The sequence below is a fragment of the Lactuca virosa genome, chromosome 6 (assembly GCF_052849685.1).
Source record: "Lactuca virosa cultivar CGN04683 chromosome 6, Lactuca_virosa_CGN04683_v6, whole genome shotgun sequence".
In the NCBI taxonomy this organism is placed as follows: Eukaryota; Viridiplantae; Streptophyta; class Magnoliopsida; order Asterales; family Asteraceae; genus Lactuca; species Lactuca virosa.
The window spans coordinates 257,059,819-257,119,656 of record NC_136431.1 but is presented as its reverse complement, the minus strand read 5'-3'; the positions used below and the strand labels follow the sequence as shown (position 1 = coordinate 257,119,656).

General features: G+C 37.2%; 3 protein-coding genes, 1 long non-coding RNA gene and 1 pseudogene across 7 annotated transcripts; 2 read left to right on the top strand and 3 right to left on the bottom strand.

Moving 5' to 3' along the window:
- The first annotated feature begins 23,303 nt into the window (after nucleotides 1–23,303).
- On the top strand, nucleotides 23,304–25,758 carry LOC145118506 (putative receptor protein kinase ZmPK1). Its single transcript, XM_079054210.1, has one exon. The coding sequence runs from the start codon at nucleotides 23,347–23,349 to the stop codon at nucleotides 25,702–25,704; it is 2,358 nt and encodes a 785-aa protein (XP_078910336.1). The 5' UTR covers nucleotides 23,304–23,346; the 3' UTR covers nucleotides 25,705–25,758.
- A 9,687-nt stretch (nucleotides 25,759–35,445) lies between these two features.
- Nucleotides 35,446–38,548, top strand: LOC145119671 (putative methyltransferase PMT10). The gene is made up of 9 exons (XM_079055375.1): nucleotides 35,446–36,210; nucleotides 36,296–36,445; nucleotides 36,523–36,793; nucleotides 36,887–36,997; nucleotides 37,115–37,274; nucleotides 37,351–37,608; nucleotides 37,704–37,826; nucleotides 37,902–37,979; nucleotides 38,076–38,548. The coding sequence occupies exons 1-9, from the start codon at nucleotides 35,569–35,571 to the stop codon at nucleotides 38,275–38,277; spliced, it is 1,995 nt and encodes a 664-aa protein (XP_078911501.1). The 5' UTR covers nucleotides 35,446–35,568; the 3' UTR covers nucleotides 38,278–38,548.
- Nucleotides 38,549–40,665: 2,117 nt separating this feature from the next.
- On the bottom strand, nucleotides 40,666–41,989 carry LOC145118811 (uncharacterized). The gene is made up of 3 exons (XR_013713510.1): nucleotides 41,902–41,989; nucleotides 40,890–41,059; nucleotides 40,666–40,778 (listed from the first exon to the last, which is right to left on the bottom strand). It is a non-coding gene; the product is annotated as an uncharacterized LOC145118811 (long non-coding RNA).
- Nucleotides 41,990–43,294: 1,305 nt separating this feature from the next.
- On the bottom strand, nucleotides 43,295–46,734 carry LOC145122461 (serine/threonine-protein kinase TIO pseudogene; annotated as a pseudogene).
- On the bottom strand, nucleotides 46,512–51,003 carry LOC145118810 (serine/threonine-protein kinase TIO-like). Of its 4 annotated transcripts, none has more exons than XM_079054474.1 (14): nucleotides 50,703–51,003; nucleotides 50,595–50,625; nucleotides 50,388–50,480; nucleotides 50,209–50,283; nucleotides 50,029–50,121; nucleotides 49,889–49,929; nucleotides 49,690–49,773; nucleotides 48,998–49,070; nucleotides 48,847–48,915; nucleotides 48,667–48,747; nucleotides 47,743–47,855; nucleotides 47,474–47,644; nucleotides 47,259–47,354; nucleotides 46,512–46,772 (listed from the first exon to the last, which is right to left on the bottom strand). In XM_079054474.1, the coding sequence occupies exons 9-12, from the start codon at nucleotides 48,889–48,891 to the stop codon at nucleotides 47,593–47,595; spliced, it is 291 nt and encodes a 96-aa protein (XP_078910600.1). In that variant the 5' UTR covers nucleotides 48,892–48,915; nucleotides 48,998–49,070; nucleotides 49,690–49,773; nucleotides 49,889–49,929; nucleotides 50,029–50,121; nucleotides 50,209–50,283; nucleotides 50,388–50,480; nucleotides 50,595–50,625; nucleotides 50,703–51,003; the 3' UTR covers nucleotides 46,512–46,772; nucleotides 47,259–47,354; nucleotides 47,474–47,592. The 4 variants fall into 4 exon arrangements, with proteins under 4 accessions (XP_078910600.1, XP_078910601.1, XP_078910599.1 ...); XM_079054475.1 differs by having other exon boundaries at nucleotides 46,512–46,783; nucleotides 47,259–47,357; nucleotides 50,703–51,002; XM_079054473.1 differs by having other exon boundaries at nucleotides 47,259–47,357; nucleotides 50,703–51,002.
- Nucleotides 51,004–59,838: the final 8,835 nt, after the last annotated feature.

The following is a 59,838-nucleotide window of genomic DNA, read 5'->3' as shown; positions in this document are numbered from 1 at the left end:
GTCACTGATTTTTTTTTCGTCCACATTTACCCCTTCAACTTGTTAAACTGTACACATTTAGTTCTTATGACCGACTACTCCAGGTTAGCCGGTAAAAATGACTTAATAGGGTAATATATTTCTCACTTTGTACACATTTAGTCCTTAATATTTTTTGTACACATTTAGTCCTTAATATTTTTTTTTTTTGCAAAATAAGTCATTTTTGTTTTTTGTACTCATTCAATACTTATGAATGGTTTTTTTTAGGTTTTTTTCACGACATTTTACGTGGGATAGTCATATGGTGGTGGGATAGGTTGAGGTGGTCCTGCTATATCCTATAGGACAAGATACCATGTGCGGGCCGGTTGTAATCCGTAGGCACGGAGGCTCGAGAAGAGCGGTTGGGTTAAGGCGGCATGCCGACAAACCCTGGGTATTTCAGTCTGATGACTGATTGGACATGTTGATCGTGGGAAGGCGAAGGCATGACTGTACACACTATCAACAATATTGAAGATTCCGCAATTCTTATATTACTCTGAGATTCAATAAATGTATTTTGAAATAAACGTTTTTTTCTTAATAATGGATTTATAATTAGGGACTTTCGCCTTATTTAAAAATAAAAATTTTTGTTTATAAAAATGAGATGTTACATATAAACATCAACAGCCCCACACACTTCATCAATGATTGTCTCACATAAGATGTCGTGAGAAAAACCTAAAGAAATCATTCATAAGTACTGATGAGTATAAAAACAAAAATGACTTATTTTGAAACAAAAAAAATATTAAGGACTAAATGTGTACAAAAATATTAAGGACTAAATGTGTACAAAATGAGAAAATATATTACCCTATTAAGTCATTTTTCCCGGCTAACTTGAAGTAACCGGTCATAAGGACTGAATGTGTACAGTTTAACAAGTTGAAGGAGTAAATATGGACGAAAAAAAAACTCAATGACCAAATGTGTACAAATCAAAAAATATATTACCCTTTTAAGTTATTATCCCAAAATTAAAAAATAAAGTACAAGAAACAAACAAAGGATGCAACAATTATGAGTTTGATATAGGCATATATTTCAACGGTAATACACGCAAAGTACAAATCTTGATCTTTATAAAAGTGTGAAATTGGACATGCATTTTGAGGCGAAAAGTGGCAAAAGGAGAAATGGTGAATATGTAAAAAAAATTCTCTAAATAAAGATGCATATGAGCCTAAAATGATGGCAAAAGGAGAAATGGTGAATATATATATATATATATATATATATATATATATATATATATATATATATATATATATATATATATATATATATATATATATATCACACATATTTGAAACCGCCGGCCACCGACATTGTCACCGATGACAACCGCCGCCCTTCTCTGCCCTCCTCCACTTCGTTACTTTGTTCCCTTGTCCCGAGCCACCTGTCTTCGATCTCCCTTCCGACGAGCAGCTCTCCGACGATGTAAAAATCGTCCAAGAAAGGCTTCACCAGCATCACGCGCTGCCGTGAACCGGCGGAGCTCCGACATGATTTCGACGAGCTTTTCTGGCGAAGTCCGATCAGCATAAAAGTTAGTTTTTCGTGTTCTTAACAAGCAGATCTCTAATCCTACAGTGTTGGTTCGTCCAAAAAGTTTACCGTTCAAACGTCGAGAAACATGAAACGACACACGATTCTCAAAACAAACTTTTTTCACGCTTCAAAGGTGAGTTCTACGACCTCTTTTAAGATTTTTTTATATTTGGTGAAGAATACATGCAATACTCGTTTCACGTCTCTCAGCTGCAGGTGGGCAGGGTTGCTTATCGCTTGGATCTACCCGAAGAGCTTAGTCAGATCCATAGCACGTTTCACATCTCTTAGCTGCGGAAATGTTTGGTTGATGATTTCGCGGTGGTTCTATTGGAGGCTATGCAGGTGGATGATCGCCTGAATTATATTGAGAGACCGGTAACGATCCTTGATCGGAAGACGAAGGCCTTGAGGAACAAGGTCGTGGGCTTGGTGAATGTGCAGTGGCAGCACTAGAAGGGTTCAGAATGGACTTGGGAGACTCAAGATGAGATGGGGGAGCATTATCCAGACTTATTTGCAGCGGCGGACTTCGAGGACGAAGTCTGATTCAAGTGGGGGAGAATTGTAGCATCTGAATCCTTGAGGTACTTAATTTATTAAATTCTTGCATTTTGGGAGGAGGTATCACGACGTGAGCCATGGTGGCCCCTACGTGAGAGGTCATTGACCATTTGACCCGCATTCTTCAACCTCATGACGTGAACATGAGGCCTCACGACGTGAGCCAGGCCTGATGACCCAAAACCCTAATTTTCGAGTATTTAATGGAATGAGAGAGCTAGGTTTCCCATCCTCAGCATCTCTCACTCCCTAGCCTCCTGAAAACCCTAACTTCAACCTCCTTGAGACCTTTGTCCATTCTTGGTGACCTTGAAGAGTTTATTTGGTGGTTTTTGATCCATTGAAGTGGAAGATGACTCATGTGGTGCTTCATTTTGGCAATCTAGCTTCTACATCTTGGTCTTGCTGAGATTTTGGACCTTTGTAAGTCATAAAGCTCTTACCTTTTTGCATATTGCATGTTAGATCTAGGTTTTAAGAGTTTTCTTTGCATGGTTGGGTTGTGTAGCATGAATGGGATCCATGAAGTTGGCAAATTTATGATCATTGAGACATCTTCTGTATATGAGGCTTTGGATCTGAGTTTTGGTGTTGGTTTTAGACTCCAAGCATGAGTCTGGATCTTATTACCTTTCTTTTGACCTAGTTAGTATCTAAGTCATGCATTGGACATGCATGACTGAAAAGCTACGATTTTTTTGGTCCTTAGGGTGGATGAAGGTCCTCTGGAAGGTCCCAAGGAATGTCTTAAAGGATTAAGAGCTTAATGCTCAAAGTTGATCAGAACAGATCTCACGATGTGAGAAATGGGAATCTCACGACGTGAGAAATGAGTTGTCCCGATCTGTGAATTCTGGTTGGATGAATTGTGACTAAGTCGACTCGCTGAGTGGGGTCGGGTCGAGTCTATTCTCACAACGTGAGTACGTGACCAGAGATCAGGTTACGACGTGAGGGTGAGCTGATGGGAATGATGACCGTTGACTTTAGGCATTGAATTTTGATCAGAGTTGACTTTTGGTCAACTCTTGGTTTTGAAGGGTAGACTAAAGGTTTGCCTTGTATGATTATATAGGTGTGGTGTAGCACCAGTGTAGCTGACCGTGAGAGCAGTAGTAGTTGATTATCGATCGAGAGGTGAGTTTCCTTCACTGTACTCGTGGGTCGAAGGCACCAATGTCGGTCTACTAGATTACATTTGTAGAATGATGATTGTCTTCGTGACAATTACATGTTATACCTATATATTCTTGTTGTCTCTGTGATTCTTGATGTTATGATTATATGCTAGCTATAGGGGGTGAAATAGACTCGATACCGACTAAAAGATACTGAAGGGGGTCAAATAGACCCAGTATTGGTTGAAAGATACCGAAGGAGGTGAAATAGATCCAATACCGGTTGAAAGATACCGAAGAGGGTGAAATAGACTTAGTATGTTTTTGATTGTTATGTATGTATGGTATGGGGTATTTTGGGGGAACTCACTAAGTGTTGTGATTACAGTTTTCAGTCTATGTTTCGGGTACTTCCAGCTCAAAAGGGAAGGGCCCAGCTTGATCACACCGCATCCACCCATGTTTTCCGCACTATGTGATTTTGGGATTTGTACTCTGATATTATTATTATTATTATTATTATTATTATTATTATTATTATTATTATTATTCAGTATGATACACTTTCGGTTGTTTTGATATGATTATTAGATGTTTGAAATAATTTAAAACTAAAATTTAGCCTGAAAATTTTGGGATGTTACAATTTGAATGGTCTAGACAACCAAGATCTAGTCTTTAAGTCTCAAAGGGACCCAAAAGTGCATCTTTATAAACTTAATCCATTAAGTCCAAGTCTCCAACCTTCAGATCTGAATCAAAATGATGTTTAGATGAATAAAGTTTCCAACTTTATCCATAAAAAGGTCACAAACTGTAACATCCGGATTTCTAGGTACTGTATTTATCTAATTATTTTTGAGTTTTGGAGAGGGACTCGGCGAGTAGACGCTTAGACTCGCCGAGTAGAGCCGCGCATTGTTGGACTGGATTAATGACTGGACTCGGCGAGTCCATACGTGGACTCGGCGAGTCCACGCTGTTTAATGAAACCCTAATGTCTTGGGTTTGGGACCTATTTAAAGGCCCTTAGGGCCGTCACTTGCGGCTACCAAACCCCAGAGAGAAACCCTAAAAGATCTAGAGCGTTTGTGAGAGGAAAGGAGCCATTTCTCGATCTTTGTGATTGATTCTTACAAGAAGGAGGTGATTCCAGCTTGGAGGGGACCAAGGAGGTTGTGCATCTGGGGATTTCGAGCAAAAGACTTCATCTTTGAGGTATTATGTCGCCCCTTTATCTGTTTTGTTGAAGGAATCCATAGATGTAGAGTTTTTATGTCTTTTATTGGAAGGAGTTGTGAGAATATGGCCCCTATTCACTTTGAGACTTCGGATCTGGACCCATAGTGGTCTAAAGAGCTTATTCCAGCTTGCTTTATGTTGAGCTATGGAGGCAATGAGCTCAGGTTGTTGTTTTTGGGGCTAAATCACCAAGTAAAGCCTCCTAGGCGTCACATGAGTGTCAAGATCCAAGCTTTACGTGATTATCAGGCTTGGGAAGGTCAGATCTATGGTTCTAAGGAACAGATCTGACCTCAGGAGGTCAATTGAGTTTGTGCATGACATGAACTCGTCGAGTCCAAGGGCAGACTCGGCGAGTAGGGTTAGGGTTTCCCGTGAATCACACAGTGAGTGACTTGCTGAATTGGGGGAATGACTCAGTGAGTCAGAAGGGGGGATAGAGGACTCGAGTTCACGACTGAACTCGCCGAGTCACATTTGTGCACTCGGCGAGTCTGGTCAAGGGTTGACCGTTGACTTTTGTTGACTTTTTGGGTTTGGTCAACAATGGAACTTGTGGACTGTTTGAAGGGTAAAATAGCCTTTTAGCCTTCTTAGAGGACATGTGAGAGTCTAGTCTAGCCTAGAGAGTCGTGATTGATTGAGATGATTATGTTATGTGTATAGGCAGAGGCTAGATCAGTATATACACGGGCGGGATATTATCCGAGACATCCGAGGTGAGTCTTCTCACTATACATTACCTAGAGTGGTATTTATGTGTAGACCAGAGGGTCTTGTATGCTATGTGTATGTATGAGATTATGTGCATTGTGTTATATGTATGCTATGTTTTGTATAGACCGGACCGAAGGGTCCAGATATAGACCGGACCGAAGGGTCCAACGATACAGACCAGACCGAAGGGTCCAACGATACAGACCGGACCGAAGGGTCCAACGAGCTATGACCGGACCAGAGGGTCCAACGAGCTACGGGACTGGAGGGTCCCGCTGAGACACATCGGACCGGAGGGTCGTATTGTAGCCTCGAGTGGCGTATGTGTTGTATGTGGTATATTGGGGAACTCACTTAGCTTTTATGCTTACAGTTGTTGTGTGATGTGTTTTAGGTACTAGTGAGGATCGCGGGAAGGTGCCGGCATGATTCATACACACGAGAGAGGATTTATTTATATGAGATCTTGGGACATGTTTTGTGATGATACAGAGATTTATTATGATTTTGTGATTTTTATGTGGTGGAAAGTATGTTTTGAAATGAAAAATTGTTTTGAAAATTTGGGTGTTACAAGTTGGTATCAGAGCCTTGGTTTGAGGGATTCGGGTGCATCTTCGGATGAATCCGAACTCAAACTGAGGAGATGAGAAAGTTTTCATAAAATAAACAATTTTTCTAAAAGAATAAAAGATTTTGAGAAAGGCAGAAGGAAGTAGTGTGTACGATCAGCCAGCGCCCGAACGGTGATTTCCCAAAATACCCTTACCTTATGTGTTATGAGATATTATGAGATATTATGCATGCTAGAGTAGGCTAGGTGATCATATTAGGACTAGAGTGGCCTGATCTGTGATGCCTTAGCCTAGGAATGATTTTGCTGCTATATGATGCTTGAGAGTGAATAGGTAGCAGTGAGGAGCTGTTGGGAGGCCTACCGAAGGGTAGCCTATGCCAGTGAGATGTAATGTACTTGTGATCTGGAATCCAAGGAGGAGGACTTAGAGTGAATGCTGATGCGGTGTGGACGGTAGTATAGGGCCCGTACTACTGAAGACACCGGAGTAGTGTGCACCCTAAGTAAGAATCCATTGGGTACTAAGGAGCAAGTAGGGTTGAGTTATCGAGTGCGAGTATACTCGAGCGAGTCTCTGATATCTTGTGTTGTATTTCAGAGAGACATCATGGTTGGGACGCGCCACCGGCCAGGGACTAGCGAGGGGGTTGTGAGCGATGAGGAGCTCCGCCAGATGATTCATGATGAGGTGGCTGCTGCCATCCGCGCTGAGATTCCAGAGATGTTCGGGTCTATCAAGACCACGATGATGGAGGCTTTTGATGAGCGGTACGCCGCTCTTACTGATGCAGCTGTTGCTGCGGCCACCGCAGCCGTTGCTGCTGCCAGGCCGCAGGGGGGTGACTCGTTGCTGTACAGAGAGTTCAGCAACACGAAGCCACCAGAGTTTGATGGGACGCAGGATCCGATTGCTGCTATGAGATGGATTACCGATGTTGAGGGTTGTTTCTATACCTGCTCGTGTCCAGAGCATCTGAGGGTTCGGTTTGCGCTGAACCAGCTTCGCTTGGGAGCGAAGGACTGGTGGAAGTTTGTGACGGCAGACTTCACTACTGCAGAGCTGACTGCGGTGACCTGGGAGAGGTTCACCATGATGTTTCGAGATGAGTATGTTCCTCCGATGGAGAGGGAGCGATTGGCTCAGGAGTTCTTGACCCTCAAACAGGGTACTGATTCGGTTACTGTGGTTACCCGGAAGTTTCATGAGAGGGCGATGTTCTGCCCTGAGCAGGTGTCTACTGAGCAGGCACGTATGAGCTGGTACTTGGGTGTTTTGAGGAGGGATATACGGGAGTTCGTGTCGAACTCGACTTATCGGACATTTGCTGAGCTCCAGGCAAATGCCCGGAAGAGGGAGATTGAGCTGGAGACGCAGGCCATGGAGGAGGCCGAGTCTCAGAGGGTGGATTGGCGACCGGCACAGTCTCAGCCGGCAGCCAAGCGGGCAAAGCCCGCTGATTCGAGATCTGGGGGTCCGAAGGGCCGCACTTGTGGAAAGTGCGGCAAGAGCCACGAGGGGACATGCAGAGCTGGGATGTGTTATAAGTGTGGGAAGGAGGGTCATTATGCGAGGGACTGCCCCAAGGGATTCACGGCTTGCTTTCATTGCAACCAGAACGGCCATCGGAAGGCCGAGTGCCCACAGCTACTGCAGAGATCAGCGCAGGGATCTGCGCCTGCTGTTCGAGCTACAGAGAGTCGGTCGGCGAAGGCCGAGGCGCCGAAGGCTCGCGGGAGAGCCTTCCAGTTGACAGCGGAGGAGGTCCGCGCAGCACCCGATGTGGTAGCTGGTATGTATTCTTTCCTCGGTTTATATTGAGTTTGTGATATTATGCTTATTTTGAGGTATGCATAGGTACATTTCTTGTGTGTTCTGTACCTGCTTTGGTGTTGTTTGACTCGGGTGCGAGTCGGTCATTTGTGTCGATAGCGTTTAGTCGACACATCAGTGTTCAGCGAGAGGCGTTGAGTCGACCTCTACGAGTTTCTATAGCCGACAAGCGAGCAGTGTATGCTACTGATGTGATTCGAGGATGTGTACTCAAGATCTTCGGTGTCGAGTTCCCGATAGATCTGGTCCCGATTGCTATGGGGGACGTATGTGTCATTGTAGGCATGGATTGGTTGAGCCGATTTGGGGCTGTGATAGACTGCGAGCGACAGTTGGTGACGATACGAGACCCCAGTGGGGGAGTACTTACGGTGTACGGTGAGGGTACCCGTTCTGGCTCAGCATTTTGTTCGGCCGCTAGAGCGAGGCAGAGTCTACAGCAGGGCTGTAGTGGGTTTGTGGCTTATGTGGTGGATACGAGAGTAGATGCAGAGAGACCGAGGTCGGTCGATGAGGTTCCGATAGTGCGTGAGTTCCCGGATGTTTTACCCGAGGAGTTGCCGGGTGTACCTCCCGAGAGGCAGGTAGAGTTCCGTATTGACTTGGTTCCGGGGGCAGCGCCTATCGGCAAGGCGCCCTATCGCCTTACGCCACCAGAGATGCATGAGTTATCCTCGCAGCTTCAGGAGCTGCTGGGGAAGGGGTTTATACGGCCGAGTAGCTCGCCGTGGGGAGCGCCGATCCTTTTTGTCAAGAAAAAGGATGGTTCACACCGGATGTGCATTGATTACCGGGAACTGAACAAACTGACGGTCAAAAACCGTTACCCCTTACCGAGGATCGACGATTTATTCGATCAGTTGCAGGGAGCGTCTTGGTTTTCCAAGATCGACTTGAGGTCTGGATATCATCAGATGAGAGTACGAGATGAGGATATCCAGAAGACAGCATTCAGGACTCGTTACGGGCATTACGAGTTCGTGGTGATGCCTTTCGGGCTCACCAATGCACCGGCGGCATTCATGGATCTCATGAACAGAGTATGCAGACCGATGTTGGATCGTTCGGTGATCGTGTTCATCGATGACATATTGGTGTATTCGAGATCCAGAGAGCAGCATGAGGAGCATTTGAGAGAGTTACTTGGAGTTTTGAGATCGGAGAGGCTTTATGCCAAATTCTCCAAGTGTGATTTCTGGTTACGAGAGGTCCGGTTCCTAGGGCACCTCGTTAACCAGAATGGGATTTTGGTCGATCCGGCCAAGATTGAGGCAGTGATGAGTTGGGAGGTGCCGAGATCCCCCACCGAGATCAGGAGTTTCCTCGGGTTGGCCGGCTATTATAGGAGATTTATCAGGGATTTCTCCAAGATTGTCGTGCCACTCACCGGATTGACCCGGAAGGGTGTTGCTTTTTCATGGGGCCCAGAGCAGCAGGCCTCCTTCGAGACACTTCGCCAGAGACTGTGCGAAGCCTCGGTGTTAGCCCTTCCGGAGGGAATGGAGGACTTTGTGGTGTATTGTGACGCATCGATATCGGGGCTGGGAGCGGTGCTAATGCAGAGAGGGCATGTGATAGCATACGCATCGAGACAGCTGAAGCCTCACGAGGCGAGGTATCCCACCCACGATCTGGAGCTGGGGGCAGTAGTGTTCGCCCTCAAGATCTGGCGTCACTACATGTACGGGGTTCGGTGTACCATATACACGGACCATAAGAGCTTGAAGTATTTGATGGATCAGCCAAACCTGAACATGCGTCAGAGGAGATGGTTGGATGTGGTGAAGGACTATGATTGCGAGATCCTGTACCACCCGGGCAAAGCTAATGTTGTAGCTGATGCCCTGAGTCGCAGGGCGGAGAGTGCCCCGATACGAGATGTTTGTATGAGATTGACAGTGATGACTCTGGTGTTGGACACCATTCGAGGGGCGCAGGCTGAGGCCATTAGGCCGGAGAACCGGAAGAGAGAGCGGGTTATCGGACAGGTATCGGAGTTCGTTACCGATGGTCGAGGACTTATGACCTGTCAGGGTCGGATTTGGGTACCGTTCGTGGGTGGAACGCGTACCATCTTGATGGAGGAGGCGCATAGATCAAGGTTCTCGATCCATCCCGGGGCCACTAAGATGTATTTGGACCTGAAGAGAGAGTATTGGTGGCCCTGTATGAAGAGGGATGTTGCATGGTTCGTAGAGAGGTGCTTGACCTGTCGCAGAGTTAAGGCCGAGCACCAGAGACCGCATGGTAAATTGCAGCCGTTGGAGGTTCCCGAATGGAAATGGGAACAGATTACCATGGATTTTATCACCAAATTGCCGAGGACTGCTAGGGGCGTCGATGCAATTTGGGTGATTGTGGACAGGTTGACGAAGAGCGCTCACTTCCTTGCTATCAGTGAGAGCTTTTCCGCTGAGAGGTTGGCAGAGTTGTACGTGAGGGAGGTGGTATCACGGCATGGAGTGCCGATCTCGATCGTCTCAGATCGAGATGTGCGTTTCACTTCCAGATTCTGGAAGAAGTTTCATGAGGAGTTGGGTACGAGGCTGCATTTTAGTACCGCATACCACCCACAGACAGACGGGCAGAGTGAGCGGACGATTCAGACGCTCGAGGACATACTTCGGGCATGTGTATTGGACTTTGGAGGGAGTTGGGACACATATTTACCCCTGGCAGAGTTTTCCTACAACAACAACCATCATTCGAGCATCGGTATGCCACCCTTTGAGCTGTTGTATGGGAGGAGGTGTCGGACTCCCATTTGCTGGGGTGAGGTCGAGCAACGTGTGATGGGTAGTACGGAGATTGTGCTTCAGACGACCGAGCAGATTCAACAGGTCAGGCAGAGGTTACTGACGGCCCAGAGCCGTCAGAAGAGTTATGCGGATAGACGACGGTCCGAGCTCGAATTTCAGGTTGGTGACTTCGTCCTCCTGAAGGTATCTCCTTGGAAAGGAGTGATCCGATTCAGGAAGAGAGGTAAGTTGGGGCCTCGGTATATTGGTCCTTTCAGGGTGATCGCCAGGGTGGGCAGAGTAGCGTATCGTTTGGAACTACCTGCGGAGTTGAGTCAGATTCATGATACCTTCCACGTATCTCAGTTGAGGAAGTGTATCGTCGATGAGTCGGCAGTGGTTCCCCTTGAGGACATTCAGGTGGATGTGAGCCTGAACTATGTTGAGAGGCCGATCGCGATTCGGGATAGGAGGATCAAGGTTTTGAGAAACAAGGAGGTGTCATTGGTTCAGGTCCAGTGGCAACATCGGAAGGGGTCCGAGCTGACTTGGGAGCCGGAGTTAGAGATGCGTGAACAGTACCCAAAGTTATTTGCAAAGAGAGACTTCGAGGGCGAAGTCTGATTCTAGTGGGGGAGAATTGTAACATCCAGATTTCTAGGTACTGTATTTATCTAATTATTTTTGAGTTTTGGAGAGGGACTCAGCGAGTAAGCGCTTAGACTCGCCGAGTAGAGCCGCGCATTGTTGGACTGGATTAATGACTGGACTCGGCGAGTCCATACGTGGACTCGGCGAGTCCACGCTGTTTAATGAAACCCTAATTTCTTGGGTTTGGGGCCTATTTAAAGGCCCTTAGGGCCGTCACTTGCGGCTACCAAACCCCAGAGAGAAACCCTAAAAGAGCTAGAGCGTTTGTGAGAGGAAAGGAGCCATTTCTCGATCTTTGTGATTGATTCTTACAAGAAGGAGGTGATTCCAGCTTGGAGGGGACCAAGGAGGTTGTGCATCTGGGGATTTCGAGCAAAAGACTTCATCTTTGAGGTATTATGTCGCCCCTTTATCTGTTTTGTTGAAGGAATCCATAGATGTAGAGTTTTTATGTCTTTTATTGGAAGGAGTTGTGAGAATATGGCCCCTATTCACTTTGAGACTTCGGATCTGGACCCATAGTGGTCTAAAGAGCTTATTCCAGCTTGCTTTATGTTGAGCTATGGAGGCAATGAGCTCAGGTTGTTGTTTTTGGGGCTAAATCACCAAGTAAAGCCTCCTAGGCGTCACATGAGTGTCAAGATCCAAGCTTTACGTGATTATCAGGCTTGGGAAGGTCAGATCTATGGTTCTAAGGAACAGATCTGACCCCAGGAGGTCAATTGAGTTTGTGCATGACATGAACTCGCCGAGTCCAAGGGCAGACTCGGCGAGTAGGGTTAGGGTTTCCCGTGAATCACACAGTGAGTGACTTGCCGAATTGGGGGAATGACTCAGTGAGTCAGAAGGGGGATAGAGGACTCGAGTTCACGACTGAACTCGCCGAGTCACATTTGTGCACTCGGCGAGTCTGGTCAAGGGTTGACCGTTGACTTTTGTTGACTTTTTGGGTTTGGTCAACAATGGAACTTGTGGACTGTTTGAAGGGTAAAATAGCCTTTTAGCCTTCTTAGAGGACATGTGAGAGTCTAGTCTAGCCTAGAGAGTCGTGATTGATTGAGATGATTATGTTATGTGTATAGGCAGAGGCTAGATCAGTATATACACGGGCGGGATATTATCCGAGACATCCGAGGTGAGTCTTCTCACTATACATTACCTAGAGTGGTATTTATGTGTAGACCAGAGGGTCTTGTATGCTATGTGTATGTATGAGATTATGTGCATTGTGTTATATGTATGCTATGTTTTGTATAAACCGGACCGAAGGGTCCAACGATATAGACCGGACCGAAGGGTCCAACGATATAGACCGGACCGAAGGGTCCAACGATATAGACCGGACCGAAGGGTCCAACGATACAGACCGGACCGAAGGGTCCAACGAGCTATGACCGGACCAGAGGGTCCAACGAGCTACGGGACTGGAGGGTCCCGCTGAGACACATCGGACCGGAGGGTCGTATTGTAGCCTCGAGTGACGTATGTGTTGTATGTGGTATATTGGGGAACTCACTAAGCTTTTATGCTTACAGTTGTTGTGTGATGTGTTTCAGGTACTAGTGAGGATCGCAGGAAGGCGCCGGCATGATTCGTACACACGAGAGAGGATTTATTTATATGAGATCTTGGGACATGTTTTGTGATGATACAGAGATTTATTATGATTTTGTGATTTTTATATGGTGGAAAGTATGTTTTGAAATGAAAATTTGTTTTGAAAATTTGGGTGTTACACAAACTTTCAAGATCTAAAATTTATGCACTAAAAATGACCAAAAGCTCATAACATCCAAAACTAGCTAGATCTAACAAATGCATCATCAATATTCAAGCTTTATACCTTTAGAAGAAAGATTAAGGTGAACAAAGTCTGGATCTACAAGCTCCAATACAACCAACACTTCTCCAATGAGTTCCTTCTTCTCCAAGATGCACCAAGAACACTCCAAAGCACTTAAAAACACCTTCTTTTTTCTCACAAGGCTCAAACTAGGGTTAGGGTTTCAAGGGAGGGTGTTGGAGAGGTGGAGGCTGAGAATGGAATGAGTTTTGAGAAGTTAAGGAGCTTAAATAGGGATCAAACCATGAAAATAGGGTTTGGGCACTGATCGCATACACCCAACGTACTCTTGGTACGCCCATCGTACTCAGGGATGCCCTAGTACGCCTAGCGCACTTCCCCGTACGCCCAACGAATGCGGCTTAACCCAAAACCATCTTAACTTCAAACGGTCATAAATTCTTCGTTCCAAATCCGTTTTTGACAATCTTTATATCCACGAAAAAGTCTTAAAGAGCCCCACAATATTATCTAAATATCTTGGACTAAAAACTTCCCGAACAAAAATCCATATTTCATGCAAGAAGTCTGAAACATCAGTTTTTCCGTTTTGCCCCTTTGACTCCAATACACACCAAGGGCTTGGATCGCATAACCAATATTATCAACCTCCAATAGGTTCTAAACCTTATTCCCTTGAAGCCCAAGGTCTTTACTTGATCCATTTATTGCCCACAATCCCGAAATAAGAAACTTCTCGAAACAGGATGTTACACAGATGCTAAATTGTCTAAATATTGCAACTTATAGTTTCATGTAGTGCCATTTACACTCTAAGACTTGCAAACTTTGATGTTATACAAGTAAGTTTGTCATGTTTAAGAAACATAAACGCTTAAACCTAGAGTGCTTGAACTCGTATAGGTATAGAACTTATAACATAAGTAAACCATTATACCTAGCACACACCCTCGTGTGGAAGTGAACAAGAATTCATACGTAAATAGAACACTCATATATAATTGAAATAGGATTTATACGATGCAGATACTCATATAGAATTGAAATATGATTTATACGTTGCAGATACACATACGAGTTGAAATATGACTGTATGCAGCTCAAACACATGCACAACGATATGTAAGTGACGACATATTATTTAAGTATAACAAATGCTTAATAATATACAACACAAGTTTTTATTGTTTATAAACTTAAATTTCATGAGTTAATTATTAGATATGAACACATCATATCGGGAATTTTTTTTTAAAACTGAAAAAATAAAAATAAAAAAATTGGGTGGGCCAATTTTTTCAGTTGGGCTTGACCTTTTAGATGTTTAGGTCAAATCTTGTCGTTTATTTACTTATGAGCGGTCGTATCTGTAACATTGTAGCAGAAAAAACGTATGTGGAATAAAATCTTTCTCTCTCTGGTTCGACAGTGGATGTAGTCTATCGCAAGATAGTGTGAACCACTTAAATTTTTGTGTTTTGTGTGCTTTGATTTGATATTTTCGTTTCTGTTTTTTTTTCTTGTATTCCTCAGATCTGTTTTCTTTATCGTTTCTTCTTAACCTAACATAAATCGACATAAACAATACACACAATTGTATGGATTTACAAGAAAATTTATATTTGATAAGTTGGTTAAGCACTTATAATCTCAAATTTTATACTTTTTTGGATTAGAAAAAGTAATATTTTATATAATTCTAAAAAAGCTTATATATCTTATTTTATTTTATACTTTTTGGTTAGAGAAGTATACTTTTTATAAAAGTTGGTCAACCAGAAAAAATTTTATAAATACACTTTTGGTTATAAAAGTACAACGTGCCAAAACCTGTAGAATTCACAAATTTTATGTTGACGCATCGTTAAAACGCATGTATTCTCAAGGTCATAAGCAACGAGAAGAACATGAATGTTGAAGGCCCCTGAAACTTTTAATATGTGTACTACTTTTCTGTATCGTGTTTCGACAGTGTAATAGGAGAAAATGTCAATGTAAATTTATTTCGATAATAATAAAAGTTTACATTTTCTATTATTCAATGTATGTTTAATAACAGTGATCCATGACTACGTCGTACAGTCCGACGTTTCCGCCGCCGGCAGGGGGTGTGACATCTTAAGAGACATATTGGCTCCCACCGGAACCCCCAAATACATGAAAGGAAAGGACGAAGCCTCGCGCCCCATAATTCTAGCACATCTAGCAATATCTCCATCCAAAACTCCAATGCCATAAACTTTCAATTTGTGAAAGTTAACTTTAAGCCCCGAAGAAACATGAAAACATTGTAAAATACTCCCTCCGTCCCAAAATTATAGTCAATCTTTCCTTTTTGGTTTGTCCCAAAATAATAGTCCACTTCTAAAAAGAAATAACATTTTTACCAAAATACCCCCTCATTATTACTTAACCAACTAAGCATTTAATGGAACATTAAATGCAAAGTAAGGACAAAACTGTCATTTTATTAAATAAAGTTAGTGGTAATTAATGTTTTTCTTAATATGTCAATAATATTGGGACGTACATGTCATTTTATTAAATAATGTTTTTTGTTTGTGGACAATAATATTGGGACGTACATGTCAATTAACAAAATGTGTGATCAAAGGTCCATTATTGGGAATATTGACACCTTTGAGTAAACCATTTTGACAAGTAGATTTTATCGCCACATTAAGGTGTTGTTTGTTTTTTGGAAAAAAACCTCTTCAGACCTCTTATTGCTGCGCGGCGCAGCACACGCGCAACACTTTTCATCTCGCAGTTGTTTGTTTTTCAGAAGTCTTCAGATTAAAAAACATTTGCGTGTGTTCTTCTTGGCGCATCATTTGTTTTGCATATTCCTACCTCTTCCAACCTCTTCTTCTTCTTTTTTTCTTGCTAAAATATTGATTATATATTGTTGAAATCTTATTTCATATTTTTTTCGTTTTTTTTGTTTATTCTTGTTGAAAATTTTATTCTTTTTTTTATATTGAATAATAATAATTTGTTGATGAAATATCATTATTTTATGCTAAAATATCTTTATTTTTTGTTAAAATATCATTATTTTTTGCTGAAATATCATAAATTCTTGCCGAAATGTCATACATTATTAAATTTTCGGCATTAAAAAACTATTTTCGGATTATAAAATCAGTTTATTTTAATTTTTTAATATCTGCAGCAGCATGCAAATATTAAAAAAACAAACACGCTTCTTATTACAGTTTGCAACCGTTTGGTCCACCTCTTCTATTGCAGAGGGTTAAAAAGGTGGTCCGCAGACTTTATGGATTTTTGCTTCAAAAAAACAAACAGCACCTAAGGCCTTCCATGGTGATTATGAATAGAAAATGAGATAAGGGGTCCCTTGCCGAACACCCTTAGTAATGGGAAATTATTTGGTGACGGTCTCGTTGATAATCACAAAGGCCTTAGAGGAGGAGAGACAACCTATAATCTAAAAACACCACTTCTCTCCGAACCCTATTTGCAACATGACATAATCTAAATAATTCCAATTAACGGAATCGAAGGCTTTGTCAAAATCTACCTTGAATAGGAATATGATATTTAATATTAATTTTTTAAAAAGGATTATAATTAATTATTCAATTATGTATTACAAAGAAATATGGATGACCAAAGAAATAAATATGCAACTCTTTTATTGTTCATGTAAATTACAAGGGCATAAAACAATACATTATTTGTCATGTTTGTAAGAGCATAAAACTAATTCAAATAAGGTGATGAAAAGAGTAATGTTTATAACCAATTACAATATTTTTTTTTAATATAATATTTTCAGAGCAAGTGGACTCGACAAATAGGAGAAAGCAAAACCATCAAGTGGCCTTTGACAAATATGAGAATTTGAATGGTTGTGGGGGAATATCAAGATATCGAATTTTTGATAATTCACACTTCTAGACTCCAGCAATAATTCGATAAATAATCAACTATGTCGACGAACTAAATGTTTATTATTTCTGTTTAGATATGATTTATGAACAACTTATTATTGAGAAAATATCATAATAACTAAATTTCTTTAAGTTTTTATCATAAAATAAAGAAGCCAGAAAAAAAAATGACCAAAATTACCAAAATTTTTGTAGGTGAGCCATTTGCGAAAATATAGATTTTCGCAGTTTGATGAGGGCTTTTTTTCCGAACTTTCATACAAATTTTGATTGAACTGATATTTTGTTTTTCATTATATTCTTTGTAACAAGAACTTTCTGTAGACATACTACACTTCAAACTTGGATGTCGAGAAATCATAAATAGATTAATCAGTGAAAAATATGAAGAGAAAAAAAAACAACTTTGATCATTCATAATTTTTTCATACAAACACTATTCGTACTGAATTTTTTTGATTGTGTTTTTTGTAACAAAAGTTTTTTATGGATTATATTACACTCTCAATTTAGATCTCGAGAAATCATATTTGTTTAGCTCCAAAGTAGAACATTCCTTAAAAATTATGAAGAAAAAAAAACTTCATAGCTTTCGCATACAAACTTCATAAAAATCATCATAATATTTGGTTTTCTCAAACACAAGAATGTCCTACATAAATCTCAAAAAATAATAATAATAATAATAATATTTTAGTTTTCATATACAAACTTAAAAACTATCATTATATCATTTAGATTCTTCCAATCATAAAAATGACTTACGATCATTTGTACTGAAAAAAAATGGCAATCAACCTATATTTCGCAATTATTAACCTGTAAAAATTTAAAAAAAATCGCAATCAACTAGATTTTCACATATTGTTGACTACGAAAATAATAGCTATTTTCACATATTTATAAGCTTAAACAAGTTCTTTATTCTAATAAACATAATACAAAATTGTTATGTTCATAGTAAAAAAAAGACAAAACTGCAAATTTGGTCTTTGTGGTTTGCAAAAATCTTTGGATGAGGTCCAAAAAGTTTCCAGCGTTTTTCTAGGTTTTTGGTCCAAAAAAAATTGAAATGACCTATCTACCCTTTTAATTTCAGTTTTGTATTTTCTTTTCTTATTTATGTTAATACTTTATGAAATAAAAATAAAAAACAAAGAAGATGACCCCCACTCCAACCCTACCGGTACCTCTCTCTCTCTCTCTCTGTCTCTGTCTCTCTGTCTCTCTCTCTCTCTCTCGTTTCACACACATGACCAGATGAACTCATTCATCCTTTATCCCACTCTTTTAGACTACATAAATCTCCATATTCACTCCCAATGTCCTCTTCGTCTTCCTCAATCTAACCATTCTCTTGAATCATAATGTTTTGGGATTTCTCTGTAACCATTGTTGGTTGAAATCACAATCTTACATCCAACAACAGTTTCCGGGTTTCAAATCCATGATGAGGTTTCCGCCTCTGTTCCTCTGTAACCTACCCGATTCGAATACCATTCGGGCCGGGTTTAATTTCCCATTTGTTGTTGATCAAGGAGAAGAAGATTCCAAAAGAATCGGGCAAGTCTTAGCCAAGAAAACCTCAAGAAATTCACTCCTAATCGGGGTTTCCGCTGACCATGTCCTCGCTGGATTCACAGATTCTTTAAAGATGGGTAAAACATATTTCTTGCCTAATGAATTACAAGGATTAAACGTAATCAACATTGAGGAGATCCGTGAGTTGCTTGTTGGGAATTTGAGTGAAGATATGATGAATTTGAAGTTAAAGGAGGTAAGAGACAACGTCGACACCTGCACAAGCTCCAGTATGATTCTCAATCTCGGAGAATTGAAGTTGTTTCTTGATGGGACTTGAATCCGCTTCCAATCTCCTCTCTTTTTTTTGTTTTGTTTGTGGTGGTGTCGTGGGAGGCAGCAGCAACTTCGGTTGTTGTTGTGTTGTTTTTCTCTTGTGTTCTTGTTTTGTTCTTGACTGGTTTGAAAGGGAATATGCATGTGTTTGAGTTGAGGCTTGGTCACCAAAACAGGAAGGGACAGAGGTGGAATGGTGGTAGGGTGGTAACGGTGTAAGGTGGTGTTGGGGGAGGCAGCAACTCCGGTTGCTGCTGTGTTTTCCAATGAGTAGGGCAGAAACGAGAGAGAGAGAAAGGAGGACTTTGAAGGGGGGGAGGAGGAAGAGAGAGAAGGGGGAGGGCTCCGGTGGGGTGGGTTAAAAGAACCCCTTTCTAAACTTTCGTACTAAAGACATTGTCACTCCAAAACATGCTACATGCATATTTATAAAACAATATCTTACATTGATAAAGTGATTACAAAAGATTGGATACAAACCGACTATATTTTAATATTTTACATAACTACCCAGGATATTTTAATTTTATACAAACCTAAACCGAAATACAAAAGTAATAGTAAAAACTATTCTACATCTTCCGACAGTATATAACTATACTGGTTACTTATCTCCTGCAATTGTTAAACACTGAGAGGGGTAAGCGGTGACGCTTAGTGAGTTCAACAATAGATACAATATAACGTTATGTCATATATATACTTTAATATGACAGAAGCAAAGAGGAACAAGGAACAACAAAGGCATATGTGAATCATGTGACAAACTTTCCATATCAATCAATGATTTGATTCAAAGATATACGATCAATGAGACATGACAATTTCTATACTTGATATACACCAATAAAGCTTCGGCCCAAATGGCCCAGAAGACATACGCTTTCTGATTTAAACATTTCGGTAGATTCCAGGCTTATAGCCCTGTCTAACCATCTGCCAATGCCATAGAACAGAAGTCATTCTCTTACAGAGACATGCTCTACATGGCCAGAGGCTACGTACCAGTACCACCGTGAATCTAAGTCCTTCCACTGATCACATGGTCAAAGGTATAACTTTGCTATCATAAATAGCAGAAATAAAAATAACACGGGAAAATAACCCGGAATAATAACACTGAAAAGCACATAGCACATATAACACATAACATATAATTGTTTCCATATATTGAACTCACCGTGAAATAACCAGGGGTTAAAATAGTAATTTGGGCAGCACTTCAGCGCTAGATATAACTTCCTTCGTTGAAAACCGGGAGATTTATTGAAAACCGAGCTCTGCGAGGGTTGGGCTTCAAAACCGAAAAGATAAATTTTTCGGGCTTTTCGGGAACTTCGGGGCGTGTTTCGGGCGTTGGAAATAATCCTGGGGCTTCGGGGGAAGTTGAAATAGTAGAAATATAAGTTTAGGGGTGAAAAAGAGACATTTTCTAACATTTACCCGGGAGGTCTCGCACCCCTTATATAGGTGCGAGCCTCAGATCCGAAGTAAGAGGGAGAGGGCAGGTGGCTGCGAAGCTGCGAGGCTCGGTACACGCGGCAGAAGGGCGAGGCTCGGATGCGAGGGTCGGAACAGGTGTGCGCTTCGGATTGGTCCAGCGTCTCGGATGACGCAGCTACTTCGGACACAGGGGGGGGTGCACACTCGTCGGATGGCTATTGGACCTCGCATCGCTTGGCTCTCCGGCTCGGACACGCGTCTGCATGCGAGAAGGGCGACGTGGCCGAAGCTGTGCCATGCGATTCTTCTCGGTTTTAGTGATTTTCTCGAATTTTGTCCCCCGAACTTCTAAAATCCATAACTTTTGCATACGAGCTCTGTTTTTGACGTTCTTTATATGCACGCGTAGGGAAAATTATGCTCTACGACTTTCGTTTAGACTTCGTCGGTTAATTTTGACTTTATTTTTAATATTATTATTTTTAACAGACCGGGACAGGAAAATCTATTAAAAATTCATTACTTCTTCATCCGATGTCCGTTTTCGTATGTCTTTTTACCGTTGTACTACTATTGACGAGACCTTCAATTCTTGTTTAGGTTGTGTCGGCCCAAAATCACTCGATCTAAAATTCGAGTTTTTAGCTGTCTACTGTTAGACTGAAACTTAGAAAAATCATAACTTCTTCATACGAAGTCAGATTTTGGCGTTCTTTTTATCAAAATTCTCGGTTTAACAAATACTACGACTTTCATTTAGATCACCAAGGCTAAAAAGTAGTTTATCAAAAACTCACTTTTTACGTCATTCGGCGCCGTGCCGGTTTGTCGCGGATCTTCGATTGGTCATAACTTCTTCGTTATAACTCGGATTTCGATGAGGTTTTTGCCTAAATGTTTCTAACGAGATTATTTACAACTTTCAATAATAAAATTTTACTTATTTCAAATTTTATATTTTCGTTAAATTTCAATATTTGCCTAATGTTCGGAATCTCATAAGACTTCCAAAACATTCTGGATGATTCTAAACATAGTTTTACTTCATTTCTAGTAAAAACTATCCATTAGAACTCAATACTCATAATTATATAATATTTCATAATATTATTCACTTTTAAAATTACATAACACGATAACTGAACGTGTATGTTACAAATACCTCCTCCTTTTGAGGATTTCGTCCCCGAAATCATAACGATAAAAATGACTGGGAATATTTTGCTCTTATCTCATTCTTATTTTCCTAATTATAATTTGGGCGTCGATGGTGTTTCCACTTGACGTGCACCAACTCCAAGACATATGCACAAAGCATATCTTCTACCGTTTGAATTGTTCTCTCCGTCTGACCATCTCATTCTTCAATTCTCTGACTAAAATTTTGTCACTATACGAGACATGGTTCTCTGAACCAATCACCTCACTTCGCATATCTATTTTAGTCGGACTCGATTCTTTACGACCATTTAGGTCTGAATGAAAATCATCTTCTTAGTCATCACCGAAACGAAGGTAATGACGTACTCGAACAAAAAACGGAATCGATTACTAGTTTCTTGGTAACCTTGTGACTTTCCCTGATCCAAGTGTGAGTCATGTGCTTCCAGTAGTATAGGCCTCTACTACTATTCACACCTACTCATACTCGTCTCAAGTATTGTCTCGTAGTTCCCAAGTCATCATTCAAAATCACAAAGCAACTTATCACACATGAATGTATTCAAACAAGTACATAGAACAATTTCTCCTAGACTCAACTAGGGATTTCACGCTTCTATCAAACATATCTTGGATTTCTTAAATTTATTTTCTAGAATTCTTTTATGCATAAGCTCGATCTAGCATATCCTAATAATTTTTCCTAAGTCGAAAGGAATTTCACTTCCAGACCAAGGTTGGCAACAGACCTTAAACTTTCTCAAGTAATAGCAATATAAGTAAGCAACCTAAGGCATGCTATATTCATTTATCATTTAGCACATATTAGAATATAAGACATATCTCCTCTAATATTCTAGTGCTTTTCCATTTAGGTATTCAACCTAAAGTATACTAGATACACATCGTATCATCGTCCCATATAGATATTTGTAGGGGTGAGCATAAACCGAACCGAAACCCAAAAAAACGCAAAAACCAAAGCCGAAAAACCGAAACTGAAACAAAAACCGATGGAGCGGTTTTAAATTTTAAAAAACCGAAAAGTTGCGGTGCGGTTCGGTTTTATATTGAATAACTGCACCAAATTAACCGAAATAACCGCATAATTTAATATATATTGTTTAAATACAAATATGTTGGACGAAGCCTGAAGGCGCCGGTGATCGCATGATTATTAACATCCTTAATTGATAGATTAGCGATAATAGAGACTGAGATTTGTTGAACAATGAAATTCTCTTTATTTATTTTTGTGTTTATTGTTATGCAAACTGTTAATAGGAAACAACTATATATTTGTTTGTTTATTCACTTATTGAAGTGACTCATAAATTGCATAATGTTTTATGTTCTACATTTGGCTGAATTTGTTAGTTCATAAATTGCATAATGCTTTTATCTTTTTTTTTTTAACATAATAAAATGCAACTTGCAAGATAAAAATGAATTGAAATGGTGAATTATTTGCAACAAAAAATCTAGAAATAAATAAAAGTCAATAAAGCATTATATAAATAAAAGAAAGTCGACTGAAAAATCTTGTTTGGATATGAAAAACCGTATCATTTTAACCGCAAAACCGCACCACCTCATTTTGTGGTTAAAAACCGAAACCGCACCGAAATAACCGCAATAACCGAACCGAAACAAACTGCAATTTTCGGTTTTTGACTATAAATAACCGCAACTTGCAGTTGCGGTTGCGGTTTAGTCCAAAAACCGCACCGAAGCACATCATGCTCACCTTTAGATATTTGTGTCGAACACTCTATACAAATAAAAGTTACACTTTCTAGCTTTCAGCTTTTGGTTGTGAGGCACTAATCAATATTTTCTACCTATTTACTATTTTAACTATGGTTATTTGCCAAATTCTGAACTTAAGAATTAAGGAAGAGTGTTTATTATATTCTAGATTAAAACAACATAACTTAAAATTTAGAAAGTCCTTGCTATATTCTTTTCTTGACGGAATAGAATTTAACAAAGAACTTATGCTAATATGAAAGTTGGTGAAGTGATTTCCGCCACCGTGCAAGTCAAAGAGAAAGTCAAACACGTCTCTTTTCCTGTCGAGTAGAGTATACTGCTAATCGAATAAATGCTTTTGTTTCTTCAAGTTCACATTCTCACGAAATCATGGCTATCATCATCTTCGTCCTCTTCTACATTTTCTTCCCTGTCCATGGCTTAACCGGCGGTTCATTCTTATCCGTCGAAAACAACGACGACATTTTAGTTTCGCCAAATGGGCTTTTCACCGCCGGTTTTCATCAGGTCGGACAGAATGCGTATTGCTTCGCTGTCTGGTTCTCCGATGAACTCATCACCGAAGGTCGAACCGTCGTCTGGATGGCTAACCGAGATGAACCGGTGAACGGAATAAACTCGAAGCTTTCCTTATTCAAAGATGGCAATCTTGTTTTAACTGATGCTGACCAATATATTATTTGGTCAACACAGACAAAGTCAACTTCTTCTTCCTTGTACCTGCAACTCCATGACACAGGTAACCTTGTCCTCCATGAACGAGAACAAACTATTTGGCAAAGCTTTGATTATCCAACAGATACCCTTCTTCCAAATCAACCATTAACCAAAAATACACAGCTTGTTTCCTCAAGAAGCTCCACTAATTGCTCATCCGGTTTCTACAAGCTCTATTTCGACATTGATAGCATTCTTCGCCTTCATTACGAAGGTCCAGAATCAACCACTATTTTCTGGCCGGATCCTGGTTTGCTACCATGGGAAGTCAGGAGATACCAGTACATGTACAATCGATCTGCCACCCTTGATTCCGATGGTCGATTCAACTCATCAGACGGTTTCGGATTCTTATCGGCTGATTTCGGGGTCGGACCACAAAGAATGATGAGAATCGACTACGACGGTGATCTGAGACTATACAGTCTCATTGAGCATCAAGGAAGAACGAAATGGGAAATTCAATGGCAAGCTGTTTCCCATTCTTGCAGGATTCATGGTATCTGTGGAGCAAATAGTCTCTGTATTTATTCTTCAGGAAGAAGAAGATGCACTTGCTTACATGGGTACAAAATGGTGAATTCTAAAGATTGGAGCTCCGGGTGTGAACCTGATTTTGAAGTTTGTAAACCCGACGATGAAGCTTTCGTGGAGCTTCGTCATGTAGAATTCTACGGATTTGATATGCGGTATCACGATAACTACACTCTTGATGCTTGCAAGAAAGATTGTTTACAAGATTGTAATTGCAAAGGGTTCCAGTTTGGATACAAAGATGATGTGGGAACTTATTATTGCTACATAAAGACTTCTCTATACAATGGATACCAAATGGGGTTCTACAATTCGATGTATATCAAGTTACCTAAATCGTTGGTGTCATCTTTTGTTCCGAAAGCCATCGAGAAGTCAAGCCTCCGGTGCACCGGCGGGAAGGTGACGCAGATAATAAGATCGTACGAGAAGAAACAGGAAAGTAAGATACTTAAGTTCGTGCTTGAGTTGGGATGCGTGATTGGGTTTATCGAGATCATTGGCATATTGTACTTCTGGTATAAGAGCTGTAAACGCTCAGTTACGACGGAGCAAGTTTATTTTCCGGCAGCCACAGCATTCAGGAAGTTCACGTACAGTGAGCTGAAAAAGGTTTCACGTAATTTCAGTGAAGAGATAGGTAGAGGTGGCGAAAGCATCGTGTATAAAGGAAGATTACCGGATAACCGGATTGCAGCGATCAAGAAGCTCAAGAACACAAACCACCACAATGAAGACGAATTTCAAGCGGAGATCGACACAATCGGGAGATTAAATCACATGAATCTGATCGAAACATGGGGTTATTGTGCTGAAGGAAAGCACAGACTTATCGTTTACGAGTACATGGAGAACGGATCTTTGGCCGGAAATTTACTCATCGGAAAACTGGATTGGGAGACAAGATTCGAAATCGCGAAAGGAACAGCCAAAGGGTTAGCTTATTTACACGAAGAATGCTTGGAGTGGGTTCTTCATTGCGACGTGAAACCTCATAACATACTCTTGGATGCTAATTGCAATCCAAAGGTGGCGGATTTTGGTCTTTCGAAGCTATTGGATAGAGATCGAACTGACAAATCAAACTTTCCAACAATCCGAGGGACTCGAGGCTACATGGCTCCAGAATGGGTGTTTAATCTTCCGATCACTTCAAAAGTTGATGTGTTTAGCTACGGGGTTGTGATACTGGAGATGATAACTGGCCGGAGTCCAGGGCGGCGAAGCCATGAAAATGGCGACACAGACCTTTCGGTGACTGAGTGGGTGAGAGATAGGATTCAAGAGTTTGATGGAAGTGGAAGGGAATCATGGGTTGAGCTGATCGTAGATCCTTCGATAGGTGGGGAATATGATCGGAGCACCATGGAAAACCTGGTTAAAGTTGCACTGCAATGTGCGGAGGAAGATATGGAGGCGCGACCCTCGATGAGTCAGGTAGTTAATATGCTTCTACATCCAGAAAAAGATTTGTAAGTAGCCAAGTGTCATATATGACTTGTATTTTATGTGTAGTGTTACTTCTAAATTTGTGCATTTATGTATTTCTTTTTCTTCGTTCACTAGTATATAAGCATACAAATCAAGAAATTCCTTGCATTAGTAATAATTAATTGGAACTTGGGAAAGAGAGTAGTGACCTAGAAATGATTTTTTTTTAATGAAATCATTATGATTATAAGATGAGGGATTTATTAACAGAATGGTGAACACAGAAAACATAACCAGAGCAATTCAACATGTAACTAGAGTAATCATTAAGTATAAAAACCAAGAATGTGAATTGAGAAATAAAACAAAACACTAAATCAGGTTCTGCTGTTTAGATTTTAAAGGAATGTAAATTAACTAAACAGACAAAAAACAATTCAACATGTGAACTCAACCAAAACTCAACAATAATTAGTTGGTAGAGTTGAAATTAGATTAGCCTGTAAATTTCCTACATAATTTTAACTCAGCAACACCTTTAAAAAAAAATATTTATCATTATTTTATATATTTAAATATCAAATATATATAATAATTAAAAATTTATTTATATTATATTTGTGTTTATGGATGTATTTTTTTTTAATAATTTGAACAATTATTGGAGTTTTTAAATTTTCTAAAAAAATTATTTGTACAATTATTGGAATTTGTAACATTTAAAAGCGTATTCGGAACGTTTAAAAACGTTTGATAACTTCTAACTTCTAGCGTTTTACAAAACGCTTCGTTTTGAACAGAAAGTCTCGTTCGACACTACAAACTTCTGGTGCTTAGTTTAAACAAAACGCTCCAGATCCAAATGCTACTTCATGCATTAGTATAAAAAACATTTGTTGATGCGGTTAAAATGATTAATTGATGCGGTTATTGAACCGCATCAAAAAATATCACATCAAAAAATACCCTTATTTAATGGTGCGGTTCCAAAAGCGCACCAAAAAATAGCCAAAACCGCACCAAAAAATAGCTAAAACCGCGTCAAAATATAGCTAGCTAAAACCGCACGAATTAACAGGTTCGCCATTGATACACACCACGTTACTTATGAAGCTTCATTTTCTTGTATTTAGGTATGTTTGATGAGTGTTTTTCAATCAATGGTTCAATCATAATATCTTAATCTGGTTTTTGAACTTTCTACCTATGATTCCATCAACTTCGCTTTCCTCAACTGTAGATCCATTAGAGGTTCCAATTGTTCCTTCTTTGATTTTAGTTTCTCCAAAAAAGAGTGGTTTCCATCTCTGCAATTTCTTTTTCTCTACCAATTAAAAATCTGTTCTTGGGAAATCACATTTCATCGATGTTGTTTTCAATTTCTTTTTTGACAACATCTTAAACTCACTCTGCAAAAACTAGCTCCATACCCATTGATTGAAAGTCACTCAAGCAACATCATAAGTCTTTAGATCCTTTCTTCGAGATATATCACGGAAGAAGAAGCATCTGTAGAGATTCAAAACAAGGAAACATCGTTAAAACTTAAAATAGGACATCCATTTACAATTAATAAGAGAAAAGTGGAGTCTCAAATGTCATTAATGAAAAGAAGATAAATAATGAACATACCTCACATGCGTTTTCAAGCATGAAATCGACAAATCTATAATTATAAGAAGATGCTGCATCTTCAACGTTATATAAAAGATTGAAGATTGAATGAAATTTTTGAAAAACATGAAAATTTTGAACGAATTTTGGAGGGATCTCGCGCGAAATGAAAAATTCGAATGAATTTTTTAAAAGAAAGATTAATGGTGCGGTTCAATGTTTTTTAGTGCAAATTATTTTTTGGTACGATTTAATGTTTTTTTAATGCGAATTATTTTTGGGACAATTGTAATTGTTTTTTGTGCAGTTTCCACATGATTTTTTGGTGAGATTTTGAGAAATCATATCAGAAAATGCTTTAATGGTACGATTTTGGGAAACCGCACTAACAAAGCTATTTTATAATGCGGCTCTCTTATTTTTTGATGTTGTAGATATTTATAAGACGATTTTTAGAAGGGACCACATCAAAAAATAAAAACTACCCGCATTGTTAAATGACTTGTGTACTAGTGATGTAGCGTTTAACAAAACGCTACAAAATACAAGCTACCCCTTACCAGCTAATTTTGCCGAATATACCCTTAAACATTGTTAAATTAAATTGAAATTTTCAATATGTTTAACTAAATGTGTCGATCCGAAACAACGACCCAACTTATTTTTTTTAATCCATAATGTATACCCTTAAACTTAAATTTTGATCTAACCAGTCACTTGTCATGTTTTTTTTCCGATACAATCCACTTAAGAGCATCCACGATGCATAATTCAACAAAATAGTTGGATGACTAATTGGCATAATGAGATTCATTGAATTAAACGCTTCTATTGTGATATGTCATGTTGACATTATATGGATATAAAGTTCAATGGTGAGTGAATTCTTCAATAAAAAAATTTTAAAAAAAAACCTTTTACTTATTAAAGATATATTACATTGAACATTATAAAGTCCAATGCATGGGTAAAAAACATAATACAAAGTTATATAAAAAGTAAAATAATAATATGTCAATCCATTAGACTCTAATAAGTTCAATGTATTACAGATACTCTAAATCTAATGGACGATGCATTTTAAAACTCTTCTCTTATTATTTTTACTAAACGAACGTCCGCGCGTTGAGTAGAAACACCTATATAGTTGAAGTCTTTACAAATATATGTTTTTTTTAAATATAACAATAACGTTGTTGTTAAATTTGATATAATAATTCATATACTAAATTGATATAGTGTATTGATTATTTTGAAGAGTAAATTACACGAATGGTCCCTATGGTTTGGGGTAATTTGCGTGTTTGGTCCCTACCTTAATTTTTTAACTCGGAAAGTCCCTACTGTTTGTTTTTGTTACGCACTTGATCCCTACTGTTTGTTTTTGTTACACGCCTGGTCCCTATCTTACCTAAAAATACTATTATTTAAACAGAAAAAAAAATGGTGAGATATGTAAGGTAAGGTGAGAGGGGTGGGGTTGGGGGTATATTTATTTAAATAAATTAAAAAATCAAGGGAAAAATAGTCTTTTTAGGTAAGACAGGGACCAAGCGCGTAACAAAAACAAATAATAGGGACCTTCCGAGTTAAAAAAATAAGTTAGGGACCAAACACGCAAATTACGCCAAACCATAGGGATCATCCGTGTAATTTACTCTATTTTGAATATATGATAATATATACATCTATTATAACTGCATAATCTCAATCGTTTGAATGACTTCTACACGCGAGTTACACATGAATAAATTAAATATAATATATGGTTTAATTTTATTTATAGTTGTTGTTATTGTTAATTAATTTTTTAAAATTTATTTGTTTAATGTTTTAATTTCTATCATTATAATGATTTAAAACACCAAACATTGTTTTTTGATTTTAAAGTTAACAATATAATCATTTATATATAGTTGTTTTTAACTATTGTTATTGTAAGTTATTTTAAGCTACCTATTTGAAAACTTTTAACGAATATAAAAATATCTTTAGGAAATATTTTAGTTAAATAGAGATTACAATTTAGTTTTTGCATTTATCACTACAATTTATCACTTTTAACTATTTACAAAATATTTTTTTGGTTTTTTAAGTGGAACTGAAATTTATATTTAAGATGACAATGTAATGTTATATTTAAATTAACAATTTAAGTATTTTGTCCAAACTATTCAAAAGTTGTAGCTTTAAACTGATAATGGTTTACATATAACAACATTTTAAATCTAATAAATTAAGTATAATATGTTAAAAGTTAAACTGATAATGGTTTACATACAACAACATTTTAAATCTAATAAATTAAGTATAATATGTTAAAAGTTAAAGACATAACTTTATAAGTAGAAGTAAAGATATTATTTTAAAATTGAAATTTAGTTTATTTATGATTACATTTTAGGTTTGATATTTATTTAACCTTATTAACCAACTTATAATCATTATTAGAAAGACACTACAATTTATCACTTTTAACTATTTATCAAATATTTTTTAGGTTCTTTAAGTTAAACTAAAATTTATATTTAAGTTGATCATGTAATGTTATATTTAAATTAATAATTTAAGTATTTTATACAAATTGTTCCAAAACTGTATCTTTAAAATGATAATGGTTTACATCCAACAATATATTAAAACCAATAAATTAAGTATAATATGTTAAAAGTTAAAAAACATAACTTTATAAGTAGAAGTAAAAATATTATTTTAATATTGAAATTTGTTTATATATGATTGCACTTTAGGGTTGATATTTATTTAACCTTATTAACCAACTTATAATTTTTATTAGAAAGAAATTGAAAAGTAATGAGAGTTTCAAATGAATATGGTGAAAGGAAAAATGCATGAGAGTTTCAAATGAATGTGAAAGGAAAAACGATTCCTTTATTATACAGTATGATACTAGGTGTAAGACCCATGTATTACATGAGTTTATTTAAAAGAAAAACTAAATACAAAATTCTAAACATTTGACAAGTTTGAATTTAAAAGAAAAGTGAGAAAATATTGAATTAATAAAATTAAAATGTTTTTTTTTCTCTTTTAAATTTAAACAAATAATTTAGATAAATAAATAAAGAAAATTACGGAATCTTTAATTTAGTAATTTTGAAATTAGAAGGAAAGTTCATCAATAAAATTGATATGCATTTATTATTGCATTTTAATACTATTTGGAATTTAAGAAAAGGAAAAAAAAACCATAAAATGACATGTGGAATAAAAATTAATTTAAAATAACCACAAAATTACATGTGGCAAAATAAATAAGAATGTGACATATGATAAAAAGATCTTTATTTATTAGGGAGGATGATATGATGATATGAACTTACCTTATATATAAGATAATAATACAAATATAAAAATGACATAATCATTTAATAAAAAAACTATATTTTTTTTGTGTCAAATGCAAAATTGTGTTTTGAATGGTCTTTAATATAAAAACTTCTAAAAACATTTTTTTAATATAAGATGTAAAATTGACATTCATATATAACTATGTAGACTCATAAATTGCTAAATGTAAAATTTCTAAGGTTTTTTGTGAACATCAATATGATGTGTTGTATTTCAAACTTAACAATCAAACAATCTGATAATTACTATTGTAAACTAATATCAAAATGTTATCAATATCAAAACCAAACGAATAGATAATTAATATTAATGATTAATTATTTAATTGTTAAGCAAATAATCCAACAAATATTATTATCGAATCGTTGCAATATTAAATCCCATTATTATTATTGTAATTACCAAGTTTTGTCTAGAAATCACATTGATCATTCGTGATCAAACTTGTTATAAGAAAAGTAGAAGGAGATTGTCATGTTATCATTCAAATTAAAACACATGATAGTTAAACTATAACCAACCTGAAGATCATAGATTTTTTACTAGTAACCCCATTACAGAAATTCAATCCTTAAAGGTTTTTCGGTACTTTGTAGCTATAAGTTGTAGTGTAAAACAATAGAATTTTGTAATGCCTGGTTCCTGGTATGCATTTAACCTATTTATTTATTCAATTTAAGAGAGGGACTCGACGAGTTGGTGGCCCTAACTCGTCGAGTAGAAGATAGATTATGCGCGGGGTTTAAGCTATCTACTCGACGAGTCAAGAGCCCTCGACTCGGCGAGTAGATTGGCCAGAATGAAACCCTAATTTTAGGGTTTTGCACCATATTTAAGCATCTTAATCCCCACCCCTTAGCCTTATTTAGAGCCTCCTTGTCCCAAACCCTAATCCACGAAACCCTAGAGCTTTCCTTGAGTGTGTGAGCCATTTTGAGTGATCTTTGTGCACTTTTGAAGCTTGTGGAAGAAGAAGAAGATAAAGGGCTTAAAAGGGAAGGAACAGATCCAGAAGCTACACTCCATTTGCTACATTTTCTGGTAATCAAGTCTCTAACTTGATCATTCTTTTCTTAGATCTATTTACTTCCATTTTATGAGGGTTTTGGTTCAAGAACCTTGGTCTTTGGGATTTGGACGTCCCAAGTGACTTATATTTCAGATCTGAGATCTAGGAGGGGTTCCATGGCATAAAGGTGCAAACTTTATGACCATGGAAGCCCCATGCAAGCTTTTAAGCATTTATATGGCCTTTTTAGCCCTAAAAGGCCATACATGGAAGGAAAGCTTGGAACTTTGCATGTCTAAGTAGTGTTAGGGGTTAAGATATGAAGTTGTAAGCTTTAGTTTGGTGTATGGAAGGGTTAAGGACCAAGTTCTAGGTCCCAAGGAATTAGGGTTTGAGCTAAACCCTTTAAAAAGTAGTGTTAAGGGGTAAAGTCAGAAACTTTACCCTTAAAAGGACATTTTCAAAGTTATTGTGAAGTATGAAGCTTGGATCTGAAGTGTAGGGGCTTAATCCATTAAGATAGCCCAAGCAGATAGGGGAACTCGGCGAGTCCAGTAAGGGACTCGACGAGTTGAAGCCGGGTTGTCCCGATTGTATGCCAGGTAGAACTCGATGAGTCTGTGAAGGGACTTGATGAGTTGACTTAGTTGACCACGAGTCTGAGTAGTATAGGAACTCACCAAGTTAGGAGATAACTCGACGAGTTGGGTTGACTGGGAGTTGACATTGACTTTGACTTTGACCAGGATGTTGACTTTGAACAGGGGTAAAATGGTCATTTTACCCTAAGAAGGATTATCATATTTTGATTAAGTGTTATTGTGAAATTGATAGTCGGGGAGTCGTTGGAGCAGCCGTCAGAGATTCCTCACACGAGATTTCACAGCTAGCCTTCAAGGTGAGTTTCCTTCAGTATGAACGAGTTTCAGGCACCAAGGTCGGCCCGTAGTATGATATGTTAGTAGCTGAGTGTGGGCGATGCCCATATCTCATAGTAGCCGAGCGTGGGCGGGGCTCGTACCTCATAGCTTAGTTTGATTATGGTTATATGTCTGATTAATAGACTTAGTTATACTTGTTGTTTATGTGATACTTGTATGTATGTTTAGTAGCTGAGTGTGGGCGGTGCCCGTATCTCATAGCAGCTGAGTGTGGGCGGGGCCCGTATCCCATAGTAGCCGAGTGTGGGCGGGGCCCGTATCTCGTAGTAGCTAAGTGTGGGCGAGGCCCGTATCTCAGAGTCAAGGGAGTGTGGGCGGGGCCCGTATCTCCACGAGTGTGGGCGGGGCCCGTATCTCCTAGTTGCATGTTATGTGTATGGTATGTGGTAGTTTGGGGAGACTCACTAAGCTTCGTGCTTATGGTTTTCAGTTTTGGTTTCAGGTACTTTCGGTAGCAAGTGGAAGGGCTCGGGATGAGTGCAGTGCACACACCATTGTTTAGTCTGGGATGCTTATACTCTGATATTTTGATATACATTGATATGATGTTCGAGATATTATGACATGTGTTTTGGATAACTATGGTTTTATTAATAATTAAAAAACGAAATTTTTGGTTTGAAATTTTGGGATGTTTCAAATTTCATGAAAATTATCATTCGTTCCAACAACTAGAGAAGAACTGATAAAAGTAAAATGAATACTCGAAAATTAAGAAGAAAAATAGATCTAGAATCACCTAGTTGTTAAATTTGTATATGGAGAATAGAGAATAATATATCTCTATTTTGACGTGGAATAAATCAAATGGGACTTGGGGGGTCTTATTTATATTGATTGGAAAAACCCTAAAATCCCCCAAAAAGCAAATTGATGGCAACGTCCAACCTCTAATAGGTTGTACGTGCCACCCTGTTGACCGGGTGAACATCCTTGGACTAAGTGTTGTTATCTAGAAGGTTCTTGGAGTTTATCCATGAAGTTGATACGCATGGTTAACTCTAATCGGGTTAGTCTAATCACCTCACACCTGAAAATTTAAATGATGAGGCTCTTTATTATAATTATCACTACAATAAAACAATTCCAACTCCAAATCAACACGCTAGTTCACCAAATTGAATCTGGTCGGAATCATAAAAATCCTCTAAGTAAGGATATTAAGTTTTATAAGAACAAAGATAGTATACCAAAGATAGTATACCATGTTGAGGGGATTCTCACTACTAAGAATGCAATTATCGATATGTGCTCTAGTATAACTAACAAAAAAATGGTAGTCGGATCCAACTTCATCAATATAAGCTCTTGTATGACTGATAAAAAATATTCGTCAAGTCCGGTTCCCGCACCAATTTAATTGACAAAAAATGTTCAATTGGAAGGCATCTATAAACGGGACATGTTGGGAAGTTTACCGAATAAGTATATTTTAATTTAGTTAAATTTGTAAATTAGTAATAGTGTATTTTTTACTTGATTATGTATGGTTTTATCCTTATTAATATCATGCTTGCACATTGGTTGCTAAGATTGTGTTTGACGCACCACATCTAGCTGATAAACTAGTTTATTTTTCAAGTTTGTTTAAATTGACATGTTTGACATGTCAAAAAGTAGCTTATGAGTTGGTTTTTTTAAAAACTACTTACACTAGCTTTTCAAGAGTTTTTTTTTTTTTTTAATTTTTCAAATATACCCCCTAATTAATTATAGAAAAAAATATTATTTTAAATGCCCTTTTATGTCATTCAATAATTTTTCAGCTAGTTTTTATTAAATGTCAAATTTTATTAGCTAGTTTTACCAAACGTTAAATTTTATTAGTTAGTTTTTCAGCTATCAACTAACTTTTCATATATTCTAACAACTAGGTTTTTAATTATCAGCTAGCTCTTCAATTAGTACCCCAAACATAACCTAAATGTTAATAGAGTTGGATATGCAGTCTTTGGTTGTTACCGTATACCATAGTCGAACATTTTTGGACAATTTTTGAGAGGTTAAAAACGAATTTTATGAAATGGAGGTGTATCTCCCGATATAGTTAGAGTCCATAGACTATTGGGTCGGCAAAGACGTGTGCAACCTAGCCCAAATGGACATTCAAGCTTACTTTTTGTGAGGTTGATCTTCTGGGATATTGTTGTACTTTTCTTTAATATGTTTATGGAGTTATTAATTTTAGTATATGACTTGATTTCAGATAAGGACTTATCTCGCCGATATGGATTGTCGCATGCGTATTATACAATTAATAACATTTGATTTTTTCTAGATATCTAATGGATGTGGGTTTTTTAAGATCTAATCTGAATATCAAGTTCCATATGCTAGAAATCGTGGAGATGTTACCAACAATCTAATACCACAATTATCCAACTTTTTTTTGCCCCCTTCAGTTTTGTTTTAACTTAAGTATTCCAAGTATTTAATTCATTGTAAAACTTGATCAATTTCGAAGTTCGAAACTCTGAATTGTAAAACTTAATCAATTTTTATAGGTTTTTCTCTGAAAATATTTCAAACCTATATAATAATTTCGTAATTTGGCCAATTATAAATTGATGCTTATTTTATACTATTATTAAAATAATTGATCAATTTATTAAATGTGATGACCTAATATAGTCATTTTTATGAATATCTACTGAAACAAATCATGTGCAAACAGCCAAACAGGACCATACATGAAAATCCATCAAGATAATGTGCAAAAGATAGACTCGGAACATTATGAACCATAAACGGAACTTTACTGAATATCAGGGACTTTAAATGGAAACTTACTGAATAAGATGGATTATAAATGTAAAGTATCTAATCATTAGGATATCATTTGTCATCTGACAGCTGCTTTTTACTCATATTCCCAAATTTAACTACGTAGAGTCACCGGTACGGACAATCGACATCTCTCACTGACAGAGAGTGGCCGTCACTCCAACGGACCACCGCTGACCGCTCGCCGCCATGAGAGCCGCAACGAGCGTCCCTTCACCGGATCACATCACAAACCCCAAAACATTCATAAAAATTCTAGTCCTGTCGTTCTTCTCCTTATCCCTCTTCTTCGCCGTCAAACACTTTTCCTCCGACACTACCTACTCTCAGGAATTCTCTCTACCGTTCTCCTCCACCACCAACACTACCACAGCCGTCCACGCCGATGTCAATTCCACTGCCAACAGTTCCACCACTTATTTGTCCTCGCCGCCAAACGCGGTCTCTCCGCAACTGCCGCGTCTGCAGCCCGAAGATGTTATTGAGAGGACGGGAATTGTGGACGAGAACGGCGCGATGACGGTTGACTTTGTGATAGGGGATTACGACTCGAGTTTACTTGAGAGTAAGGTTAACGAAAGTTTGGGGGAGAGTGTTGTAGAAAGCGATCAGAATTGGGAAAAAATTGAAAATTTTAGGGTTTGTGATCAGAGTAGAAGAGAGTATATACCTTGTTTGGATAATGTAGATATGGTTTCTAGGTTAAATTCAACTGAAAAGGGCGAGAAGTATGAAAGACATTGCCCAGCAAAAGGAAACGAATTGGATTGTCTGGTGCCCAATCCCAAAGGGTACAAAGACCACATTCCATGGCCAAAAAGTCGAGATGAGGTATGCTGATTTACATTTCTATTTTCTTTACCTAATGCTTGTTCTGTTTTGCTTGTTTTAGTTTCTTACGCTCAACTCACAACAGGTATGGTATGATAATGTACCTCATACACGTCTGGTTGAAGATAAAGGAGGACAAAACTGGATATCAAGAAACAAAGACAAGTTCATATTTCCAGGAGGTGGAACACAGTTCATACATGGCGCAAATCTGTACTTGGATCAAATCTCTAAGGTTTTCTATCTTCAATTACTGTAGATTATAAATTAAGTATCCATGCCTTTGATTCCATCTTTCTACCAAATGTACAGATGGTTCCTGATATTGCATTTGGTCAACATGTTCGAGTTGCATTGGATGTTGGTTGTGGTGTAGCAAGTTTTGGTGCTTTTTTACTGGATCGAAATGTGACTACTCTATCTATAGCACCAAAAGATGTTCATGAGAACCAGATTCAATTTGCCCTAGAGCGTGGTGTTCCTGCCATGGTGGTAGTATTTGCAACACACAGATTGTTATATCCAAGCCAAGCATTTGATTTAATACATTGCTCAAGATGTAGAATAAATTGGACTCGTGATGGTATTCCCCTTTCAATTGTGTTTAGTTTTTTCTTGGTATTTAGTATTTACTGATATTAATTTTCTCTTTACCTTTTGTTGGTTTCTGTTTAAGATGGAATTTTTCTTCTGGAGGTGAACAGGATGCTAAGGGCAGGAGGATACTTTGTCTGGGCAGCACAGCCTGTTTATAAACATGAAGATAAGCTTCAAGAACAATGGAAAGGTGACATGACAATATGACATCTCTATTTACAAAATTCAGTAACACATATATATTATATAGAGACATTGGTTATATATGTCATCATGATTGTTGAATAATGTAGTAAATAAAATACAGAAATGGAGGATCTTACTGGACGCATATGTTGGGAACTGATAGCAAAAGAAGGATATATCGCCACATGGCGCAAGCCTCTCAACAACACCTGTTACTTTACACGTAATCAAAACACACAACCTCCAATATGTGAAGAAAAAGATGATCCAGATAATGTTTGGTGAGTCATGGTTTTATTATTATTATCATCATCATTAACATTATGTTTAAGTTTTTTACAAAGTTGTATCATGTAGGTATGTCCCACTGAAGGCATGTATAACTAAATTACCTGAAAATGGTTATGGAGGTAATGTTACAGAGTGGCCAGCACGCCTTCATCATCCACCAGAGAGGCTTCAAAGTATAAAAATGGATGCTTTTGTATCCAGGAAGGATATATACAAAGCAGAGTATAAATATTGGAAAGAAATAACATTTAGTTATGTTAATGTTTTTCGTTGGAGGACTTTAAATGTACGAAATGTGATGGATATGAGGGCAAGATATGGAGGGTATCAATTATTAAATATTCAATCTATTTCTTTTTCTGATATATGTTATTATAGCATGTTGATGTTGTGTATGATATGATATGATATGATGACAGATTTGCAGCAGCATTACATGATCATGGGGTTGATTGTTGGGTTATGAATGTTGTTCCTGTTAGTGATACCAATACTTTGCCTGTTATCTATGATCGTGGACTTGTGGGCGTTGTCCATGACTGGTATGTAAGAAATAGCAACCTACTTTCATTTATTTATTTATTTTTTATTAATTAAATCTTTTTTTTTTTGGTCAGGTGTGAGCCTTTTGACACATACCCTAGAACATATGACATATTGAATGCTGCTGGGCTCTTCTCCATAGAGCAAAAAAGGTAAAATTTGTAAAATGTTAGGACTTGATGGATAATATAAAACTATATAAGTAACTAAAAGGGTTTTTGTTTTGTTTTGTTTTGATTGAAAAGCAGGTGTAGTATGTCTAGCATAATGCTTGAGATGAATCGAATCTTAAGGCCAAATGGGCATGTGTATATTCGGGATGTTAATTCTGTGATTTATAAACTTGAAGAAATAGCAAAGGCGATGGGATGGATGACACATGTGTTTGACAATGGTGAGGGTCCCAATGCTGGGGTCAAACTTTTGACATGTGAAAAACGCCTTCTATAACACAAAAAACACTTTTCTCGTATTCATATTCCTTAAAAGTATATACCAGATAGCTGCTGCAACATTTATAGCCTTAAACCTTAAACTGATCATTGGAAAACTGGAGCAGGAAGTTTGTTGATGAAGGAAAAAATAATTCTAATAAATAGGTAGAGTTACTTGTATTCATTATATGGATAAATGTTGAATTGAATATATTAATTGATTGTAAAATTAAAAAGATAAGACAAACGGGTATTGGAATGGTAAGTAAGATGACTCATGAATCCAATCCATTTTGGCATTTACTAAAACTTTTATGTAGTACAATTTATAAACAAGGCCGGCCCCTACTCCCTATAGACAATGTGCAATAATGCTCAAAAGTCGAAATAAACGTGCTCCCAAAGCTAAATAATGAGAAAAAGGTTTCAACATTATGTGGATTATTCAATTAATTTTACTTTATAGATGATTGATTTTTAATTCTTGTTGTCTGTTATAATTTTTTTATTATTATTTGAATAACTTTTCAGTTCCTTTTTGGTTTTCTTTTAACCAATCTAACACAACTTTTTATTATATATATATATATATATATATATATATATATATATATATATATATATATATATATATATATATATATATATATATATATATATATATATAACATTTTATGAAATTTTATTTTGAATATTATTAAAAAAATGTGACATTCTTATATTTGATAGAAACAAAATAGAAAGATATAAAAGTCAAATCATATTTTTTTTAAGTGGATTAATAAAAAAATATAAATAAAAATACAATCATATATCACAATTAAATTGACGGAAATTATTCTTGGTGGGCAAGCATTATTTGCATATAGAGAGAGACATGAGTTAGCCCAAGTAGCTAGCACAAACAACGAGTTACATTACAAAGAGAGTAGAATCAGAGCACCAACAGGCAACAGTCCCATTTTGAACTCCTGTCCCAAATAACCATATGTTTTGGTTTAATTACTAGTTTTTCTCATTAACATTATTTATATAATTAAGATATTGCCTAACCTAAACACATACATATATATAAAAGCGAAAAATACAAAAAGAAAAAAAAAGAAGACAATAAGATGGCTTAGTAAATCGATTACAAATTTCATAATTTAAAGCCTCATCATTTTGCTTCTTGTGAGTGTCTCAAATATGTTTGGAGTGACCCTGAATTCGACATTGATATACAAGCCAAGTGAGACGGTTTTTGAGGTGTTGGTTTTCAAGTCTTAGCCGGTTCAGCTCTTCTCTTAGTTCCTCTAAATGCCTCATCTTTCGTTGCCTGGATCGCCTGGCTAATTCACGGTTGGAGATCATCCGTAATATACGCTGTTCTTCACGGAATTCCGAACCGGCGTTGGTCGACACGTTAGACTCTGACCGGGGGAGGGAAGGTATCTCATGGATTTCAGCCGTGGTTGTGTTATTGGTGAGTTGTGATTCGATTGGGTTCAACTCACTTGACGACATAACGCATGCTAATTTCTAACTTTTAAAAGTTTTGAGTTTTGCTTTTGCGGAAGAAATGGAAGAATGGAAGGCGTTGGGTTGGAGCCAAGTATTTATTGACGATGCACCATGTGAACGTGGGGTCCACCAAAAAGTATTTCAACACATCTATCTATGCTTTTTTAACTATTCTCCAAAAAACATTGGACATCTTTGATTGATTTATTTGATTAATCGCTAAAATGTTTTTATCATATGATTAATAAATCGTTCAACTATTTTTTTTGAACTGCCAAAGAACAAAATCTTGATCACTAGTAAAAATACGTTTATGTTCCTTTTTGTCTTCAATTAAAAAAAAATGGACTTTTTTAAGAAATACATGCGGACTATAAAATGAAGCGAGTGTGATGTGAGTTGGCAAGGTGAAATCAATGCCAAAAATTAAGAGCTTAATAGCTAAGGAAACAACCTCAAAAGTAAAGCACATTTCACCTTACTCAAAAACCCAACGTCATATATCCACTTTGTAAATTCTTTATACATGATTTAAATAAAAAACAACAAATTTCATCAATCAAAATCAAAAAGCCGAGAAAGGTAGGCATATATACAATCAATCAAAAAATGCCGTTTCCAAAAAAAAATTGAAATCAAACGGAACACTGAGATTAAAAAATATATATATCTACTAAAGGTAAGAATTAAAGAGAACGAAAATATTGATGGATTTACAATGAAGCTATTAACACGGGTTGGGTTGGCATAATACGTAACAAGTTTTTAAGGTTGAGAGGAGGTTCTGTTGAAAATGACAGAAGCATAGCTGGCGATGCTTGATTCCGGTGATTGGCGGAGTCGTCCAATGACAGGGTACAATTCGGAGGAAGGCAGGAATTGTCTACATGGTGAATGAGCACACATCTTTGCTAACGAAAACAAAGCTATTTTTAGAGGCGACTCATTAATTGCATCTCTCCTGGTTGGGTTAAGAGCAACAACAGAACAGTCCGACACCAATTTCAGCAATGCCTGCGTGCATGCAAGTATATATGCAACATCACTTGCTTAAAAGAACCAAAATTACAAGAAGGGACCAAAAATGTAACTTAATATAATAATATTTAGAGTTTATTATGACACCTGCATTGCTCCTTTAGAGACAATATGTTGAGAAAGTTTGTTGGAATTGCGCACAAGATTACTGAGAGCACCAGATGCGTTTGCTTTAGTTTTATTGTCCTCCTCTGCTGACATCAGCAAATTTGCAAGTTGAGGTATGCATTTTCTCAGCTCTTCATCACTGTGGTATGCTGCATTACCAATCTATAATTAAAATCAAATAACAAGACCTCAGTTTATTATCTATCTGGAATATGTGAGTTGTATCTGATTTTGGTTCCTATTATGCCAAATCTGTGGAAAAAAAAAATCCTTACTTCATCTTTCTGATTTTGATTCTATATCTGGAATTGTGTTTGTATCAGATTTTGATGTTTTTCCTTTTTTTTTTTTTTTTTTTTTTTTTTTCTGCTGTGCAATCTTATGCTTTCGGTTCAAGCTTGTTAGTTTCTGTTTGCTGTTCTTCCCTTTTTTTCTACATTGATTATTAGGGAGCCATGAAACTGAAGCTATCAACAAAATTGTCCTTCCAGGTGTTCTAGACAATGGGAATGATGGAGAGTGGTTTGAGGCGTTAGATGGTGATTGGTTTACGGAGGAAGTAGAAATTCTGTAGAATTATGTATGTATGTTGGTACTTCATAGAAGAGATCATCACCCTCTTTGAATCTTGAAGAATGCAATATATAAAGTTGTCAATTGGGTTGTTACTCATGTTTTTGGAATAAAGAAAAACACTCAAATTAGTTTGTGTATATGTAGAAATTCAATCATTTTGTAAATCAATATAATTGTGATAATGAATTTATATGATTTGATGAATTTTTGTAATTAAGAGAATTGTTTTGACAAAAGTTTACACGAGCCTAATTGTGAGAATTGCTTTTGTATTAAATGATATTGTTATAACTAAATAGATTCATGTTGTGTTGCAAACATAAGGGTAAAATGGTCATTTTGATCATTCAGCAAATTCATACATAACCAAACAACATGGATTCAGTCAGATGTAGATTCAGTCAGAATTTCTAACCCAATCAGCTTCTAACCCAGTCAGCTCTAACCCAGTCGGCAAGTATCAAACGACCCCATCCGAGCACCTATCAACCAACAGACTGATGATTTTGTGCTTTGCCTATAATATGTATGACAAATATCATTTATCAGACAGTATTTTTTTATTTTATTATCAAAAAAGAAAATAATGATACTTGCCAATAAATTATAAAAATAGTCGACACATATTGCCTATAGCACTGCAAGCTTTGGCACGAACATTTGGATCTTGGTGTGTTAGAAAGTCTTTTAAGAGATCCAATATATTTGCTCCATCTATGTGCTCATAAAAAACCTGTAGTCCATTCATCATATGTTTTGGAATTGAATGTATATAACATACTAAAATTATATTATTAAAATAATACCTTATCCATACGAGCCAACTCTGAAATGATCATGAGAATATCTAGAATAACTTCCCGTGGTGATGAAGAGTCAAGCAGCCTTCTCATTTTGTTTGGATCCAAGAGACCTCTTTCAAGGACTTGAACAACAAGTGATCTATGAAGACTCATTTTGGCTAGAAATGCAACTGCTCTTGCAGTGCCTTTTAACTCCATGTGTTCCAAACATTGAATTATTTGACCTGGAATTCCTACCTGTAATGTAAATTTATAAACAATCATCACATGCATAATTCATTTGTTAATAAAATAGATTTATTTTTGTAAATCAATGTCCCATAAACTGGCCCCACAGCCAACATGGAGAAGGTAAATCACAGTGTCACCAAAGCAATAATAATGATGATGATGATTAGACCATTTCCAATAATACCCTTATACTTATTAGTTTCCATAAATTTTACTCATGTTTTTTTATCACAATAACTTTTTACAAGTTTTGGGTTGCAAATTGCTATCATCGATGAAAAAATTCAATTACATTGTTATTATGGGTCAAAAACATAAGTGCATTGCTATTATATGTAAAAACAATAATGTATATTGTCTGTATTGGTACTATATTTGATTTCAAAGTAATTATCATGTTATTAAAACTAATATTAAATTTAATATCCATCATAAATCAGTATGTTCTTGTGGTCTAAATTAATAAAGAAAAAAATTAAACAACTTCAAAATACGAAAATTAAATTTAATGTGTATAATAACTTTATGTTACAAATAACAAAATATTACAGTTAAAAAAACGTTATATATAAGAGTAAATAACAGTTTTGGTCCCTGAATTATGGTGATTTTTGCAATTTGTGTCCCAAAAAGCTTTCTGTTGCATTTTGGTCTTTATTTAAGGTTTTTGTAGCATTTTTGGTCCCTAGCCTAAGAAAATTACTAAACTTTTCATAGCAAAATTGCAGAAATCAGCTATACACAGGGACCAAAAACAGTCTTTTTACTTGGAATTTATACCGAAGCAGCAGCAGCAGATACAGCTGAAGAAGAATTCGGCACATTTTGTATAGCTACAAATGGAAACGCCAAAAGATCAATTACCGCGTTCACGGTATCCCTGATTCCATTCCGCCCTCCACCAGGTCCACTCCAACACCTTAGTACCCTTCAGATGAACAACCGATATCAAATCAGACACAACTTTCACATGCTCTTTTCTAAGCAACACCTGTCGAAACGTGGAATTGCCACCTGGCAGACACTGGCATAATGAGGATACCGTCCAATCGTCCATACAATCCCAACTGGAGATAACCCGATTTGATAATTGATCATTTCCTAATAAATCAACAAGAGTTTGGGGGATTCCACTCGCGCATAGCTGTTGAATCGCTAAAGGCCCACCCCAACGTAGTCTGGATTCCAACAGACCGACACAACCATCTCTGATTCCATTCCAATACGAGAGCTTCCCTCTCATTCCATTCCCATCTGGTGTTGAAATCCTGAGGTAATCACAAAGAGTTGCACTCAGTGGAATTAAAGGCACAGCGATTTCAGAAATTGATGTTTCAACAGAAGGAGAAATTTCGAGGGACAAAATGGATGCGAGTGCCAGCATGGCGGACATGGAATGAGACTGAAATGAATTTTGAACTCGATCACATAAAGAGAAATGGCGTGCGAGGTCGGAGAGGCGAGAACGTTGTTTTTTTGGTGATGATGTCAACATGAATAGAGCTGAATTTCCTCCGGAAGATTTTAAGGATTGTGCGACTGCGGAAAGTACGAGGCATGAATGGCAGATTAAGGTATGTGGATTTGGTAATTTGTTTTTCAGATTATTTTGGTCTCCTGTTTGTTGATCTCTGTCGAAAGAAGCACAAAGTGATAATATGGAAAAGTTTTCTGAAATTATTGTGTTATCGCCACCTCCACTCACGACTGTGGTAACAGGTAATTACTTGTTTTAAGTTTTAACAAACAAAAAGATTATAAATAAATGAAGAATTACCTGAATACCAGAAGACCATGCTGCAGCCTCTTGAACGGCTTTTGATCCAAGAAATGCCCGGGTCACTGCATTCACAATCTTTTCAGAATCCCCACCAATCAACGGTTTAGATTCATCTTCATTAATATTAATCCGATCCAACGAGTGTGAACGGATGGATCTCAATGGAAATGGATTTTCTTTCTCTTTAGTTGAATGAATCTCAGATGCATCGATTAATGACCAAATCGCCCTGCATGCTTCACATGCAGCACCGATGAGATTTGATGAGCCAGACATGAGACTTGTGCCACAAGTAACCAAGCATGAAACCAAAGTGCATGTCTAAAACCCCTGATGTTTTGGCATGATCAAGTATCTCTTTAAGACCTTGGTTTGCTGCTGCCACATCAGCACGCTTGGTGGCTAGGGATGCTTTCAAACCTCGTGCTACTTGAGACAAAACAATTGTGATGCAAGCAGTGGATTCATACACAATTCTTCCAGAAGCATCTTCTGTGTTCTGAGAAACCTACATGTAAAATTTTCTTTCTTAACAGCTATTGTTGTAGAATAGTAACCTGCTTTACCAATTACCGATATGAAAACGTAGTTTATTATTTATAAGAGTAAAATGCATTGTTATTTTCTGCATCTTGCCTTCTCTTATAAAGAAAGTCATGGAAGTGAAATTTTTGTCATTAAATTGATAAATTCAAACTTTTACAAAGAAAGAATTTTACATATACCCTTCTTAAACATCAAAATATCGCATAATTTCTAAATAGACAAAACTGCAAATTTGGTCCCTGTGGTATTCAAAAAACTTTGGATAGGGTCCAAAAAGTTTCCAAGTTTCCGACTTGCATAGAAGGTTCAAAATCAAGAATTTTATGTGATTTTGGTTCAAAAAAAACTTAAAATGACGGTTATGCCTTCTTATTTTCTTTTTTCTTTTTTTTTATAATTATTTTAATACTATTTTGATTTAAAAGAAAAAAACAAAAAGAATTTGCTACCAACCACCCACCATTCATTCTCTCTCTCTCCAAAAGAGAACCTATTTCAAGAAGAATCTGAAACAAAAAATATCGATAATTAAACCCTAAGAAGTGCTATATAGATTTAAAGAACTCTCCGCTATTTTTCACTCGATTACCCCCTTGGAAGCAGAGAGCCAAAGCCCACATCAGCCAAGACAGAGGCGGTGGCTACATCTCCGGTAAACCATGTTCATGTTGCTGCCGGCACCAATGAGCCATCTCATATGCCTAAAGCTATCGTGCCCAGCCAGATATCACAAAACATATTCCATCTAAGATTCAGGGTAGCCAAAAAAACATATTCCAATGTCTCAAGGGTGGGACGAAACTGTAGTCGCTTCTCCATCAGCCTCATCTTTAGAGACACAATTGATGCATCCAAATCTCTTACAATTTCCCTTATTTTAGTTCCAACTCCTTAATTTTGTATTCCTATCTCTATACATCTTCATCTATTTGGTGAATTGGATGTCTCAGGAAAGAAAATTGGAATCGTATGCTTCTAAATAAATCAGAAAAGGAAGAAGGAAAACAATGCACTCCAGGTGCTCATTGAAACAGCTGAAAGAAAAGTACCTTCAGATATTTCAATATATGAAAGAAAAGTACCTTTACTGAGGTTCTGGAAATGAAATACTTCTAAAATACAAACACATATCAGAAAAGAAAAGTGAAGGAATTGGGAATGAGTTCATTGTTCAGCCAAGAAGGAATCTGGAGTGAGAGCATGTTGTAGTCATCAAAGATAGATCAGAAGAAGTTTAACCTTATTGAACATGTTGAGAGGAATACGATTGGTTTTTGAAGCTGGGAAAAAAATTGAAGAATGTGGTTTATTGGGGTCAACTTATGCGTATAATCTAGTAGCAAAATAGTAAAAAAATATGGGTTTTTTCCTTGAGAGAGAGAGAGAGAATGGTGGGGTGGTTGGTAGCAAATTCTTTTTGTTTTTTGTTTTTTGTTTTTTTTAAATCAAAATAACATTAAAATAATTATAAAAAATGAAAAAAGAAAATAAAAGGGCATAACCGTCTTTTCAAGTTTTTTTGAACCAAAATCACATAAAATTATTGATTTTGGACTTTCCATGCAAGTCGGAAACTTTTTGGACCATATACAAAGTTTTTTTGAATACCACAAGGACCAAATTTGCAGTTTTGTCTTTTAAATATCATATATACATTTTGTAAGCTTTTACAATTAATATCACATTTTTCCAAATCAAATCATTTCTTTTTAATACTTTCATACATTTAAAATGAATACAATTCTAAAAAAACAAAACTGACTATATTGCCCCTACTACTAAATAGATTGAATCCTTTTGAACCATGATTCATCTTCAATTCTGCCAGCAAACATCTACCATGCCATAGGCTATCATCGCCTCCTTCCTCAGCCCTGAATGCCGCCATCTGTATGACTTTTTGTGGATTTCTGAATTGCTTAAAACCTACGAAAAACCTTACATTCATAATAGCCTGTCTGATTACAATTACAATTGAACAATTGTCCCTATGTATTATGTAACCCAAATTTTAAACAAAGTATGAAATAGCAGGCTGCATACGCTCTTTCATTTATCAAAAACCTATTAATTGCAAATATTAGAAACCATATTAATTTATAAAATATATGAAATAGATAGTATAATAGTCAATTGTTAAAAATAAGTATTTAAAAGGATTATAAAATGTTTAAAAATAGGATTTGGCCAAATTTGATAAGTTAAAATATTAAAAAGAGTAACTATATGATATTTTGATGTTTAAGAAGGGCATATACAAAAATCTCGCTCTTTTACAAATTTGTATTTATTTGATATTCCTTCCATTTAGTTGTTATTTTTTCAAATATGGGGTCTTAAAGAGATAAATGAAAAAAAGCTAAAAACTTGTACTTTAACTAAAAATTTTATAGAGAAAAATATATAACTAACCTCTTTAAAGAGTGCAACTATGGCAACCCATGCAACTATGGCAACCCAATGTCTGATATATGAATCCCCAAAACAACCACCATAGTTATCCAATAGCTTCTTAATAGTTATCCAAAAAAAACATGTACAGCACAAACACAATTAATCTTCAAAAATCCTAGTTTCTTGAACAAATGCATACTTCTTTTTGCAATTTATAATAAACAATAAAGTACCTTTATCAACAAGTCATTGTAATCTGATTTTTTTATATGAAGAAGATTGGAAGAGAAGCCTACAAGTTCCCAAAATATTTCATCAACCACCCCTGTAGAGTTAAGAGCAGCTGCAGCAACTACGCTTGAAAAATTCTTAGGGACTTGTTTTTATTGACAACATCTTGATCCCTGAACAATTTTGTATGTCATAAAAACAACCCAAAAAACAAAGATACATGATCAAAAACATCATTTTTCAATTAAAATATATATATATATAAATTCACCTGCACACCATGCTTTTGAGAGGCAACAAAATAATTGATAGTGCTTCGTTATCTTGAGTGATTAACTTTGCACCTTCTATAGTGCGAGAGTTATTTTCTAATTTTTCCAAAATCTGACAAAAGGTTAGGAGAATTGAGGGTCTGTTTGGTTGGAATGGAATGACAAAAGAGAGAAATGGAATGCTTGAATTGAGCCATTACATTCATTATCATGTTTGGTGGGCCAGTATGAATGGAATGAATTTTCTTAGGATACATTTTATGTTTATATGTAAATACAATGTGCAGTTTTTTGCTCTAACAACATATGTTCTTTAATCATGATTAATGAACTGTTTATTTAAGGAAATAAAAAATAACTATAACAAATGCTCTCATTAAAACCAAAGTAATAAACAAAATTAAGGACTAATCACAAAAGTAACCACAAATGGGAAGTTTATAGAACAGAATGGCCACCTATTTTAAGAAACAATCAGAACTACTATAAATTTGGTCCCCACCAGAAAATCTTGAGAAAAAAAATTCAACTTTTTATTTCGTGAAAATGGCATCATTTTCATGAGGAAAAAAAACTGAAGAGCAAATTTCACAAAATAGTGGTCTTTTTGTAATACTACATTCCCATTTATTTTTATATCTGTGATTATATTTTCTAGTTATTGTTGAATATAACCTGTCATTTGTTTAAAATCATGAAAGTTAATAAAAAAATTGTGACATTAAAAGTATATAAATAAATATGGGTTATATTGCAACTTCTGATTCCATTCAATAATCACATTCCTTTAAAATGGTTTACTCCATTCCATTCAACAAAACAAACAGTTTTTAATCATTCCAATGGAATGAACCCTTCCATTCCATCATTGAACAAAATAATAAATAAATATATATATATATATATATATATATATAACTAACCGTAGCCTCAACATTTTCAAAAATTTCTGCAACAAATGGATGGTCAAGAAGACGTGGCCATGTCAACCTGTAATGAGGATCCTGCTCTCATAATTTTGACAAACAGTTAGATGTTAATAATAAATAAACTAAGAAAATAATTATAAAAACTAAAACTATCAAAAAAGTTGATAAATATACCTTATTAATCAGACCCTTAAGAAAATTTTTGAATTTTAAACTCATGATGTTTGGGTACTTCACAGGATCCTGGAAGTATATCATAAAGCTTGAATTTTGCATATCAAAAATTATATTTTCACAACTGAACTTTGGTTTAAAGAGCACATACCTCAACGATGTGGCAAATAAGTGGATAAAATGAATTTGCATTAAATGGAGGCTGGCCCACAAATAACTCATACCTGAATTTAATGTTTTGGATCAGTTTATAAATTTAGGTAAGTATTGCTTCTGAGGTATTGCTTTTTAATTTAGGGCAATTGCAAAAAATAGCAGCATACTTTATAAGCCATATACTTTATATTCTACACATAAAATCAATTTACTTATATTTCTTTAAAGATATATAGCAATGTACTTTTATCTTTTAATCTATTATAGCAGCATACTTACATTATGCTACATATTTTTATCTTCTCTTTAATTGTCAAGAAATGAGTAAATTACCTTTTTGGTCCCTGTAGTTTTTACTTTGAGTGAATTACACTTTTGGTCTAGTAGTTTTAATTATTTGCAGAAAAGGAAATGAGCAAATAAAATTTTTGGTCCCTGAAGTTTTTAATTTGAGTAAATTAATACTTTTGGTCCCTGTAGTTTCTTACTTTCTAGAAATGAGTGAATTAAACTTTTGGCTCCTATAGTTTGCAATATTCTACACTTTAGATCCAAGTTTTGAAATTTTTACAAGAACACTAATTTACATTGTTGTTAAGGGTAAAGAATTGTAAGTGTGTTACTATTATGAGTAGAGAAAATGTAAATACATTGTTATTATGTGTAAAGAAAAGGGGGAAAACTTACAAATGACCCCAAGGGACCACAAATCAGCAGTATGGTTGTAGGGTTGTTCTCTTACTAGTTATGGAGCCATGTACAAAGGAGTACCTGAAAGTAATGAATGATGCATAAATGATTATAGAAACCTTTAAAAACTCAAAAACATTGAACACTGACACCTACAGAAAATCTAATAAATATGAAAAAATAAGGATCGTTGTACCTTTAATCGAGCGTAAGACAACTGTATTTGTGGAGATTGCTCTTGCAAACCCAAAATCACAAAGTTGTTTCATATGCAAAAGAGGAATCATAAAGCTGTTTCATATCAAATGAGTGGATGACTATAATAAGTTGTTTTACCTTAACAACACCCCCAACACAAATCAAGATGTTTTGTGGCTTCAAGTCACGATGAATAATACGGTTGGAATGCAAGTAATGCAAAGCTCTGACCTGGAATTGTTTACAAGGTACAAAAAAAGGATATTAACATCAAATTGATATAATTTCAATATAGAAATGCTAATTTAGGAAATGTACCAACTGTTTTGCAATTCTCTGAACTTCTTCTTCGGGAAGGCATTTATCATCCTCTAGATTCTCAAATAAGTCACCCTGTATAGAATTGCATTAAATGAACAACAGTTAGAATCTCAAATAATTTATGAACTCCTTTGCTTTTATATGATAATTGCAAGAGAAAAGTAATAGCTAGTTACATGGGCTAATTCAGTGACAACACAAAACTCTTATGGGGTTTCAACCGAATCCATCATCTGAATAATATTTTCATGCTTTAACTTACTCAAGATCTGCAAGAAGTAGGAACCATGATTCAGCAACAAATATACAAACTATTTATATAGGAATTAAGGTAAAGATCTCAATTTCTTGTCTCAAACTCTGAATGTCCTTTTCAGTTTTACCATGCTTGAGTATAAACTTCATTGCAACAGTCTGACAAGTGAGAAAAATATTAATATAAAAAACTATTTACAATTGTCGTATCAGTAATACTACAAAGTTGTACATACCTGGCCAGTATAGTTTCTTCTTCCCTTGTATACTTTTCAAAAAGACCCTTCGCCTACAAGCTCTATCACATGATAATTCTCTACTCCCATCTATAGATCTTTGACTTCTGTTGTTAATAGTGATTATGAAATGCATAAATTAATCACCGAATAAATGCTAAACAACTGTTTGTTTCAATTCAGAAAATATTTGAAAAAGCGCATAAAAAAGAGTAAGATGAAATTAGTATGCATCAAATAAGGTAACGGAAATCAAGCATTCATGATCATAATGGAAAAGATAAAGAGAAAAACCACAACCAAACAAGGTAGACTAAAAACTAAAACGCTACAAAAAATGAAATTAGGGTTCCCCATTAGGGATGAGATTTAGAACCGGAAAACCGGACTGGAACCGGAACCGTTAGAACCGGAATATATAAAACCGGCTTCGGTTCCGATTCCAGGTTTAAAAATTGGCTTTATCCGGGTTCCGGGTAATCCGGGTTTGGGTCCATCGGGTCCGGGTAAATCGGGTCTAAAACCGGAACCGGTGTTAGGAACCGGAACCACTTTTAGGGCCAGAACCGGTTTTTCTGAAATGTTTAAAAGATGCATATCTCATTCGTTTCAACTCCGATTGACATGCGGTTTTTTCCAACATGTAGTTTAGAGTTTGTACATGATTTTAGACTATAAATTTTCCATTTTTAGTTTTATATTCATTGACTTACAGTCCCCCAAAGTCGAGATATCAAAGCTGAAAGTTTTTAGTTTTTCAGGCTTTTTGTATTATGTGAAAGTTTTAAAACATGCATATCTAATTCGTTTGAAGTCGGATTGACATGTGGTTTTTTCCAACTTGTATTTTACAGTTTGTACATGAGTTTGGACTATAATTTTGTCATTTTTGGTTTAATATCCATTGATTTATAGTCCCCCGAAGTCAGGATATCAAAACTGAAAATTTTCAACTTTTCAGCTATTTGTTTTTGTACTTTATATTCTGTGAAAATGTTAACACATGCGTATCTCGTTCGTTTAAAGTCGGATTGACATGCGGTTTTTTTCCAGAGTGTAGTTTAGAGTTTGTACATGATTTTAGACTATAATTTTGTCAATTTTGGTTTCTTATTCAATGAGTTACAGTCCCCCAAAGTCGGGATATCAATATGGAAATTTTCAAAGTTCAACCCACTAAGTAGTAAGTAGTTACCAAAAAATTCCGGTTTTTCTGGGTTTTCCGGTTCTAAACCCACTTTATCCTGTTCCAACCTACCCACTTTGATGTTTCCGGTTCTAGAACCACTTTACCCGGAACCGAACCGGAACCGGTTCCTATATACCGGTCCGGTTTCCGGTTCTACAAAATCCCGTTAACCGGTTCCGAGTTTTCCGGGTCCGGGTCCATCCGGTCCGGGTTTAGACCAACTTTCATCCTTATTCCCCATCAAGCTTTTGGGACTCACCTAATCGTTGCTGGTAGTGGTGAAGGGATGAACATGAGGAACTAAGAGAAGCCTCTCTCTTATTGTTATTTTGGGATTAGGGTTTCAAATTTTCGGGACAGCGGCAGAATTATTCAAAGCTGGAAGAGGCAAAAAAAACCGTACCACAATGAACCAAGAAGTTGAAGTTGAAGTTGAAGCTGAAGTCGAAGGAGAAGTGAGATCAGACGAAGCTTCTCAAATGGCGATGATAACTTTTTCTATAAGACGAATAATGACATCGGTGAGATTTCCTGCTCGTTAGGTAGCCTTCTATTCGAATAAACCTTCCGAATGTGAACCTAATGTTGTTGAACAATGAATGTGAATATGAACATTATTGGTTATTTAAGACATGAAAGGTTGAATTACCTTATGTTGTTGCTTACCTCGAATTCGTCGAACTGGAACAAACTGTAGTTAGTTGGCGATCACGGGAATTTAGATGGTTTATGTGAAGAAGGGCAAAAGGCGGGAGAAAACATATTAGGAAGGAAATAAAGTTCATTAATGCAATTATATAGAATATAAAACAGAGTTTGTTTTTATCAAAATGATGTTTTTGAAAATTTTATTTTTTAAATATATGTAGTTTTAAAAATATTTTCTAACTACCGGGAGACAATCAAAGATGATGTTATGCAATTCGCTCTTCACTTTGACAAGTTTGGGACCCTTGCAAGAGGTTGTAATTCGACTTTCATATCACTGATCCTTAAGGTCAAATACCTCATCTTCCTTACAGATTAACGCCCCCATCAGCCTTATGGGATGCATGTTTAAAATCACTTCAAAAATCCTTGCTATCCGAATTAAATCAGTCATTGGTGATCTTATTGGGGATGTACAGTGTAACATCCCAAAATTCAAGGCCAAAAATTTCATTTTTAGATAAGTTATTATAAAACCAACAGTATAAGAAAACATCCATAATATCATGTCATGTCAAAACCAAAATAGAAATAATCAAAACATGTTATCATAAAACAATATCAGAGTGTAATCCCAAAGATCTCATGTGTGGAAAACCATAGTGTGATGCGCTGCGATCAAGCCGGCTCCTTTGCTTTGAAAACGAGTACCTGAACCAAAACTGTAAACCGTAAGCAAGAAGCTTAGTGAGTTCCCCCATCATACCACATACCATACAATCACGTAGCATACATACTGTCGGGCAATTCTGGGGTGCCCGACATACCCGGTCCGGCCATTCTGGATACCATACAATCACGTAGCAGACATACTGTCGGGCAATTCTGGGGTGCCCGACATACCCGGTCCGGCCATTCTGGGGTGCCGACCTACCCTATCAAGCAGTTATGGGGTGCTGACCTAGCCATGTCAAGCCATTCTAGGGTGCTGACCTACCCTTCGGTCCTAACAACCGAACTCAGGGACTATTTCACCCCCTACTACTACTATCACACATATCATAACATAATCATACTGTCAGGCATATCTGGGGTGCCCGACCTACCCTTCGGTCCCTACGACCGAGATACGAGGACTATTTCACCTCCTACTACTACCACATAATAACATAGCATAAACATACTGTCAGGCATATCTGGGGTGCCCGAACTGCCCTTCGGTCCTAACAACCGAACTTGGGGACTATTCCCCTCATACTACCACTATCACATATAACATATCATGCTAGCACCTAAACATATCAGGTAGTAGCAAACCTAGATGAATATTACAAAGACAATCATCTAACATACAACTCTTACTGGTGGGTCGACATTGTGGTCGTAGACCCACCGCTACTGGAAGGTAACTCACCTCACACTGCTGAAGTCCCGCAGACCCAACCCCATACATGCTGAAGTCCCGCAGACTCAATCCCAGCTGCTGGATGACAGATTCCCGAACCGTCAACACCAAAACATCACCCAATTAATAATTGTGTTCCAACACATAACCATAAATATATACTTGGGGGTGAATACTACTTTTCCCCTAACGTAGCTTTATTCAAGCCCAAGGCCCAATCCAAAGGCCCAAAATTCAACTATGAGTCAAAGCCCAACACATGACCCAATTTTCCAAAATAGGCTCAAACCTTTATAAGGTCTTACCATAAGGCCCAACCATTTAGTCCAATCCAACATTCAATATTCTAATGGCCCAATATCACATAATCATAAAGGCCCAAACTATGGCTCATCTATGGCCCAATTTTCCAAATTGGGCCCAAACCCCTTACATGGGCCTTACCCTAGGCCCATTAAATTATTCTAGCCCAATTGCTTGTTCTTGGATGGCCTATTATTATCCCAATCATTTAGGCTCAACTTAAGGCCCAAGTGAAATTAGGGTTTCACATAAAATGATGATTAGGGTTAAGTTTCCTACTTAACCCATTAAGGACTTAATCCACTAAGGACTTAATCCATTAAGTCCAATATTGCTTAGATTAATTTTTACCAGTGATTATTATTAAATATTTCAAGTTATCAAATAATTCCCATGTGTCCCTATTAATTCCCCAAATTAGGGTTTAATTGCATTAAGGTTTTCCAAACCCTAATTAGGGTTTCCAACCCATATTAACCCAATAGGCCCAAAACGAAGTCCTTAAGCCCATTAGGGTTTTCCTTAGGTCAATTAGGGTTTATTACACCTATTAGTCACATGTTTGGGCTTTTGGGTCCATTAGGGCTTCATTGGGCCCATTAGGGTTTAATAGGCCCATTAGGGTTTTAGTCCTTTGTCCAAACATCCAACAAGCAATCCCAACACAACTAAGCACACCGCCACCCGACACGGCGACCGGTGGCGGCAGGAGGCGGCAAGAGGCGGCAGCCACCACCCTACGTTGGTGGTTTTCAGTTTTCTTTTCATTATCCAAATTGTAATTTACACTTTACAATGCTAGATCTCAAAATAAACACACACTAAGCAAAATAAACACACACAACCACCCTATGGTGATCGGTGGTGGTAGATGGCGGCAGCCACCATGGCTAGCGGCCATGGTGGGTATCTTATCTGTTTTCCGGCCATCACATACCATTTACAATTACACACACACGATTCTAATTTGCTCAAGAGGTCCGGCCACCCACCTGGTGGCTCATGGCGGCGGCAGCAGCTGAGTCTCGATGGCAGCCACCACATCACACTGGTGGCGGTGTTCCCTTTTTGGTTCCCAATCCAACAACTTCAGCCCACGTGAGTAGAAAGCACATGATTTAAATCTCAGTCGCAAGTCATGTACCCACCTTGGTCACTTGGGTGGCAGCACCCACCAGTCGGAAAAAGGGACGGCGAAAGGACAACCTTCTGAACAGCGACGACGACGGAATTGTGGACTAAAACGTAGCACCAACGATCGGGGATGAGGCTGAGACTTCGAGTGACATCAGCGGCCTGAAGAACGTCCGCTAGGCCCTCACTATCGTCGGCAACGAAGCATCGAAGGAGCTGAACATTCCACCGTGATGGCAGGAGAGTCGGCTGGTAGCGGCGGTCGTTCGGGGACGTGAGCGGTTGGAGAAACGCAAACAAGTGACGACGACGGCTGGGAATGTTCACACATGGCGGCTGAGATGCACATGAGAGGTGGTGACGGCTGCTTTCCAACATTAGGGTTAGGGTTAGGAGGTGACGGGTTTATATACCCGTTTCATACAACTTCAGCCCATAATGACGGATATGGCCCCTCCTTCTTCATTTTCTTTCAAACTTAGTCCTTAATTTAACAATTCAACCCCATCTTCTGAAATCCTTTACACACTAAGTCTCATATTTTACTAAGTGGCCCCTCCCTCAACAATTATTGTCAATAGAGTCCGATATTTACCTTTTTAACCCTCAGCCTTAAAATTCCTTACAAAGTAAGTATAATACTTACCAAACAGCCCCCTGTCTTCTAAAATCTTTACAAAATAAACCCCAAACTCATACTTTAACCCCCGAAATATCCAACTTAAGGAATTGGCTTCCCAAAACCAACACCTTGCTATATAAATATCGATTTGAGGGCTATTATACACTCGTTAATTTATTTATTTATCTAATAAATAAATGAGGTGTTACATACAGTCAGCGTATGTGGAAGGCAGGAGCATTTTAGACGGTCCACTAATGATAAATAAGCTACTCTTTTGGTCAAAGGTGATCAAAAAGAAGATTTTGATGTTCAAAGTCGATTTCGACAAAGCGTTTGATTCCATCAAGTGGGAGTATCTCGACTCGGCACTCTTACAGATGTGATTCAGTAGTAAATGGAGACAATGGGTTCGTGGTTGCCTTAATTCATCCCGGGCCTCGGTGTTAATCAACGGTTCGCCTAAATGTGAGTTTGAAATATCTAAAGGTGTTTGTCAAGGGGACCCCCTATCCCCTTTCCTCTTCATCATAGCCATGGAAGGCCTCAATGTAGCGCTTGAGGCAGCAAAGGAAAAAGGTATCTTAAAAGGTATCCAAATCCCAAGTCATGGCCCCACCCTATCACACCTATTTTATGCGGATGATGCATTATTCGTGGGAGAATGGTCCCGATCCAACTTAAAAAACTTAGCCAACATTCTGAAATGTTTCAATGCATCTTCGGACCTCAAGGTCAACTTTCACAAATCAAAGGTTTTTGAAATTGGTGCTTCAGTTAGAGAGACTGAGAACTGGGCTAGCATTCTTGGGTGTGAAGCGGGTTCACTTCCTTTCAACTACCTAGGAGTTCTGGTTGGAGCAAATATGAATTTAAACAAAAGTTGGAAACCAATCATTGATAAATTCCAATCCAAGCTATCTTATTGGAAATCAAAGACGCTCTCATTCGGAGGAAGATTGACATTAAACACCTCGGTCATGGGGAATCTTCCCACATACTTCTTCTCTTTTTTCAAATCCCCGAGGGCTGTCACGGAAAAACTTGACCAAATAAGATGGATATTCTTATGGGATGGAGATGAAAACAAAAGAAAAATCCATTTGGTATCTTGGGACAAAGTCGTTGCTCCCAAATCTGAAGGTGGATTAGGCGTGGGAACTATTCGTACCTTGAATACTAGCTTGCTAGTAAAATGGTGGTGGCGCCTAAAAACTGAGAAGAACTCACTTTGGGTTAAAGTTGTAAAAGGAATTCATAACCTCTACAACAAACCTCACAATTATCTCTCAAACCAGAAAATAAGAGGTGTATGGAATATAACCTCTACAACAAACCTCACAACTCCTTTGCATTTGGTGTTGTGTGAAGCATTTGAGGCATCACACTTGGGGTGCTAGGCGCACAAGGTTTCAAGGATCATAATCAACAACAAGGTAAGTTATTCTATCTTTCATTCAAGTTAAAAATGTTCCCCATGTATGCTAGATAGGAATATAACCTTGGAATTCAACTTTGCATAATTATTAGACAAACATAGATCCAAGGTTATTAGGGTTGCATGTACACTTAGGAAGTGTTAGAATGCTCAAAACCCATCAGTGGTGTCAGAGTCAGGTTCGTTTGTTGTTTTTTTTTTGTGTGCAAACAGCTTGAAAAAAAAATCGTTTTTCTGTTTTCTGCTCGTATGAAAGTTTGCACATTTGTTGCTGGAAATGGACTAGAAACATTACCCTAAACTGTTTTGATGTTTTAAAGCTTGTTTTAGATGGTGTAATGTTTATGCTAATCCATTTACAATGGCAATTATTAAAATTACAAGTTTTTTTTAAGTGTAATTTTTGATTCTTGAAAGTGTTCATATTCATGTTCTCGAACTTATGAAGATTAGATGATCATAGGAATTGTTTGTAACCTTCATGGTAGTTTAATTCATGATCATAATGTGTTTTAATGGAGTCCATAACTTGTCCTGAAGTTATGGAAAACCAAAAGTCTCACTTTTATTAAAGCCATTAAAAGAACACAAGAGTTATAAAAATGAAAAGTCTTCATTTTTATTACTCAATTAATTCATAAGTTATAAGAAATGAAAAGTTTTGGAAGTTCACAAAACTTGCCCTCAAGTTTTGGAACATGTAAAGTCTTGATTAAAACTTTAGTTCCAACCCTTAGAATTTTAAAAGTTAAAATTCAACCCTTATACTTTATAATATTATAAGTTACTAATATATATATATGTATAACGTCAAGTCATCTTACCGCTAGTACGCCTCATTCACGAAGCCGGTCTATAAGGGGGGTATAAGGTTGTTGCCTATAAAATGGCAACTTAATGGGTGTCCACTCTCACCCACCGCTTCCTTGATCGGTGGAGGGTCGTTAGCCGAACGGGTAAGACAAGGACTTATAAATTCTCATTAAAAGTATGATGAATATTATAAAGTAACTAAATGCTTTTATTAAATTCCCAATCTTAGTTACTTTAGGAAAATGTGAATAAGGTGCTAATCCATGAAATTACACTTTACACTTTGTTTAAGTCGTTGGTGGAGCGTGTGTGGTTAACCGGCACACTAACTTGGACTTAACAAGGTAGGTAAAGGGTGACTTAAGGTTTACCATAGCATCGGTGGAGCGTGTATGGTTTACCGGCACATCGATTGAGTGATAAACCTTGAGGGTACCAAGTGATTTGCATGGTTACTTCACACCTCGTTTTGTGATCCTCGGTATCCCAGTCACAAAACTTGGAGGGCACACTCGAGATTGAAACATGCCTTTGAAAAGTTCATTGAATCTCAAAAGAATCTAGGAATTTCTAAGAACCAATTAAAAACCTAATATCTATATTTCGTTTTTCATGGTGGAAATTGGTGAATCGTCATTCACCTACCTTTCAAATATGTTATAGCTTGGATTACGGCATACCTCTTCTAAGTTATAATATATTGTGATTGGATTCTAGCCTTAATATTACATTTGGGTGTTTTATTAAGGACTCTCTTAATATCTAAACTAATTTTGTTCTCTTCTTTCAGATGTCTTCAAACAATGCTGCTTCTGGCTCTAATCCTAATGGCTCCTTTACCCTTATGAACTTGTGTGGGAAAATCACTTTTGATGGATCCAACTTCAATGAATGGATCAGAAACATCAGGATGATTACCCGCTACGAGGACAAAGAATATGTCCTTGACAAGGAGCTTAAGGAGATTGATGAGACCACTGCAACTCCCCAGGAGATCGCTGACTTCCGGGCACATGAAAGGGATGCTACAAAAGTGGCATGCATCATGTTGGCCACCATGACAGCGGAACTCCAAAAGTCCTATGAGGACTTCTACCCTTTTGAAATGCACCAAGATCTGATGGAAAGACACCATCAAAGTGCACGACAAGAGAGGTATGAAATCATATGCTCTATCATAACAACCATGATGAAGGACGGGGAATCCGTCACGAGCCACATGCAGAAAATGCAAAGGTATGTGGATCGGTTGCTGAAGCTTAATGTGAACTTCCCTGAGGAGCTTGCAATAGATATCATTTTGCACTCCTTACCATCGTGCTATGATCAATTCCACATGACATATCACATGAATAAGGAAGAGGTCACACTCAGCAAACTTCAGGGACTCCTCAAGACCGCAGAAACAGGTCTTAAGGGTAAGTCGGTTGTTAACACTCCTACTCCAAACTCCGCCCTGGTTTTGGCAATCGGGAAAGGTAGAGGGAAGAAGAGGAAGAGCTCTTCGAAGGGTACCAAGGATAGGACCCTTGATGGCTCTTCTTCAAGTGGAACCAAGAAAGGTTTTGTCACTCCTTCTTCTGA

Coding starts and splice junctions, on each gene's coding strand:
- LOC145119671 (XM_079055375.1), top strand. CDS start 35,569: ATGAGAGCCGCAACGAGCGTCCCTTCACCGGATCACATCACAAACCCC. Junction 37,609..37,703: donor ATGAGGGCAAGATATGGAGG/GTATCAATTATT, acceptor ATATGATGACAG/ATTTGCAGCAGCATTACATG. Junction 37,980..38,075: donor TTCTCCATAGAGCAAAAAAG/GTAAAATTTGTA, acceptor ATTGAAAAGCAG/GTGTAGTATGTCTAGCATAA.
- LOC145118810 (XM_079054474.1), bottom strand. CDS start 48,891: ATGAGTTTAAAATTCAAAAATTTTCTTAAGGGTCTGATTAATAAG. Junction 47,856..48,666: donor TTGAAAATGTTGAGGCTACG/GTTAGTTATATA, acceptor ACCTTTTGTCAG/ATTTTGGAAAAATTAGAAAA. Junction 47,645..47,742: donor CTCAAAAGCATGGTGTGCAG/GTGAATTTATAT, acceptor AAAATTGTTCAG/GGATCAAGATGTTGTCAATA.
- LOC145118506 (XM_079054210.1), top strand. CDS start 23,347: ATGGCTATCATCATCTTCGTCCTCTTCTACATTTTCTTCCCTGTCCAT.